This window comes from Aegilops tauschii, chromosome 1, assembly GCF_002575655.3.
Source record: "Aegilops tauschii subsp. strangulata cultivar AL8/78 chromosome 1, Aet v6.0, whole genome shotgun sequence".
NCBI classification, from domain to species: Eukaryota; Viridiplantae; Streptophyta; class Magnoliopsida; order Poales; family Poaceae; genus Aegilops; species Aegilops tauschii.
In genome coordinates this window covers 230,297,103-230,369,191 of record NC_053035.3, presented here as the reverse complement: position 1 = coordinate 230,369,191, position 72,089 = coordinate 230,297,103, and the positions used below count along the sequence as shown (strand labels likewise).

At 48.3% G+C, this 72,089-nt stretch overlaps 1 protein-coding gene across 1 annotated transcript; it reads right to left on the bottom strand.

Moving 5' to 3' along the window:
* Positions 1-20,803: 20,803 nt before the first annotated feature.
* On the bottom strand, positions 20,804-39,328 carry LOC109773153 (aminopeptidase P2). The gene is made up of 13 exons (XM_020331852.4): positions 38,869-39,328; positions 38,051-38,176; positions 37,840-37,959; positions 29,242-29,517; positions 28,501-28,673; positions 25,633-25,908; positions 25,063-25,214; positions 24,319-24,509; positions 24,034-24,142; positions 23,760-23,914; positions 23,559-23,651; positions 21,493-21,573; positions 20,804-21,281 (listed from the first exon to the last, which is right to left on the bottom strand). Exons 1-13 carry the CDS (start codon positions 39,205-39,207, stop codon positions 21,219-21,221), a joined length of 2,154 nt encoding a protein of 717 aa, XP_020187441.1. The 5' UTR covers positions 39,208-39,328; the 3' UTR covers positions 20,804-21,218.
* Between the last annotated feature and the right edge of the window lie 32,761 nt (positions 39,329-72,089).

Genomic DNA, 72,089 nt, shown 5'->3' with positions numbered 1-72,089 from the left:
TACTGGTTCGGCCCCTTGCGGTGAAGGTAAAAGCCTACGTCCAGTTGAGGTGGTATTGATTAGGGTTACGATCGCCAGGGAGCTAAACCGCTGCGCCTGGCTCTCGATCAGGTTGTTCTTGTCCCTAAACCGCTGCCGGGTCGTCCCTTTATTTAGGGAGGCTGACGCCCAGCAGCTCTCAGAGTCCCGGCCGGCTCATAAGAGTGTCCGGCTCGGACTCTCAACTATACTTGCCTTACACTACAAGTTCTACCATAATAATGATTGTAACTACAGGCCTTAAGTCCTATCCGGGTCTTAAGCCCATCTCTAGCCCATCATCTTCAAGCTTGGCCCTGGGCTTCTGGTAATGACCATTAGAGTAACCCGGCCCCTCCTGGCGGGTGACTCTAAGGTCTATATCCTCAACATTAGGCCCCAGATTGATTTGAGCCGGCTCATGTCAATCTTCAATTCTTTCGACAGAAAAAATCTCCGGCTTACCATTTATGTGAAGGCCATAACCCGGCGTGGCATCATCCTCTGGACTCCGGATAATCCGTCGTGACGTCATCTTCCATTAAGCCCATTTTTTACTCCACCAGATCCGCAATGGATCTTTGCTTTTACTGTCATTCCGAAAATCGAGGCGTTGTGGGAGATAACCACGCCACGGTCTCCTTGATTCTCGCGCCCGCTTTACGAGCTCGCCTTATAAATAGGCCGGCCCGACGGGCTTCTCTGCCACCCTTCTTCCTCCTCGCGCCACTGCCTCTCTGCCTGAGCTCGCACTCCGCCGCCGTCACCTCGCCTCCGGTCTTCGTCAACCTTGGCCGCTGCATCACCCTGACTCGGACCAGACAAACGGCGGCGACCCCCGCACCTTTTCAGCTCCGGTAAGTCCTGCTTGACCTATAGAGTAGATCTGCCGTAGGATTTGCCCACGTTCTTCGTGTTCGTCGCCATTGTCCGCAAGCTTCGGTAGTTCTCATAGTTACTGCCCTTGTTTGATCTTAGATCTGCATAGAATTAGTGCGGCGGCTGTTTGGCACTTATTTCAAATGCCAGTAGGTCTCTTTCCACTGCATAACGGCTTCGTTCGAGTTCAAGAACATCCGCTCGTCTGTTTCTAGGTCTAGAAATTTTTCATTTCACCCGACCATTTTGATCCAAAAGTTTTACTGCGATGTGTGAAACCTATTTTACCGTACTTAGTAAAAAAAACTGCAATCCTTGAGCCTCGGCGGTTTACATTTCCGGTTTAAAGAAACCACGCGCCATAGACCCTTCCGGCTTAAAGAAAACCATGCTTCGTAGAATCCTCCGGCTTAGCTGAGTATATACCATTAGTCCCCTTCATAAGCCGCCACCTTAGTTTTGAACTGTAGATCTCCTCCGGCTTATAATTAACCCGGACGTTTTTTTTCTTTTTGTCATAGACTGCCGACTTTCACCATGCCTCCCAAAGCTCCCATTACTTGCAAATGGATGAGGTCCAATGTGACCAACGAGACCCTAGCTGATTTTGTTAAGTCAGGATATCTGCCCAAGAAAGACATCATGTCCTACCGTGCCCCTGACCCGTCAGAAGAGAGGCCACACCCAAAGGATGGGGAGGTAGTGATTTTTGCGGATCACATGAGCCGGGGCTTCGCACCGCCCGGCTCAAAGTTTTTTAGGGACGTGCTCAACTTCTTCGACTTGCGGCCTCAAGATATAGGACCCAATTCAGTGTCCAACATCTGCAATTTTCAAGTCTTCTGCGAGGTTTACCTTGGAGAAGAACCTAGTCTGCTGCTCTTCAGAGAGCTTTTTTACTTAAACCGTCAGAATGAGTGCGCCAATGGGCCAAGTCTGGAGTTAGGTGGTATCTCCATCCAGCGGCGTAGGGACTGCCTTTTCCCTTATGCAGAGCCGCCGAGCCACCCAAAGGACTGGAACATGACTTGGTTCTACTGCCAAGATACGTCCCCGGCTGATGAAAGCCCGCTGCCCGGCTTCCGCCCAACATGTCTGGAGCCGACTCACCCACTGTCGGACAAGCTGACTCAAGCGGAGCGCCAGCCTCTGCTCCCCACTATCAACAACATCAAGGCTCTCCTGGGCAATGATCTGAACGGAATCGACCTGGTCCGGGTCTGGATCTCATGGCGGGTGATCCCATTGAGCCGCCGCCCCGGCTTAATGTGTGAGTACACAGGACGAAAGGATGATCCTCAGAGACACAGCCGCAATGATCTTCCAGAAGACGTTGCAGAGGAGATGACCAAGGCTCTTTTAAACGAGAGCCTGGCAGACTGCGGAAGGACCGGGTTAGCCCCCTTCTGCAAGACCAACCCAGCCCCAGCGGTAAGCCGCCGATTTTAACTTTTTATCTTCTTCTGCATATAACCTTCATCTGAACCGTTTTAAGAATTCATCATTGTATTTTTCAGGCTGATGATAAGTTCTGGCGGGTCAAATATGACCATGAGGCGGCCAAGAAGGCCAGGAAGGCGAAGAAGGCCGCCAAGAAAACCGCCCCTCGCAAGAAAGGGAGCAGGCCTACCGCCTCCGAGCTGATGCAATTAAGCGACAGCTCCGAGTCAGAGGTAACCCCTGAGCTTTTAAGTCCTTACTATATTCACTGGTTATTGCTGTCTGCCTTATCAATACTTGCTCATTGACAGGATGACACCGGCGCCAGTAACCCGGTGGTTGAAGAGGTAATGTCACTTTCCTCCGACTCGGAGCCCTTGCCACAACTGAAAGTCCGAAGGGTAACCCGGAAAGTAAGCTTTTCACATCCTTTAGCTTATCAAGACCCTTAATTTATTTTGAAGCGACAGGTTCATGAAAGCCGGCGTCACACCCGGACCAACAAGGACACCGACCTCTCCGCCGGGTTACCCGACGCAACAAGGAAGCGCCGAACTGAGGTTTTTTCCCACTTGTACCCTTTTCATCCGTTGGCGGGTGTTATCCATCAGCCACTCAATTCCTCTGACTCCAATTATCAGGAGACCTCCCCCTCTTCGGGCGACTCTATGCAGTCGAGTCTTCCGACTTTCAAGACCGCGCCCGGGTAATGAAACCATCTCATATTATATTTGTCTGTACTTACTCTTTTTGTGCTTAACGTTTCTGTCCTTTCAGCGCCCAGGCAAAACTCACCAAAAGAGCGAAGAAGACCAAGTCAGCCGGAGTGCCGGATTTGCCTGAACCGGAGGTGACGGCTCAAGAACCGCCAGCTGCCTCCGCCCCCGAAGCCACCACTCCAATGGACACGGCACCTGAGGCCACTGCCCGGACTAACAAGGCAACGACCGAAGCTTCTGTTAACCCGGAGGCCTCCAGCTCGGCACCACCAGCAGACGACCCAGACGTGGTAATCACCCGGACGGAGTTCGTTGAGCCGGGGAGACCTACCGTGCTGGCCAAGTGCTCCGCTAAGGGGGAGTTGCTGCAGCCCCACCGGTGAACCTGGACCTCTCCGACTACAACAACTTGAGCATTGGAGAGCTCGTCTCTGGCTACATCAGCCAAGTGCACAAGAGCCGGGACGCAGAGGTCGCCATGGTGAACCAGATCCAGCAAAAATCTGAGGTATCATTCTGCTGTCCTCTTACTTACTGCATAGTTACCTTTGCCATGATAGCCCCCAAGTCGATGACTTATGATTGAATATGTTGTAGACTTAGGTTCCGGCTTACTCAATTGAGCCGGCTGTATGTAGATAGATACGTTCAATATGCATTAGCCCCCAAGTGCCAAGTGTCTTTGCTTGGAAAACACTTGGGACTTATATAATGACTGTTAATAACCCGGAAATTTATGCAGGCTGTTGGCAAGAAGCTAGAGGCGGACCTTGCGGATCTCAAGAGCCGGCTGAAGACGCAGGAGATGGAGACCCGGAAGGCAAATGCCAAGTTTGTATCCAGCATCGCCGCTCAAGAGAAGCTGAAGACAGAATTTGATGCTGAGCGGAAAGCCTGGGCCGAAGAGAAGGCCGCACTGGTGACCCGGGCGGAACAGGCGGAGAAGGCTCTCTCTGAGAAGACCGCCGAGCTCTCCGGCCTAAAGCGCCAGGTTTCCCAAATGGTGGCCGCCATCTTCGGTAAGTCGCCTCACCGGCTTTCAGCAAGCTTAGAGTGTTTATATCTCATGATTCATCCTTGTCGCCGGCTTATCTGATTCTGGTAAACAGGTCCCAGAAGTGCCAACCTCAACCAAAGCGTGGTCACCAAGCTAAAGGCCGTGTATACCCTGGTGGAACAGCTCTACACCGGGTCACAGCGTGCCTTAGCTGTGGTGGCCCTATCCAACGAGGTGCCGACTCACCTGGCAGAAGTCCTGCGCCGGCTCGCCGTTCTGCCTCAGCGGATCCAAGAACTGCGACGGGCCTCTGCGAGAGCCGGAGCGATCGCCGCGCTGAGCCGGGCCAAGGCATTCCTGCCGGAGTTAGACCCGGCGGACATCGCCCTTGGCTATCCAAGCCTGAAGGAAGACGGCTCAGCTTTTGATCAGAAGGACTTCGCAGCTTGCGTGAAGGCCGTACGCCCGGTGGCCACCCTTATCGGGAACGACACAGATCTGACCAAGTACCAGCCGGGCTACGATGCGGAGAATCAGAGGATTCCAACCCCTCGCTATGAAGCCCTCAACTTGATCCCGCCGGCTCGTCAGCACACTTTCGCCCCGGAGATTGACCCGGCCGGGTTAATTGACGAGGAAGCCCAATTCGAAGCTCTCAGCGGCATCGACTGGAAGTCATCAACTTTCCAGGTCTTGGGATCAGCCGGAGGAGAAGATAGGAACGAGCCGGAGACTTCAACTCAGCAAGCGTCGTAACCCGGCTGGCGGTTTACCAAACAATGCTCCACCCGTTGAGATTTTGATGAGTTTTGTAATAGAGTAGGTGCAACAGTTCATCTCTGCCGTGCCATCGTGCACGTATTGACTGCAAAAGTCTTTTGAAGTTGTCTCTTTGATATGTCTCCGGGTCATAATTAATCCTTTGTTTTTCTTAACCTCAAAGAGGTTCCTTTAATTATCCTGCATAGAAAGGCAAATCACAAGTCTCGGGGCGTCTTACCGTCCTGAGAATCATAAATTTTAGATAACCCGGAATATGAATAAAAAAGGACTTGTCTTCAATAGTATCCTGAATACAGCCGTAATAACACACTTAGCAGCCTGTAAGCATACTTCCGGTTTAGATAACCCGGGTAACAAGGTTGGTACCTTAACTCCGATTTACTTGTCTTAATGACACCCATGGTGTTCAACAAACACTGTAAACCAAAGTTAAGCCGGCAAAGTGAGACCCGGCCGTACACACCTTGACATAATCAGAGTAAACTTGTGATAAAGCAGAACTTAGGGGCTTCCGGTTCGAATACGACCAGAGACCCGGCCCAAAGGGGTTAAGCTAATATTCGAATACGATCATATAGCCCCCAGTGGGGTGTGGAGATGCCAACCAAGAGGGTACCGACAGCTATGTTCTCTTTGGTTCGAATACAACCCATGTTTGAACAGGAAGCCCCCAAGTGATTTTTAGAATTGTTTAACGACGTTGATTCGAATACGATCCACATCGGTTCTCAGAGGGGTCAAACTATGATTCAAATATGACCAAAGGTAACCTCCCAATGAGCTCGGCACTTTGCCAATCAAATGGGTATCGACAGCTATGTTCTCTTTGGTTCAAATACGACCCATGTTTGAACAGGAAGCCCCCAAGTGACTTTACTGTTTACGGCTAGATTCGAATACGATCATAAACCGGATCCTCCTTTAAGTCATCATGTAATCTTGCAATAAGAACAACACGTGCATATTTGGAGGAGAAAAAGGACAGAGGTCCTGCTTTATTGCTTATCATAATATATACATGGCTGAGAGAAATATGTACACCACGAGAGCCGGTGGCTCAAGTGTAGTAAGGCCAAAGCTGAGCTATGTTCCACGGCCGACGAGTCTCCTCCTCCGACTTACGTGAATCTTTGTGCTCCCGAATGTCAATGAGGTAATATGACCCGTTGTGCAAGTTCTTGCTGACCACAAAGGGCCCTTCCCAAGGCGGGGATAACTTGTGTGCATCTGTTTGATCCTGGATGAGCCGGAGCACGAGATCGCCTTCCTGGAAGACCCGGGATTTAACCCGGCGGCTATGGTAACGGCGCAGGTCTTGCTGGTAAATCGCTGAATGAGCTGCTGCCACATCACGCTGTTCGTCCAACAGGTCAAGAGCATCTTGTCGCGCCTATTCATTATCTGCCTCAACATAAGCCGCCACTCGAGGTGAGTCATGACGGATGTCACTGGGGAGGACTGCTTCTGCTCCATAAACCATGAAGAAAGGCGTGAAGCCTGTAGACCTGTTAGGAGTAGTGTTGATGCTCCATAACACGGAGGGCAACTCCTCCACCCAACAACCCGGCGTCCGTTGCAAAGGGACCAAAAGCCGGGGCTTGATACCTTTCAGAATCTCCTGATTAGCTCTCTCAGCTTGACCGTTGGATTGAGGATGAGCCACTGAGGAAACATCAAGTCGGATATGCTCGCGTTGACAAAACTCTTCCATGGCGCCTTTGGAGAGATTGGTGCCATTGTCAGTTATAATGTTGTGCGGAAAGCCAAAGCGGAAAATCACCTTTTTCATAAATTGAACCGCCGTGGCTGCATCGCACTTGCTAACTGGCTCAGCTTCCACCCACTTTGTGAATTTATCAACTGCCACCAAGAGGTGGGTCTTCTTATCCTTGGACCTTTTAAAAGGCCCAACCATATCAAGCCCCCAGACCGCAAAGGGCCAAGTGATTGGGATCATCCTCAGCTCCTGAGCCGGCACATGAGCCCGTCGTGAGAACCTCTGGCAACCATCACATTTACTGACCAAGTCCTCTGCATCAGCATGAGCCGTCAACCAATAAAAACCATGACGAAAAGCCTTGGCCACAAGGGACTTTGAGCCGGCGTGATGGCCACAATCCCCTTCATGGATCTCACGCAAGATCTCTTGACCTTCCTCAGGGGAGACACAACGCTGAAATGCTCCTGTAACACTGCGATGATGCAACTCGCCATCGATAACAATCATTGACTTAGCCCACCGGGTTATTTGCCTGGCCAAGGTTTCATCCTCAAGCAACTCGCCCCGGGTCATGTAAGCCAGATATGGCATTGTCCAGTCTGGTATGATATGGAGAGCCGCCACCAGTTGTGCCTCCGGGTCAGGGACAGCCAAGTCTTCCTCCGTAGGCAACTTAACCGAAGGGCTTTACAGGACGTCCAGGAAAGTGTTAGGCGGCACCGGCTTTCGCTGAGAGCCTAGCCGGCTTAGAGCATCAGCCGCCTCGTTCTTCCTGCGATCAATGTGCTCTACTTGGTAGCCCTGAAAGTGCCCAGCAATGGCATCAACTTCGCGGCGATAAGCCGCCATTAGAGGGTCCTTAGAGTCCCACTTGCCTGATACTTGTTGAGCCACCAAGTCTGAGTCACCGAAGCACCTTACCCGGCTCAAGCTCATCTCCTTAGCCATCCGAAGACCGTGGAGCAAGGCCTCGTATTCAGCCGCATTGTTAGTGCAAGGAAACATCAACTGTAGCACATAATGGAACTTGTCACCTTTAGGGGAAGCCAATACAACGCCAGCCCCCGAGCCCTCCAACTGCCTGGACCCATCGAAGTGAATAGTCCAATATGTGTTATCCGGCTTTTGCTCGGGCACTTGTGACTCTGTCCAATCATTGATGAAATCCACCAAGGCCTGAGATTTAACAGCAGTGCGTGGCACATATTTGAGACCATGAGGTCCAAGTTCTATAGCCCACTTAGCAATTCTCCCTGTGGCCTCTCTGTTTTGAATGATATCACCAAGGGGGGCAGAACTGACCACAGTGATGGGATGACCCTGGAAATAATGCTTAAGTTTCCGGCTCGCCATGAACACACCATACACAAGCTTCTGCCAATGCGGGTACCGCTGCTTGGACTCAATGAGCACTTCGCTGACATAATAAACCGGCCGCTGAACCGGATGCTCCTTACCCTCCTCCTTGCGCTCCACCACAATAGCCACACTGACGGCTCGTGCGTTTGCCGCCACATACAGTAATAAGGGCTCCTTATCAACCGGAGCAGCAAGGACTGGGGGCTCTGCCAGCTGCTTCTTCAAATCCTCAAAAGCGGTATTAGCTGCATCATTCCAGACAAAGTTATCAGTTTTCTTCATCAACTGATATAATGGAATGGCTTTCTCACCCAAACGGCTTATAAACCGGCTTAAAGCAGCGATGCGACCCGCCAGACGCTGAACGTCATTTACACACGCCGGCTTAGCCAGGGAGGTGATGGCCTTGATCTTCTCCGGGTTAGCCTCAATGCCTCTATCAGAAACCAAAAACCCCAAGAGCTTGCCTGCCGGGACACCAAATACACACTTGGCCGGGTTAAGCATCATCTTATAGACCCGGAGATTATCAAAGGTTTCCCTTAAATCATCTATCAGGGTTTCCTCTTTTATGGATTTAACCACAATATCGTCCACATAAGCGTGAACATTGCGCCCAATCTGTTTATGAAGACAGTTCTGTACACAACGCTGGTAAGTCACCTGTGCACACTTGAGTCCAAAGGGCATAGACACATAGCAGAAGGCTCCAAAGGGAGTGATGAACGCCGTCTTCTCCTGGTCCTTAACTGCCATCTTAATCTGATGATAACCGGAATAAGCATCCAAGAAACTTAAACGTGCACAACCTGCCATAGCATCAATGATTTGATCAATACGGGGGAGGGCAAAAGGATCAGCCGGACACGTCTTGTTTAAGTCCGTGTAGTCCACACACATTCGCCAAGTGCCGTTCTTCTTGAGTACGAGCACCGGGTTAGCTAACCACTCTAGGTGAAAGACTTCAACGATAAACCCGGCCGCCAAGAGCCGGGCCACCTCTTCACCAATAGCTTTCCGCCTCTCTTCATTAAACCGCCGAAGGAACTGCCTGGCCGGCTTAAATTTCGGATCAACATTGAGAGTATGCTCAGCGAGTTCTCTAGGTACACCTAGCATGTCAGAAGGTTTCCATGCGAAGATGTCCCTATTCTCACGGATGAACTCGATGAGCGCGCTTTCCTATTTTGGATCCAGATTTGCACTGATGCTAAACTGCTGAGATGAGTCACCTGGAACAAAATCAATAAGTTTAGTTTCATCAGCCGATTTAAATTTCATTGCCGGCTCTTGTTCTGTAGTTGGCTTTTTCAGATAGGTCATATCTGTTGGGTCAACATTGTCCTTGTAATACTTCAACTCCTCTGTAGCACAAACAGATTCTGCATAAGCCGCATCGCCTTCCTCACACTCCAGAGCCACTTTCCGGCTGCCGTGAACTGTAATGGTCCCATTGTGACCCGGCATCTTGAGCTGTAAGTACACATAACACGGCCGTGCCATGAACTTGGCGCAAGCCGGCCGTCCAAATATAGCATGGTATGGACTTCTTATCTTGACCACCTCAAAGGTCAATTTCTCCACCCTGTAGTTGTTCTCATCACCAAAGGCCACTTCCAATTCGATCTTGCCGACTGGATAAGCCGACTTACCAGGTACTACACCATGGAAGATAGTGTTTGACTGGCTGAGGTTCTTATCAATCAACCCCATACGGCGAAAAGTCTCATAATAGAGGATGTTGATGCTGCTGCCTCCATCCATGAGCACCTTTGTGAACTTATATCGTCCCACTTGAGGAGCCACCACTAAGGCCAAGTGGCCCGGGTTATCCACCCGGGGAGGGTGATCCTCCCTACTCCACACTATAGGCTGCTCAGACCACCGCAAGTAGCGTGGGACCGCCGGCTCAACAGCATTCACTGCTCTCTTATGAAGCTTCTGATCTCGCTTACATAGACTGGTGGTAAACACATGATACTGTCCACCGCTAAACTGCTTTGGATTGGTCTGATAACCCCCCTGCTGCTGTTGATGACCCTGGCCAGACTGCTGGTTAAAGCCCCCTTGACCGTTCTGAGGACCGGAATTTGAGCCGCCACCTGGGCCATGAAAGCCGCCGGCGCCTGAGCCGCCGCCCGGGCCATTGTAATTCTTAAAGGCCTTCATGGTCGCACAATCCTTCCACAGGTGAGTCGCTGGCTTCTCTCTAGAGCCGTGCCTTGGACAAGGTTCATTCAACAACTGCTCCAGCGTCGGACCTGACCCGCCGCCTCGGGGAGGGGGCCTCCCCTTGCGTCGCTGGTTATTACCTTGTGAGCTAGCGTTGGCTACAAACTCTAGGCTGCCATCGGCCTTGCGCTTGCCTCCTTGGTTAACCGGGTTAAACTGAGGACCCTTGCCATTGCCGTTCTTCTTTCCCTTCCCTGTCCTTTCATCATCTAAAGGGGGATCCTTGGTACCATCAGAATCGGCGTACTTGACAAGAGCTGCCATTAGTGTACCCATATCACTGCAGTCGCGCTTAAGCCGCCCGAGTTTCATCTTCAGGGGCACAAAACGACAATTCTGCTCCAGCATTAAAACCGCTGAGCCGGCATCCATCTTGTCTGACGAGTGTATGATCTCCTTAACCCGGCGAACCCAATGTGTCGTAGACTCACCCTCCTGCTGCTTGCAGTTAGTCAAATCCACAATTGACATAGACTGCCTACAGGTATCTTTGAAGTTTTGGATGAACCGGGCTTTCAGCTCAGCCCAAGACCCAATGGAATTCGGTGGTAGCCCTTTCAACCAAGTGCGGGCAGTCCCATCTAACCTCATGGTGAAATACTTGGCCATGGCCGCCTCACTGACCTCCAGCAGCTCCATAGCCATCTCATAACTCTCGATCCAGGCTGCGGGTTGTAAGTCAGCTGTGTAATTAGGCACCTTCCTAGGGCCCTTGAAGTCCTTAGGTAGACGTTCATTACGGATAGCTGGCACTAAACAAGGGACACCCCCGGTCCTGGTAGGGATACCCACATCGACGGAAGTCGTCGGATAAGCCGGGGGGGTCTGGTAAGCCGTCAATTGAGGCACTTGCTCCGCCTCTTGCCGCGCTTTGTCCTGGTCTGCTACGTAAAAGGCTCCATTATGAGCCGGGCCATGGCCAGGGGGCGGGTCATGGCGTCGGACGTTACTTGAGCCGGTTGCTGAGACCATGTGTCGGCTGTAACTCGGGCTCTGGCCTGGACGAGGGGTCGAGTGGATCCTGTCCCGGCTGTAGGAGTACGCCTCTTGCTGCGCCAGTGCTGTCTGAAGGAGTTCCCTGACCCGGCGGGTTTCGATGGCCGTCGGAGAGTCGCCGTCAACTAGGAGAGCCGCCAGCCGTGCTGCCGCAGCGGCCATGTTCTCCAGCGGGTTATTATAATGACCCGGGGGTATTGGCACGTACTGAGGCGGGGCAGGGGGCACCTGGGGAGGCCCCATCACTCGTGGCTGAATAAGGGGTCCAGACCCGGGCGCTATGACCCCTGGCGGGTTACTAGACCCTGCACCTGGCGTGTTGAAGAGGTTGCGTGGATCGTAAACCGGAGGGAGTCGAGATTGGGTCTTTTGATGCCTCCTTCTCATGACCTCATTGGCCGCGTTCTGATCCATCGTGAGTTGGAAGGACTGCGCCTGGATCAGCTGAGTTTGGGCATCGAGAGCCGCCCTCTCCGCAGCCAGCCTGATCCCTTCCACTGCAAGATCCTCTTTAGCTTTCATTAGATCCAATTTTAACTGTGCCACCTCTGCATCGTGCTGAGCTTGATCTGCCGGGTCAACCGTGGCGGTTAGCAGGGCCGTCATCTTGTCCGTGAGATCCATCAGCACCTGAGCCGGAGAAGGCACCGGGTTTCCCGCTCCAGCAGCGGGGTTCTGAACAGGCTGCGCGCCAGCCATAAAGACTCCAACCTGACTTGGCGGCTCAAACGGGTCCGGAATACTGTCACCATCGGAACAGCCCATGAGCCTGCCATCTTGAAGTTGATACAACGAGTTTGACTCATTGGTGGCCGACTCGCCGTCAGAGCCGGCGGCCGCCTCATCACCAGACCCAGATGGATCAGAGGGCCCTTCATGGATGCATCCCACAAAAGCGCGCCTTAAGGCAGGCCGGGCCCGGGCGGGTCGTGCACGCTGAGCCGTTTCGATGAGATTGGCGCAGAGATCCGGCTCAGGGCCCGGCTCACCAATCTTGCCAATGAAAACATGAATTCCGCCGAAGGGGACCCGGTACCCGTACTCAATTGAGACGGCGTCGGGGCCCCAGTTTGCATCGTCGATGTAGAGCTTGCCGCGACGACTCTTGGTCATCCGGCCCACAGCGTATCCCTTGAGCCCTTCGAAGCTGCCCTTCAAGAACTCAAATCCACCGTGCGCGAGCCCCACGGTGGGCGCCAACTGTAGTGGAATTGTCACGGCAGATGTCCTCAAGCTAGGACTTAGTCGTGGAGCCATCACAGCTAGGAAGCTTTAAGGGGTTAATGCGGGACAAGGAACACGAGGGTTTATACTGGTTCGGCCCCTTGCGGTGAAGGTAAAAGCCTACGTCCAGTTGAGGTGGTATTGATTAGGGTTACGATCGCCAGGGAGCTAAACCGCTGCGCCTGGCTCTCGATCAGGTTGTTCTTGTCCCTAAACAGTTGCCGGGTCGTCCCTTTATATAGGGAGGCTGACGCCCAGCAGCTCTCAGAGTCCCGGCCGGCTCATAAGAGTGTCCGGCTCGGACTCTCAACTATACTTGCCTTACACTACAAGTTCTACCATAATAATGATTGTAACTACAGGCCTTAAGCCCTATCCGGGTCTTAAGCCCATCTCTGGCCCATCGTCTTCAAGCTTGGCCCCGGGCTTCTGGTAATGACCATTAGAGTAACCCGGCCCCTCCTGGCGGGTGACTCTAAGGTCTATATCCTCAACAACGGGCGAAACATGATCAACACCAGAACTCTATGGGTGTTAGATTCATTACCATGTAATACTATATTATTGACTCTAGTGCAAGTGGGAGACTGTTGGAAATATGCCCTAGAGGCAATAATAAAGTGGTTGTTATTATATTTCCTTGTTCATGATAATCGTTTATTATCCATGCTATAATTGTATTCACCGGAAAATCAAATACATGTGTGGATACATAGACAACAACATGTCCCTAGTGAGAATATATAGGACTAGCTCATTGATCAAAGATGGTTGTGGTTTCCTAGCCATAGACATGACTTTTCATTTGATAATGAGATCACATCATTGGGAGAATGATGTGATGGACAAGACCCAAACTACGAACGTAGCATATGATCGTATCAAGTTTATTGCTATTGTTTTCTGCATGTCAAGTATATGTTCCTATGACCATGAGATCATGCAACTCACTGACACCAGAGGAATACCTTGTGTGTACCAAACGTCGCAACGTACTTGGGTGACTATAAAGGTGCTCTACAGTTATCTCCAAGGGTGTCTGTTGACTTGGCATGGATCAAGACTGGGATTTGTCACTCCGTATGACGGAGGGTATCTCTGGGCTGTCTCGGTAATACATCATCACAATAAGCTTGCAAGCAATGTGACTAATGGGTTAGCCACGGGATCTTGTATTACGGAACGAGTAAAGAGACTTGCCGGTAACGAGATTGAACTAGTTATGGTGATACCGACGATCGAATCTCAGGCAAGTAACATACCGAGAGACAAAGGGAACTACATACGGGATTAGCTGAATCCTTGACATCGAGGTTCAACCGATAAAGATCTTCATAGAATATGTAGTAACCAATATGGGCATCCAAGTCCCGCTATTGGTTATTGACCATAGAGGTGTCTCGGTCATGTCTGCATAGTTCTCGAACCCGCAGGGTCTACACACTTAACGTTTGGTGATGATATAAGTATAGTTCAGTTATTTTGGTGGTAACAAAAGGTTGTTCGGAGTCCCGGGTGAGATCCCGGACATGACGAGGAACTCCGGAATGGTCTGGAGGTGAAGATCGATATATAGGACGAAGGGAATCGGAGTCCGGAAGAGTTCCGGGGACCGGGTTATGACTAGGAGAATCGAAAGGGGTTTCAGGGGCCCCGACAAGTGTTGGGGGCCTCATGGGCCAAGGGAGGGAGGCACACCAGCCCACTAAGGGGCTGTGCGCCCCCCTCACTGCTACTTCTTGAGCTTGCGTTGGTTTTTCCCTTGAAGAGGAAAGGGTGATACAGCATAGTAGAGATAAGTATTTCCCTCAGTTAAGAACCAAGGTATCAATCCAGTAGGAGAAGAACGCGCAAATCACCAATACCTGCACAAACAATCAAACACTTGCACCCAACACAATAAAGGGGTTGTCAATCCCTTCATGGTCACTTGTAAATGTGAGATCTGATAGAGATAGATAAATAAAACTAAACAAAAGATAAAATATTTTTGTGTTTTTTTGGTTTATAGATCTAAAAGTAAAAGATTGCAAAATAGTAGATCGGAAACTAATATGATGGAAAATAGACCCGGGGGCCATAGGTTTCACTAAAGGCTTCTCTCTTGAAGGAAAATAATACGGTGGGTGAACGAATTATTGTCGAGCAATTGGTAGAAAAGCGCAAAGTTATGAAGATATCCAAGGCAATGATTATGAAATATAGGCATCACGTCCGTGTCAAGTAGGCCGACTCCTGCCTGCATCTACTACTATTACTCCACACATCGACCGCTATCCAGCATGCATCTAGAGTATTAAGTTCATAAAGAATGGAGTAACGCCTTAAGTAAGATGACATGATGTAGAGGAATAAACTCATGCAATATGATATAAACCCCATCTTTTTATCCTCGATGGCAACAATTCAATACGTGTCTCGCTTCCCCTACTTTGTCACAGGGTGAAATCACGCAAGATTGAACCCAAAGCTAAGCACCTCTCCCATTGCAAGAAAAACCAATCTAGTGGGCCAAAACAAACCGGTAATTAGAAGAGAAATACAAAGATATCAAATCATGCATAGATAAGCTGATCATAAATCCACAATTCATCGGATCTTGACAAACACACTTCAAAAGAAAATTACATTGGATAGATATCCAAGAACATCGAGGAGAACATGGTATTGATAATCAAAGAGAGAGAAGAAGCCATCTAGCTACTAGCTATGGACACGTAGGTCTGAGGTAAACTACTCACGCTTCATCGGAAGGGCAATAGAGTTGATGTAGATGCCCTCCGTGATCAAATCCCCCTCCGGCAGGATGCCGGAAAAGGCCCCAAGATGGGATCTCACACGAACAAAAGGTTGTGGCGGTGGAAAAGTGTTTTCGTGGATTCTTCTGGTGGTTTGGGAATATATGTGAATATATAGGAGGAAGATCTAGGTCAGGGGGGTCACGAGGGGCCCACAAGGTAGGGGGCGCGCCCTCCACCCTTGCCGCCGCCTCGTGGCTCTTCTGACTTGAACTCCAAGTCTCCTGGGTGTCTTCTGGTCCAAGAAAAATCATCGTGAAGTTTTGTTCTGTTTGGACTCCGTTTGGTATTCCTTTTCTGCAAAGCTCAAAAACAAAGAAAAAACAAAAACTGGCACTGGGCTCTAGGTTAATAGGTTAGTCCCAAAAATAATATAAAATAGCATATTAATGCATATAAAACATCCAAAACAGATAATATACTAGCATGGAACAATAAAAAATTATAGATACGTTGGGGACGTATCACTCAACTCAGCTCACGATCACCAGAGGATTGGTGCGCCCCCATAGGGCTACCTCCCCCTTGCTTGGGGGCAAGGCACCTAGGGGGCCACCCAAAACCCATCTAGGGTTGCCCTTCTGGACGCCCCCCTAGGGAAACCCTAGGGCGCCTCCTCCTTCCCCTTTCCCCTATATATAGAGGGGTAGAGGGAGGGCAGCCACACCCCATCTATGCCACGACGCTGCCCTCCCTCTCCCACGTAGCCCTCTTCCTCTCCGTAGGGCTTAGCGAAGCTCTGCCGAGATTCCACCGCCAGCACGCCGTCGTGCTGCCGGAGGACTCGAGCTACTACTTCACCATCGCTCGCTGGATCGAGGAGGTGAAGGCGTCATCAAGCCGTACATGTGTTGAACGCGGAGGTGTCGTTCGTTCGGCACTTGGATTGGGAGTTCGCGGGACGGATCGTGATTGGATCGCGAAGACGTTCGACTACATCAACCGCATTTCTTAATGCTTCCGCTTAGAGATCTATAAGGGTATGTAGATGCAATCTCTCCTCTCGTAGATATCCATCTCCTAGATTGATCTTGGTGAGCGTAGGATTTTTTTTGTTTCCTATGCAACGTTCCCCAACAAAGACCCCTATTGGGAAGAATCCTAGTGGGTTATCAAGACCTCCTCTTGGAGATGATCATCACCAAGACCTCACCTCCTTTGGAGTGGGAATAACTTTACCCTAGTGCTATTTTCCTTGGATTGTTCTTGTATGCTTGTGGATCTCATGTATGCTACTCTAGTGGATGTGTGATTTGGGATTGTTTGCGTGATTTCCCCCTTGTGTTCTTGTGTGTTCATCACTTCCCCCCCCCCCCTCCAAGTTTGAAAAGATCTCACCTAGGGTTTCACCCTACAACACAATGGAAGATAAGCTATGACGGAACGGATAACTCATGTCACCTTACCCTCAAGGTTGTCGGTTGTACCGACCTTGCTTCCGATGAAGGTGTCAAAATGATGAGATGCATGTCATCGTAGTTGAGGTTGTTGGCCCAAGTTTGTGTAGAAGTACCCAAGCAAGGACCGGAACCAGCCTAGCGACAACCGAAAAAGATGCACGTCAAGAGAACTAGACCAGACGAAAAGTCGGACAGTCCGGGTAGGAAAAATCTGCACTTTTGGGGGGAAACTTGGATCTCCAAAGTTGAAGAAGGAAAAGAAAAAAATTGGGGCAAAATCATGTGGATAGGAAAAATTTGCACTTCTCTAAGAAAACTTGGATTTCGAAAGTTGAAGAAGTAATAGGAATTTTTTTGGGGGAAATAGAAGAAATCTACTAAAGCAATGCAAATAAGAGGAAACTCACAAGGACAAGGTTGTCAACCAAGTACTAGCTCAAATCACAAGGTCAAACAAGGGCAACATCAAGATCTAGCAACACACAAACGAAAGAAACAACTAGGTAGTTCATCCCCAAATCTCTATGAAAAGTGGATGGCTTGAGAGATAGTTCATCCCCAATTCGATGAGAGAAGGGCTTAATATTCCAAGAGGAATCTTCTCTCGTAAGTGGCCTTGAATTCCTAGAGGAATTTTCTTCTGTAAGATGTCTTGATCTCCAAGAAAGAGGTAGATGGATCAAAGCTCTCTCAAGTTCATAGTTTGTACTTTCCTAACCCTAGATCCGACCTAATACTTTCTTTCTTGTACATAACTTTTACTGATTAATACAATTTACCGTAGAACAATTGTTCTATGGTTTTGGGGTAAGAAATTTCTAGATCCTACCTAAGGCGCGGTTTATATAGTATAGGGACGAAGGGGTGGGTGGGAGAGAAAGGGCTAAAAATGAGATGGAGGGAGGTAGAGAGATGATGTCTTGTAAGTGCACATGGTTTAGTTGTAGATGTTTCGAAGTAAGAGTGTCGACCTAACAGAGAGTTGAGGAAATGGTGTTCTGCCTCCTCTATAGGTTTATGAGAATGTGCCTACGTGTTATTTTAAATCTCAAGCAAAAACAATGTGAAGTTGGAAATATCACAAGAGTGTGTGAGAAAGAAGTAAAGTGCGAAAAGTAATTACTAAGAACAAGAGAGTAATGGAAATGATGGAAGCTGCAATAGGGTTGAAGGCATTCTGACAGAGTCTGAATCCACCACTGGTATTTATGTTACTAAATTGTGCGAAAGCACAATTCTGGTTCAAATATCTAATCCTATGTTATGTGTATACTGTGTGGGCGGAGCCAATAATAAGATAACGGTATGTCGTTGTCGCTCTATATCACTCACACAACCACCATCCCTCCAATACTCGCTGACGAAGCAAGATGGTGATTAAGGGTCTCCCCGTGGATGTGACATAAAGCATATGGGTCCTTGTTATTCTTGTACCAAAGATCCGCTAAGGAAAGAGGTTTCTTATGTCAATGTTGTACCTCTAGTCCCCACATCATAGTGGTAGTAACGTCCTTCAAGTCCACAAGCGTTGAATGGTATGCATTCGACATTCACATAGCATCAATCATATAGCATGAATCCAATGTTTTATCGGCATTCGGTTCATATAAATACTAGGGTTCCTCCATATCCCCCGAGAACTAGAGAACTACTTGGACATGAAGACACAAAACATCATAGAGGTGTTCAACATTAGGGTTTTGGATTATAACGAGATGAATAGAGAAGTCGATGTCGAGGATGTTGTTGTTGATGATGATTCATGTTGTCGTCGTCATAATTGAGGCTATGACACGGTGGTGTCCCTTTGTTGATTCCCCTACGGAGGTGAGGTTTTTGACTTTTGTTTCATTGTTTGGGGCCTCTCTATTCATCACATCTAAGATTTGATCACACGAAATGGCAGTAGTCAACTAGGGGGAGAAGGAGGCGTGCGGCACAACCGATGGTACGAGCGGTATGGCCGTACCATGCACCGTCTTCTCTTCTGGAACACCAGAAGCGGCTTCGTTTCTTCCCACATGCGCATCTCTTCGTATGGAAAGCTTTTGTGTGTCCAATTAGCATATCTTATGCCCAAAAATAGGTATTTTCCAATCAATCCTCAAAATCTCCTGCCTCTTTGCACCAGTGCAAAATACGCTAGTGGTAAACCAATTTTACTGAATTTCAAATTTAAATTCAAATTTGTTTGCAAATGGCAACATAAAACAAATTGCCGCCATATATAAGATGTGATGATAATTGTGACGTAAAGTAATGTCGTCACGAGCTACTAGACCCACATGTAAGAATACGCGTCAGCACCATCTGGACCTATGTGTAAGTAGCCATGCCAGCATCTACTAGGCCCATATGTCAGTAACATTGATCGATCAAACCAGACACATTGATTGCTAGCGACGTATTATCGTCGCTGGAACTATATTACGTCAAAAACTCCGCTGGTATAAGGTGACGTTTTGGACTTCTGTGACAGAACAAGAATTGTCACCTAAGGTACGATAAGGCAACGAAAAAAAGTGGTGCCGTCAAGATCACATTTTTGTGACAGGACTTCTGTGACGATCAATCACTAGTGCATTTTTCGAGACGAAAAATGATTTTGCATGACACAAGTGGGTCTCCGCAAACAAACATTGATTTCTAGTGTCGTCAGAGAGGAAGAATATGAGGATGAAACGACGATGACGCATGCGGTTATTGAAGATGACCAACATGCAGAGGAGCATGTTCTCAATTTCAAGTGATCAATCAAGCGGCATCAAGTGATGAATCAAAAAAGGGCACGAGGGCATATGATGCTTATGAACGACTACTTTGTCTTGGATGTGTTGTTCGAGTACTTTTTCCGCTGTCAATTTTGGATGAACCAAATTGTGTTCCATCGCCTCTACAATGGTGTTCGGACCTATGATGACTACTTCATCTTGAAGAAGGATGCAGTCGAAAACATTGGATTATCCGGTTAACAAAAATGCACAGCTGCATTGAGGATGCTTGCATATGGCATTGTTGTAGATCTGTGGAATGGGTACCTCCAGATGTTCAAAACCACATGTCTTGAAGTCATAGTCAAGTTTGCTACTACAGTGGTCAAGGTGTTTGGAATGGAGTACTCAAGAGGACCAATTATCAAAGGCACCGTACGGCCCATGGCATTGTCGGAATCAAGAGGGTGCCTAGGTACGCCCGGATCCCTCGACTGCATGCACTGGAAATGGAAGAATTGCCCATATGCTCTCCAAGGGTAATATAAGGCCGTTGCAAGAAGCATGCCATCATTCTTAAAACAGTTGCATCACAAGACCTCTAGATTTGGCACTCTTTCTTTGAGATATCCGGATCGCACAATGACATCAACATGATGCAACAGTCTCCATTGTTTGCAAGGTTGTGTGCAGGATAAGCTCCTCTGTGCAACTATACCAACAACGATCATGAGATATTGTCTTTGTGATGGTATCTCCGAGACAACGGGTGAGAAAAAAAGAACTCACTTTGCCCAAAGGCAAGGAGCTAGAAATGATATGGAGAGAGCATATGGAGTGCTCCAAGCCCTTTTTGCAGTTGTTTGAGATTTGCAAAATATAGGATCCAGAGCATTGTGGGAGATGATAACAGCTTGTGTGATCATACACAATATGATTGTGAAAGATGAAGGTGACAAAGTTCGCCACGGTCTAAACTTTGGGTAGATGGGTAATCCTATCCAACTTCCATAGCAGAATCCGGCGACGTTTAAGGATTTTATCCAAATGCATCAATAAATTCACCATTGAGCAACTCATGAGCAATTTCAGAATGATCTGGTTGAGCATTTATGGGTACTTCAAGGGAGAAACTAAAAAGTATGTCTAAATAAGTTGAATTCATCTGAACTATTTTATTAGAAAAGTTCATGTTTGGATTATAATATTCATACTCGAATTACCGTTCCATTGAAATATTTGCACACCATGGTTATGGACCAATGATATTTATCTTCAATTATTTTATTAACGGCTCCAGATATAGTAGAAGAAAAAAACAGAGTACGTGCGTATGCCACCTCGTGCAAAGAGGTAAAAGGCCCACGCCAATGACACCCCAGATAAACCATAATGTTCGGAACTGTGCAATTTGCATACTTCCTTCGTTCAGAAATATAAAATGTTTTGGATATCTTAATACGGACTATATACGGACTGAAATGAGTGAACACACACTTATGTATATACATGTGTACATACATCAGATTCAGGGAAAAGGTTAGAATATCTTATATTTGTGAACAGATGAAGTATTTACTAAATAATGACATCGCACAAGTGAATATACTATGAGTAAAAAATGTACTTTTGAGTATATGTAACTTGTCATATATTACCAAAATCCTAGCATTGATTATAGGGGGAAGACCAAACAAAGCAACTGAACTATCATGGTTACTAATCATATAACCAATGGCAAATGAAGATGTATGCAAATCGCTTCACCGCTTAGAACATTGCACTAAGCTAACCGGGTACCGATAAATAAACCAGCTTCAACCAATGCCTTGGACGTTGCCATCGTTTTCCCTTGCTTTCTGCCAAGAAGTGAATGCATACCTAGTGAGTAGTGACTTGCTCTTTTTGGTTGCTTTTTGTCATGTTGCGACATGCTTGGTGTCTAGAGAGGCCTTGTGTTAACCAACAGCCAGTTGAGAGAATTGCCACTCAAGAAAGGGGAAACCTGCAAATAGTCGTAACTCGTACTTTAGTGGGGCAATTATTCCAAGACGATGAGGTTGGTTACTGTAGGAAATTATGTTAGTTAAACATGAAACTGTCGTCCTTTAGGAGATTTCATGATGCAAGTTCAAGTATTCCTTCTCATGCACAATAACTCCGCTCTTCGTCAAGTAGGTTTAGTAACAAACTGGTCTCAAGTATCTAGAGCTCACCTTTTCCCAAACTTGTTCATGGTATTCATTGACCCAATTTATCTCCGAAGGTGATAGCAAGGGTAAGTCAATAAGCTTTCTCTGAAGTTACAAAATAAGAAAATAATCAGAATTTCATGAATAATGTGCTTAAGCTGGACAATAATAACCAACAAAACCAGCAGGTATAACTAAAAAATGATCAATAGATGTAATGAAAATTTGGATTGTCAGGATGCATATCAAAGACCATACATTCAGGCAGGGGCTGAGCCAAGAATAGGACATAGGGTGCCAATGAGATAATGATCAAAGAAGAGTGATAAAACAAAGATATATGAAGACATAAATATAGCATTCATATCAAATATAGCAATATATGTAAGAGCTATAACACAATGTAGGGTTGATATCAAATTATAGCAATATCTCATTTGCACTTTCATGAAATCATATATGTTTTGCTTATACAATAAAAAGCTACATTTCTGTTAGCTCAAGCGTAGCTCTGTGACTACCAAGCCCATTGAACAAGTCAAGAATCTCATTGGAGCTGTGGCGACTAATCTTCAGCAGGCTTGATCTCAATAACTCCCTCATGCATTCTCGTGATGAATCCTTGCTACACTGGTGGCAGTGCTTCTCTACTCATATGGACACAGACTTGGCTCTCGATCATTGCATTGGTATTGGTGGAACATATGGAAACAAAGAAATGAGATGGTATTCCAAAACACTGCTTGCACAGTACATGTCCGTTTCCAAAAGCTTCGGCTCGAAGCGAGGGAATGGGTGGATGCGGGCAAGCGAAGGCTAATGACACTAGTCGAATGACCTTTAGAACCCGACTAGGCTGACATGTTGTATTTTACAGACTCACTAATCTCATCCCCTTCTTTTAAATTTTAAACTTTATTCTTCCTATCGCAATGAAAAGCAGTCACACTGCATTTCGTCAAAAGAAAAAACTCATCGGAGATCTTTGCATCTATTTCCTTCTCATGCAGACGATCATGTAATTCAGGAGAAAGTTACCTCCCTTTTCTTTCAACACGCAACAACTGACAAGTAGATACTAACTACTCCCTCCATTCCTAAATATAAGTCTTTTTACAGATTCCAATGCGGACTACATACGAAGCAAAATGAGTGAATCTGCATTCCAAAATATGTCTATATACATCCGTATGTACTCCCTCTATTCCTAAATATAAGACCTTTTAGAGATTCCACTATGAACTACATACGGATGTATATAGACATACTTTAGAGTGTAGATTCACTCATTTTGCTCCATATGTAGTTTATAGTGGAATCCCTAGAAGGTCTTATATTTAGGAACGGAGGAGTAGTTCATATTGGAATCTCCAAAAAGACTTGTATTTAGGGACAGAGGGAGTAGTAATTATGTCTGTCTAACTGTCCACAGTTTATTAATATAACTCGAGACTTAGTCCTTGATTATATCTAGGGGGCTGTTTGGGTCAATTGCCTGGAGCGCCCAGCCAAAAAATTGATGTTGAATGCGCCTTGGAGAGCTGTTTGGACGGACACCAAATTTTTGGTGTGCCCAGCTCTCCACCTTCGCTAGTTCACCTCTGCGGCATCTTTTTGGTCAGACAGGGGCGGCCAGAACGTCCGCCAATTATTTGGCGTTCCCCGGATTGGCAGGGCCAGCTCTGGCGCAAGCCAAACAAAATCTAACTGGTAGGTAGCAGCCGCAGTGGTCGACAGTTTATGGAACGACCCATGGCGCAACAATGGAGTGATTCAAGTCAAGTCACGTACTTAAAGTACATATATATGCGTGAACCTCCATTGAGCCAGCTACTAATTACTCAATTAATACATACGTATGTACTTAAACTAGCTAATACTAATACCTGGTGAAAATCGTTGAGGGGACCTATTGGTTGAGGTTACCAGTCACTGGAATAATACTGGGGAACTTTTTAAGGTGATATCTTTAAAAGATGTATTGTCAGCTTGATTACTGACTGTTCAAATTAGAATTATTATTTGTATTCATATCACTATCTATAAATTTCATCGACAGAAAAATTGGAATAAATAAAATGCATGGGTACCTGAATCGGAACAAAAGTTAGTTTCTCAAAGCCCAGGTATGAGATGCCGCCAAAAGAATTGGCTAAATTAACCTCCTTCACCAGAAGCAGATTCTGCAAGGTTCAAAAGTATAAATAAATACTTGCAGTACTAACTTTCAACTGAACAATCAGCACATAAAATATTGAAGATTGACATGAGCACCAAATAGGAAAACTAACCTCGATACGAATGCCAAATGAATTGTCTTCATAATAACCAGGTTCATTGCTTACAATCATGCCCTTCTGTAAAGCTGTCAAGTTTCCATATCGATAGCTTATGCTCTGCGGGCCCTCATGGACGTTGAGTGCAGCTCCAACTCCATGACCTGTGCCTGAACCAGGGACAAACATGCTCCAGAACTTACATGCATTCCATTTAGAAGACCAGTCAAACCAATAGTTGGTATATAGATGATTCAGGGCCAGAGATTTATGTGCTCAGAGAAGGTACCATGTCTGTAATCAAGCCCAATCTTCCAGAGAGATGATCGTGCCAGAACATCTAGCACAAAACCTGGAGTTCTTTCTGGAAATACTGCCTGATCTAGAGCTATATGGCCCTGTGCCAACAAATTCCATTACTTGCATAAGGTATTGAGAACAAAGAAGTGAAGTATTTGAACATACTCTACTATTCATTCCTCAAAAAAAAAAACTCTACTACTGAAGTACAGAAAACAATACATAAAATAGCTCACTGTTGCTGACACGTGTAGTCTTAAGAGAAATTACACACCTGCAAAACCCTTGTGAAGCATTCCTTCTGCCTCGGGGATGGCTCACCAAAATGAACTGTCCTTGTAATGTCAGTCGTTCCATCAACATATTGAGCACCACTATCTAACAAAAAGAGATTGTCACTTCCAACAGAACTGCAGCTATCCGGAGTTGGTCTGTAGTGTATTATAGCACCATTTGCACCATAACCTGCATGTAAAAAAAGGATTAATGGGTAAAAAAATCAAGAATTCTGGTCTCTCAATAGTGGGGACATCACACACTTGCAGACTGGAAGACATGGAAGAGTCAAGGGTGTCATCAAGAACTAGATGTGTCCTTTCATCCCTATTTTGCGTGACAATCAAGCTTACCATAGCAAACATGAATATCATACTAAAGCGACAAAGTACATAAAAACAGTATTTATACTGAAGCATATCATCAAAGTAGTAGTCCTTAATACAACAAAAGGAGTTGAACTTTTTTCTGAAATACAGTAGATTAAATTTGATGGAAAAGGACTCATCCCAGTGCCAAGAGGCCACATAAGTAAAAAGATATTGCATCACCCTACCCAGCATGCTGTCACCAACCGAGGCATAAGCACAAATGAACAATAATCATCCAAAGCCTTCTTTCGACACAATGAATCCAGACACGGCGCAGAAATGAGAGGAAACACCATAACACATAAAACTCAACAAATTAGTCGAGTAATCCGATGACAATTTGCTATTGATGGAAAAATGTGGGAATATACCACTAATAGTGTCGAAGCTTGTCTCTATAAAACCATCTTGCTTTCGGCGAAATTCAAGAAGATTTTCTGCAACTTGCACTTCTGTAAGAGCCACATTGTTACGAACTTCCTCCTCTATCCAGCACCAGAATTCTGCTAAAGCAGCAGCATCTCTGCAAGTGTATTACGCACCAGTGCAGGCAATGCTTGGGTCAGATGGCCCAGGATTAACAGAAACGCTGATACAGAAAAAAGATGGTGTGTGCTGAATATTGTAAGTGAAGTTTCTCTTTTTTTATGTTCACATGAGGAGAAAAAAAAATGAAGTGAGTATTGGTCACACTACTGCCTCTACATCAGTACAAACATAAAAGCTATCAAAGCGATTATTGTGATAGGTCAGAAACATCAAAAGACACGTTTATTAAGAAGCCACCATATCCATGAAACCTTTTCTGTGCATTTGCTACAGTAGAATACATCAGCATATGTTTCAGTACCATCAGTTCTACGAAATTGACATTTTATATTTTCTTAGAATAGTTTTGAACACAGGAAAACCCTGAATTCGTAAGTATGCTGAAACAATACCTTAGATGCGAGTTCTTCATTCCTCTAATTTCTGACTCATTTTTAACTGATTTGGCAAGGGTGACTGGTGAGGCTTTGTACAGACCGTTTAACTCCATATTCTGAACACCGCGCTTTTTGGTGGTCGGATCATCTGAAGATGCCTCTTTGCCAATTTGCCTCTCTGTCTTTCCTCTTTTTCTCATGTATCTGTCACAACCAGATCTAAATACACTGACTATGGCAGCATTCACACTTGAAGAATCCAACCACAGTTTTGCACCCTTTTCTGCCAGCCTACAGAAGAAAAACCACTCCCCAGTTCAGACAACACAACGGAACAGGAAAGAGGTAACTGCAGTGAAATAAAACGATTAGTAGTTAACCATTTACAATTATCCACTTGATAGTGCATCTAGTGCCCCCTAGTGAATTTTGATGATTAATGACAAACGATTTAACGGACTAATGTGTTTAGTGAGTGTACACAGGTGCATAGTCCCAAAGGATGTTGGTTTAACCTATGGATGTCTGACCCCTAGAAATGTTGGACACTGAAGACATGGTTTGCCTCTTGAAGACTTTATAGTAGCTTTTAGTGCCTCAGTGAGTCACTTTGGGTTTAGGGCAAACCGTACTATTAAGAGGGGTTGGATATCGTGGTTAATGGATGGAGCTTGCTGATGCTCAGTTAGAACCAACCAGATACACAGCATATCCTTTGAAATCTCTTTGAGATGCATTAGCTATGTTCGTTTACACCGGTTTTGAGATCCGCATCACCGAGGATGACCTCTATTGAGCGCGTTTGAGTCTTCAGTTTTCGCTGTGTACTCGGGGCGTGGTTCATCAAGTTCGGTGTCTCCGGTTGTGAAATCGGCGTCACACCGCTTAGCTTCTATCAGGATGTAGGAACCCAACGGTTTGGGGCTGCCCTAAGTGTTCGCTCTGTTCGAAGATCAGCGGTGTCAGTTAGGATCTCATCGTTGCCGGGATGAACCTATGTTGTGCCTTTGCTGCGGCCCTTTGTCTTTCGCTGTCGAGTTCCTCACACCGGTGTTTCCGGTTTGGCCATCAGTGTGGTCAAGATGAGGCTCTCGAAGGCAGGTTATTTCAGGCGTAGTGCTTCTGGTTCCTCGGTCGGTGAGTCTGCTAGGAAGGCGACGTTACCGTGTTGCGACTCTGTTGACACATCCTTCCGCTTTGCGCCTAGTGCCACAAAACTATCCGTTGTCTGAAAATCCAGCAGTGTCCGGTTAGTATCCCAGTGCCGCCATGTTGTGAATCGTGAAGCAAAACAGCTAGTTTTCTGAGCGGCCCATGAAAGGAACCGAACCCCTACGAGCTCAGGTAGACCCCCAGTGCAGTTATTACACTCTCATACTTCGTGTTCCCATTCCTCTATGCTCTTGAGCCCCGTCTTAAGAGAGGAAAACCATTGAGAGACAATAGTTGAGATTCGAGCCTAGATATCTTACTAGTTACTCTTGGAGATTTGGCCTAAAGCAAAGTTTGTACAGGTCCAGGGATCACCTCAAGATCCACCATGAGTGATCGGCTGAGTTCCTCGTGGACTTAGCTCAAGGAGAACAAGGTATAACCTCAGTGGTTTCAGAGCATAGAGCTCAGCCTCTCCAGAAAAATATATTGCCAATAACTTGAACTTCGGGAACTACATACGCTGTCTTCATTTCCCTACTCTTTGTGCTTGTTTTTATACTGGTTGGTACTTGCCTTCTGCCCTACATAAATCTCAATCTTTCGCTAGTTACAATTTTTAGTTTTCCCTTCAGCAGACTAGAACTAAGTGAGATGAAATTACAGAAGAAGTTTTTACTTCTTGCACTATCATACCCAAATAGTGGCTAATTGCTTTTCCAACATACGGATTCTCAAACACATGTTCGGTAGTTCAACCAATAAACAACCCGAATCCAGTAGGTACATACAAGACATGTACAACACCACAATATAATTGTTGTTTTTCTCCTTGCAGATTTCTTTACATGATTAGAGATTCATAGATAAACATGTTTCTAACTATACTTTTGCATCTTACTAAATTAATGTATTCATGAGTTCGACTCACCTTTGAGGCAGGGATGTGATTACATAGGTGATTTGAATGTGATGGACATAACGGAACCCCCGCTTTTTAACAGGCTATATAACTTACAAACTGTTATGATTGAAACTTCAAAAATATGCATTTGTTTGGCCAATTGTTTGGCCAAAACAAACAATTGACTTGATCAAGTGCCAAATCAAATACATGTGAATCTCATCTAACTCAAATCATAAAGCAAGAAGGTGCCATCATGATCAAAATCAGGAAGAAGGCAAAAGCTAGTGAACTACTCATCAACCATTCCAAACAGGCTGTCAAAAGCCAATGTAGGCATTAATTGATGAAAACAGAGACTTCAGGTGGTCCTGTGCCAGATTAAGTGCATATAGGTCTTACTTCTCAAAAGATAATTGTTGTTTTCCTGAATAGGGTATGAAGATGTATGCAGCTGCTAGGGCACAGGGTGGGAACTATGAAGCTCATAAGTATGCAATTCACATAATCCAAACATGGTATTTCATATTTTCCGTATTTGGCAGGAAAATAGAAAACCTCAGTCCAACATAGAGTACAGGCCTTTGCAGTAAATATTCAATGTTCCACACTTCATTCGCCTTAAGGCTGTATTAAACCTTGATTGACTTCCGTGCAGATGAATTACAAACTGATTAGAATAATCAGATCACATTGTTTCCAAATTTTGAGATGACAAACAAATATAGGTAAATTGCATAGACTGCATTGATACGAAGATACAGTAAGGAACTGCACATTCAAAGCCAGACACCAAGCTATGTAAAATATTCTTTGGTAAAATTTACCTTTCTACATCAAATAAAATTGCTTCATATGATTTTAACTTTACTCCAGCTTTCTTGAGGTGCTCCAATACCTCCTCAGATACTTTGTTGCTATCTACAAATAATGTAGCAGTGCTCATCTCCACAGTCAAGTAGCTATAGAATACAGGTGAATGTGGAACATCACTTCCTCTCTGCATTCAATTGTGGTGTCAACCATCAGTTTTGTGGAAAGTGTATTAAACAAAATGCAACAATATTTAACAGGGTTAAAAAGCGCAAACGTCCTTGTACTTTTCAGTTGTCATCAGATGTTGTACTGCTAAAACATCAGGAATTACTTATTGCATAGTAAGTCTTTGAAAAATGCAGAATATTGTAGATTATCATGCAACCACGATTATCAAAACAATAAAAGTATATACTTATAATGCCAAACAGGGAGCACGAAGTGGTAAGTAGAACAGTCAATTGACCTGTACTAAGCATTAGTTACCAATTATCAAAGCACGTATACGGTAATAACATTGGGAAAAAATGCATGACTAGTAACAGTATAAAATCATGCGATGCTTTTGAATCCAGCATTTGAAGTAGCTGTCTATAACATGCGTCTATCATGTAAGGGATTGGAAGTGAAATTATTACATATGAGAGAAAATAAACATGCGGAGTTTCAGGTTCAGAAGTAATCCATCTTAAACTGCAGGATGCTCATAACCAGCATACCATGTCAAAGTAATGGTGACAGCTAAATCTTACCATGTTTAACAACCATGCAACCTCATCAAGCATTGAAATAACCACAGTGTCACACCCATTTTCATCAAGCTGTGATCTGACAAAAGATAACTTCGATGCAACGTCAACACCAGCATACTTGATGGCATGCACCCTGGTAGGTTCGTTTGGGGGCGCTGGCCTTGATTCTCCCCATATCTCATCAACCAGGTTAAAATCTCTAATCAAAATTAACTCATGATTCTTGTCAGAAATAGCAGCCTTCAATTCCTCAGCAGCATCAGATGAGAAAAGGAACTGCATCCTTCAAGCAAACAAAGAATAGAGGATTAGGCCAAGAATACAATAACATAAACAAAGTGCAGAGTCGTCAACATATCAAATAATCAATGGGGAGTAATTATGGAATGTATGTGCCATGAAACACACTTAAGCCTTAATCAAAATTTCAGCATAGCGTCTTGTACGTGTAACAGAAAGAATACAAGAGAACATACAGGTAAGAATGTAGTAAGATTTAAGAGTAAAAGTAAAAGAGTTGGTAGATACGTAACTACTGCTGTATTTTTTACTCAAAAAGTTAGCTTATGGGATCTTACTAGTATCACAAATCTCAAAATTAAAGTTGCATAACGGGGCAGTATGAAGAAAATAAGATTACATTCACGATATGATATTGCAATTCCAGCTAACCAAATCATGACTTCACTTATGATATCCTTGAATCACTTAATGAAATGGTCAGGTAATGTTAAATCGTGATCCGGATTCTACTGCCGTGTTGGGCACGGCATCGTCTCATGATAAACGTAGGAGTGGTGTAGGGCTTTACGTTGACGTCGACATGTACAATTATAGCTCGTTTTCTTATCCTCCAAGACCCTTATATACTGCCATCTATATATACTGTCGGCGTTCTGGGAACGGGGGTCTCCAGACTTGCCTGCCTGCGGCCCACGGCGTGGCTAAGTCAGCAGGCCGTACGGCCCATCTTCATCAACAAGGCATCCAAGAGCTTCGCGAGGGGCCAAGCCTCGCGAGGCGGGCGACGCAAGACCTCCTCAGGAGTGGCCTAGTCAGGCAGGCTCACGAGGAGCGGAGATATCAAGGCGGGGCAAACCTCACGAGGCTCTCGTGACGTGAGTCATGACGATTGGCGCCAGGCAGGCGCCAGCGCACGCAGCGTCCTTGTTTCCTCTTTGGTGCTAAGGAGGCCAGCGCAGGCGAGGAGTACCGAGGCATCAGGCAAAGGTTGCTATATCGGTGCAACGAGACCAAGACCAGGAGGACGGCAAGGCGGAGGTCATCGTGGAGCCCAAGACGGCGTCACCACCAGAACCTTTCGCAGGCGAAGACCACTTTTGTCAGGATAGCTTGTACTAGCTGTCCCCCTTCGAATTTGCCCGCCGTTGTTGGCTTCCTTCCCGCTCAATATTTGGGAAGAGGACCAGGGCCTATATAAGTAGAGCTAGCCACCACAGTAGGGGCATCGAGCAGTTCACCCAGCTCTCACCCGCTAAGTCACTAAGCACAAGAACACCTCAACCTCAGGAGGCTGTTCTTCCCTCTGTACTGTTCATCATCAGCCCAAGAGGCAATCCACCACCACCACACTGGAGTAGGCTATTACACCACATCGGTGGCCCGAACCAGTATAAATCCCGTGTCTTCCTGTGTTGCGAGTTTGTCGAGTTCGTCCGCAAGATCTTAGCGAGCTAGGGCGTAGATCGGTAGGAGGGAAAGACTTCGCACGCACCCCAGTGTTCGAACCTTAAGGGTTTGCCGGAACCTCACATCCGACATTTGGCGCGCCAGGTAGGGGTGCGCCGTAGCTTCCCTTCCATCAGTTCGTCGCTCCATCGCTCCGTCGTCTCCATGGCAGACGCTCGCCGTGCTTGAGCTGAGCGTCGGGCTGCCCTCACCGCCCGCGTTGCTCAGACGGCTCCCGTCGGCGGGCCACCTCGTCGTTCTCCGTCTCCCGCCGCCAACGCTGCCACTGGCCCGGCGGGGAACGAGCAGCAGGAGTCCTCGCTGCATCCTTCGGTGCGGCAGGACGGCCGCACTGCCACTCCATCGCTGACCCCGGCCGGTTCTTCGTCTCACGCTCGTCGCGCTCCCATGGAGGCACGGGCCGCGCTCCTCGCCGCAAACGAACTCCTGCGCTACCGCTCGGTCGACGACCTCTACGAGGAATGGCTCGACCGCGTCGCCGAGCTCGTCCGCGCCGTCCCTCTCTCTACCTCACCCTCAGCCAGCCACGGGCGATGAGGCTCATGGCGCGCCTCCGCCACCTCTGCCCCAAGACGGTGCCTTGGCACCAAGGCGCGCGGCCCCACGGCATGATCCACCACGCCCGGTGCCCGCGCGCGAAGAAAGAAGCTGCCAGGAAATCCCTCGGCCGCGAGAAGCTGCGCCCGCGTTCCCGCGCCACCTCGTCAAGACCGCGCGCCGCCCGTAGCGGCGCCGCGTGGACCTCGTCAAGACCAAGCCCCTCCCGAAAGCGGGCCCCAGCAACCACGGCTGGCTGCCGCGCCTTCACCCCCGAGCTGCGTAGCGTCGCCTGGCCAGGCAAGTTCAAGCCGGATCTGCCTCCTCGCTACGACGGCACCGCCGACCCCGCGGAGTTCCTGCAGCTCTACGAGCTGAGCATCGAAGCAGCCAACGGCGATGAGAAAGTCATGGCGAACTGGTTTCCCATGGCTCTCAAGGATGGAGCCCGCTCCTGGCTCCTGAACCTGCAGCACGGCTCGATCTCCTCCTGGGACGAGATGCGCGACCGCTTCGTCGCCAACTTCCAGGGCACTCACGACCCCCCTCCAGCCGCGGGTGACCTGCGCCGCATCAAGCAACAACCAGGAGAGACCATCCAGAAATACATCCAGCGTTTCAACAACACCCGCCTCAAGATCCCCAAGGTCACGGACGAGGCCATCATCTCCGCGTTCTCTGACGGCGTCCGCGACGTCAAGATGAAGGAAGAGCTCGCTATCCACGAGGAGTTGTGCACATCTCAGGAGCTGTTCAACCTGGCGACCAAGTGCGCAAGAGCTGAGGAGGGGCGCCTTTCCCTTCTCGAGTTGCCAGCTGCAGGAGCAGAGGAGAAGAAAGCCAAGGCCAAGGACGTGAAGCACAAGGAAGTAGCAGTGCTAGCAGCGGAGCCCGACACCAAGCGGAGCAAAGATCAGCCCGAGTCATCCAAGAACAGCCGACCGTTCTGCGCCTTCCACAACCTGAACACCCACAACACCAGCGACTGTCAAGAGCTCAGAGCCATACGAGAAGGACGCTTCGGTCGACGCCCCAAGCGCAGCGACCGGGGCTACGGCCGTGGAGGACGACGTGGAGGCGGACGCTGGGACGACCGTGGCCCGCGCCAGGAGTGGCGCGACAGGCCTCGTGAGGACCGCTGGCAGGACCATCCTCGCAAGGGGGCCTGGAGGGACCAGCCTCGTGAGGATCGCCCCCAAGGCAACACCGGTCTTCCCCCGCTGCCGCCACCAAAAAGGAACGACGACCACCATCAGGACGAGGGGGCCGGGGGCTTCCAGGAGCCGCGCGCAATCGCATGCATCTTGGGCGGCGCCCAGGCCCCAGCCTCTCAGCGCATCTTCAAGCAGTTTGCTCACGAGGGGAACGCGGTGCTCCCCAAGCTCGAAGCCACGCGCCCGCTCAAGTGGTCCCAATGCGCCATCACTTTCAACTCGGCAGATCAGCTCAAGTGCGCGGCCACCGCCGGCGCCCTCCCGATGTTGTGTTCCCCAGTCATCAGCAATGTGCAGGTTACCAAGACCCTCATCGACGGCGGCGCATGGCACAACGTCCTGTCCGTCGACACGTTTGACAACCTCCAAGTGCCGTATAAGCAACTCCAGCCAACCAAACCTTTCTCAGGAGTGACCGACGGCTCCACCACACCGATAGGGCAGGTCCGCATGCCTGTCACCTTCGGGGAGCGCAAGAACTACCGCACCGAGCTCATCGACTTCGACGTCGCGCACATTCGCCTGCCGTACAACGCCATCCTCGAGTATCCGGCCCTGGCCAAGTTCATGGCAATCACTCATCACGACTACAATGTCCTCAAGATGCCAGGAAGCGGAGGAATCATCACGGTCCCATGTGAAGAGAGAGATGCGGTGTGCTCCCTTGAGCACGCCTTCCAAGCTGCAGCAATCGACGACCCCGACAGCAGAAGTGAGGGCCCTCCGGAGGCCATCCCCAAGAAGCAGCAGCTGCGCCGCGCAGGACCTCAGGAGGATGGCGACGCGGCAGGAGCCTCATCCGGATCAGCGTCCGTCCCAGGAGCGCCTCCCTCCATCGCATAGGAAAGCGCACCCAGCGCCCTCCTCGGACAGGGCTCGGGGGCTCTCTTCTGGAGGGCCTCAGACCTTGCCAACCTCACGAGGGAGGCGTTTGGGCACCACTTGGAGGCGTGCTTCGCGGCACGTGTCCCTCAGGAGAGCACAGGGCAAGGGGTGCCCACCACTCAGGAGTTCATCACCAAGACCACTCAGGAACTGCAAGACGCAAGAGCCATGCGCGGCGACAGCCGCTCATGAGGCGCAGCTCCCCATCCTGACGAGGATGCTGGGCTGCGAGTCTGCATCGACGTCTCCGGGCTCAACAGGGCCGCATCTCAGGAGCGCTTCTGGCCATCGCGTGTGGGCCGCTACGAGGGCCCGCCACACAGCTACGTTCGCATGCCCTTCGGCTTGCCGAGCGTGGCGTCAACCTATCAGCGCATCATGCGGCGAGTCCTGGCGGCTCAGGAGGCCAGGTACCACGCCGTCCTGGAGGAAATGGAGACGGTCTTCAGGGAACCTCCCGAGCCCCCAGAGCCTCCCGAGGCTCAGGGCTCCAGTGGCTCATGAGGAGTCATTTCTTCGACGTACGCCTTCAGCTGCACCAACTCTACTTCGTCTACAGAACCAGGTGACATTTTCCAAACTCGTTTAGCTGGGAGCGCCCCTCGGGCTGCATTATTCCCAGGCCACGTGGGTCCGTCCCTACGGCATGTATCCCTTTTGCTTATGTCTTTAGCTTACCTTGCTGGGGGCGCCCCTCGGGCTGCATCATCCCCAAGCCGCTCGGGCCGGACCCAGTGGCATGTATCTTCCTGCATTTCCCAAGTTGAGTTGCTTTCCATGCTTAACCTGCTTACGGCTATCACCTACTCGACCATCGCCTCCCACGGGGGCCTTCTCACAGGCACGGCGCTGGTGCATTGTTCGTCCCTGCCACGTCGACAAATCTGAGCGGCCGAGCTTTGGCTCGCGGCACGCCCCGCGCACGTCACCTCACCAGGCCCTCAGTGCCTTCACTTCATCCAGAGCAACCAACGGCAGGCTGACAGCTGTAACGGCAAACCATGTTTCTGCTTGTGCCTGTTCACAGGGATCCCATGGGAAGGATAGCAGGCGGCACCGCGAGTCTCCTTTTCTCTCGTGCAATTCGCTTGCGCGTTAAAAGGGGGGCTCCTGCATCGCGACTCAGGAGCTCTTACTGGCTCTCCAGCCCTCACCCCCTGGCCTTGACCACGGCATCGTGACCTGGCATACCAGCGGCGGCTGAGCTCGCTCGAGGGCCGGGACCTGAGGACGCAGAGCACTAAGGAGAGCATGGGGAGGGAAACTCGTATGGGCCGGCCTGGCTATGCCACACAAGTTGGCGCGCAGGCCTAGCGCACCATCAGGAATCGCCACGAAATCAACAAGATAAGTCCCGCCCTCGGATCGGCTAAATGTTTGGGCCTAATGGTCACTCACGCCTTGCCGCAACCCCGTTGCGGCCACGTCGACTCCCTTTCTCGCTTTACCATGGCTGCTTGAGCGCTAAGGGGGACCTCCTGAGCATCGCGCCTCAGGGGCTCTTACTGGACCTCGGGCCGCACACCTCCTGGCCTTGACCACGGCACGCGACCTGGCATACCAGTGACGGCTATAGCCTGCCTAGAGACCGGGACCTGCCAGCGTAGAGCAACAAGCTATCGCGAGGAAAGAAAGGGGGGGACCGAGCCTTAACGGGACATGCGTTCACCAAATTCTCATAACAGGGAAGATAGGCACAAAAGACATTACAGACCCTTACATGTCCCCACGGGGTAATTCATGATTCTTCGCAGGGAACAAAAGCTAAAACTAAGGGGGATCCTATCTACACCCTCCCGTGGCAGACGCCATCATCAACAGTGGGCCACGGGAGGCCGGCGCCAACCCCATCCAGATCAGCGGCGGCGACGGCCGGACGCTGCGGCTCTCCTCCGAGCGCGGCGAGAGCTCGGGGGCACGTAGCTGTCATCGCTCGTCTCCGGAGTCTCATAGAGCTCAGGAGAGCTGCTGGACTCCCAAGGGCTGCTGCTGCTGGAGTGGCCGCGAGCGGAGCGCGCGCCAGCTTGACGCTCCTCTCCGGAGCAGCACTCCAGGCGGCGGCCCTCAGCATCAAAGACCTTGAAGAAGAGCGTGGAGACGCCGTCGAACTCAAAGTGGATCGCGAGGGCACCCCTCGCACGGCAGACCCGCGCGATCTCGCCCCAGCCGCGAGTCATGAAGATCTTGCCGACGGGGACCGCTTCGATCTCTGCTCCGGTCGCCGGAGCGCTGCAGTCGGCGTGCTGCAACCAGAGCTCGAGAGGCCCCCTCGGCGGCATCACGTCGGAGAAGAACCGCGGGAAGCGGATCCAGGAGCTTGGAGGCATCGGCGCCCACAGCACCAACTCGCGCGAGGAGTCCGCGGCGTGGATTCCGGGGGAGACGGTACGCGTCGCCGTGGCGCGGCGACCCCGGACGCGGCGTGGGCGGCGCTGCTCGTCGCTCCGTCCTCCTGAGCCCTCGGCTCGGGCATACAAGGGTAGCGGATACCCCGGAGGAGGCCGCTCGCAACAAGGCCTCGCCACCACCTGCATCGCCGCTTCATCACGACAGTGGACCGACCTCTTCTTCGGCGGAAGTGGCCCCGGGTCATCCCGGGGAGCCTTTCCCTTCCCTTCGGCAGAAAACCTTCGGATAGGCGCCATTGTTGTTAGCAGTGGAGTAAGGAGGAAGAAGCAAGCAAGCGAGAAAGAGATGGGCGACGGGGGCTCCGCCCCCTTCCCATTTATAGTGGGAGAAGGCCAACCGGCGCCTCCCACGGTCGCAGGTAATGATGGTTTTCCTTGCATGTCGCAAGGATTTGTCAAGTCATGTAGTTGCCGAGGCAGCGTGGGGAAGCGGAGACGCCCACGTCCAATCAACCGCCACGCGTCAACCGAGGCCGCAGGCTTTTGGGGCCCGCGGTGCTCCGTACTTGACCCTTGGCTTCGCCGCGAAGCCAAGCCCGAGCGCACCTTGGGCCCGGGGGCTACTGTCGGCGTTCTGGGAACGGGGGTCCTCAGACTTGCCTGCCTGCGGCCCACGGCGTGGCTAAGTCAGCAGGCCGTACGGCCCATCTTCATCAACAAGGCATCCAAGACCTTCGCGAGGGGCCAAACCTCGCGAGGCGGGCGACGCAAGACCTCCTCAGGAGTGGCCTAGTCAGGCAGGCTCACGAGGAGCGGAGATATCAAGGCGGGGCAAACCTCACGAGGCTCTCGTGACATGAGCCATGACGATTGGCGCCAGCGCGCGCAGCGTCCTTGTTTCCTCTTTGGTGCTAAGGAGGCCAGCGCAGGCGAGGAGTACCGAGGCATTAGGCAAAGGTTGCTATATCGGTGCAACGAGACCAAGACCAGGAGGACGGCAAGGCGGAGGTCATCGTGGAGCCCAAGACGGCGTCACCACCAGAGCCTTTCGCAGGCGAAGACCACTTTTGTCAGGATAGCTTGAACTAGCTGTCCCCCTTCGAATTTGCCCGCTGTTGTTGGCTTCCTTCCCGCTCAATATTTGGGAAGAGGACCAGGGCCTATATAAGTAGAGCTAGCCACCACAGTAGGGGCATCGAGCAGTTCACCCAGCTCTCACCCGCTAAGTCACTAAGCACAAGAACACCTCAACCTCAGGAGGCTGTTCTTCCCTCTGTACTGTTCATCATCAGCCCAAGAGGCAATCCACCACCACCACACTGGAGTAGGCTATTACACCACATCGGTGGCCCGAACCAGTATAAATCCCGTGTCTTCCTGTGTTGCGAGTTCGTCGAGTTCGTCCGTGAGATCTTAGCGAGTTAGGGCGTAGATCGGTAGGAGGGAAAGACTTCGCGCGCACCCCAGTGTTCGAACCTTAAGGGTTTGCCGGAACCCCACATCCGACATATACCCCATGCAGTAGCACCTAAAGACGGCATGTCGTCTCGTACTTGTAAACTCCATAATAGTGAGATTACGTCTTCGTGCGTCCGTAGTTTTTTCCCGCAAGGGTTTTCCACGTAAAAATCTGTGTCACTCGTTTTATATAACAAGTAAGAATTATAACTCCAAAGACAGCATGAAAACAATCCTCTAAAATAAAAATAAATTACTGCCAAATGATATCATCAATTGGCATGACAGAAAGCATACTCATAAAAGGTATTCATTTTGTAGAGTGAATTTGTTGATTATGTAGATTCTTATGCAGGTAAAATTATCATTTCACAGATTTTAGTAAGGGCGGTTATGGTCAGCAGGCCATGGAGAAAGAGAGAGCACAGAACAAAACAAAAGCTCACCGGGTCAATACCAACTCGAGAACCAGATGGTAAGACATCATTCAACCACTCAATAGTGGTTGGAACACCGTGATTTCCACTCCGCATTAGTGTCCAGTCATGGCTCAATTCCTTTTCAGCCTGCTCAACAGAAGAACAAAACATGAAGTGTTAACCGCATCCAAACCATATGTGCTGAAGAATTAAAAATTGCATCATCGGAATGAAGTACCTGGAGAAAATACCGGCCATCGGTCCAAAAAGCAGCATTATTTTTTGTGACCACGGCTGTACCAGCACTGCCAGTAAACCCAGTCAGGTAGGCACGTCTCATGAAGCATTCCGCAATGAACTCACTCTGAAATAAAAAGTAACGAAACAAGGAGGAGTCAGGGAGCATGCAGCATCATTGATACAAGAATAAACTGATGACTTTCTGAACACTATACAGCACTATTAGCTTCATCAGTTCAACAAACTGTGGAGACACTGCATAATATGGTATTGTGCTCTTATGTGTATTTACACTGATCATGATGTTCTGCAGCTGTAGCTCAATGCCACTTGCCAGTTCCACACGCCAAGTACATGGCTGATTTCACTAATACGCTGGGTGTATCAAGTATATATGCATGTGCGTGTGCCCCGTGCATAAAAGCGATTGCTCTAGCTGATGCCTATTTCCAGAAGGTCGTCGTATCAAAAGCAGTCCACAGGACACAACCCAACGAGCCTGAGATATCAAACGCTCGATCAGTATATGTTTCAAATTTTCAACTGATAGGTCAATACTCACCACTACTATTAATCACCGAGAGTTGCGTGAACAAAGAGATCCAGTAAGCTCCACGATTGGCACATGGTTAGCACCACACATATAGAAATGAACTATTCACTCAGGATCATTCGTGCCTAAATGGCGCGGAGTTACAACAACTAAACTAATTGTCTTATCAACACGGCCTCACTGGTGCATCATTTCTCCACTATCAACGAACCGAATCAGGAAAATGATAGCACTCATTTACAGCATTGATGGAGGTGGTGAACCTGGTGGGCATCCTGGGAGGGAACGATGTAGGCGTCGATTGCAATGTCCGGGCGCGCGAAGAGGCGACGAAGCGAGCGCAGCTTATCGTCCTCTCCGGGCGTGGGTGTGGAGGATGTCGAGCCACGGCGCTTGCGGAGCTCCGACGAGGAGAGGGCGACGACGCGGTCGTCCCCGCCCGAGGAGGCGCGGGAGGAGGAGGTGCTGGCGCTGGCGAGGAGGGAGCGGCGGGGGAGGAGGAGGCATAGGCGGCGGAGTAAAGGGGCTGTGGGAGGAGAGCGGCGGCCGAGGAAGGCGGCGGCGGCGAGGGAAGGGGAGAGGCGCGCGGCTTCGATCGCCATGGGCGCGGCCAGCGTGGGGACGGCGTGAAGGGAGTATAGGGAGATAAGGGAGCGAAGAGAAGAACGCCGAACGAGATACTCTAACGCGTGTTTTTTTTTTAAGAGGCAACACAGTACAAAGCCCATAGGCTCACGCGAACATACACTCAACCTTATAAAGACACACCTCACTTTTTTAAGTATTGTGCAAACCGACACCAAAACCGCTCCCCTCCTCTCCCTCCCTCCCGCCGCTCGCCACTCCGGCGGCGGCGGCCACCTTCCTCCCGCCGTTCGCCACTCCGGCCACGGCGGCCACCATCCCCCCGCCCCCGCCTCACCGCTGCGCCATGGACGGGAGCCCGCAGTCCATCAACTCCTCCTTCCGCCGGAGCGACGAGCGGCCGGTCGTGTCGGGTCTTGGCCTCTCCTCCGACTCGGAGGCGTCGGGCGGGCTGGGTGGTCAGGACCAGGCGACCGACGGCGAATCCAGGCGGAGGGGCGTGTCGTGGGTGCAGTCGCCGCCCTCGAAGAAGACGCTCTGGAAGCGCCGCGTCGGGTTGGAGGTGGAGCCGGGCGCTCAGCCTCGCGCCCCACCAGCGCGTCCCTCTCCGTCGCCGCGCCGGGAGGTTTCCCCGAAGATGGAGAACAAGTGCTTCAGGTGCTTGCTGGAGGGTCACTACCGCAAGGACTGCACCAACGACGTCGCCTGCTTGAGATGCGGGCTCCCTGGCCATGGCTCACGCGACTGCAAGCGTCCCCAGAGCCTTCTGTTGTGGAAGACCTGGGGCGCGAGGCGGCGGCGCGCCATGAAACTGAAAGGAGGGCCCCTGCTTTGCGCTCCCCGGCGGCCTCGCTGCTTCCTCCCCCTCCGCCGCCGCCGTTGAGGCATGGGCTGCCTTCGACTCCGGTGTGGCCGGCTTTGTTCGTCCCTCGCCTTGAGGCACACACCGACCCTGCTCTGGAGGCGGCGGAGCCGACGGACATCTGTGTGCTGCGTCGCTCGTAGTCCATGGAGGACTTGGAGCGGCGCCTACAGTTCGCCATGGTGGCGTACGCTGGTGGTGCAAGGAGAGATCTTTCACCGGAGTTTGTCTTGGAGGCGCTTAGGGAGCAAGTCGAGGTTGATCGGGAGTGGGTCTCAGTGATCAGATACCATCCTGAAGATTTCCTGGTTGTGTTCGGCCGGGCGGAGCACCGGAGCAGGGTGAGCGCGCTCCCTTTCCTGGAGCATGGTGGTGTCCGTCTGTACTTCAGGCCGTGGAACCGGCAAGCTCAAGCTGTGCACGCGATGATGGGGTTCAAGGTCCGTTTGGAGGTGGAGGGTATCCCCCCTCATGCTTGGGAGCGAGAGGTGGCCGAGCAGCTACTGGGATCGTCGTGCTTGGTGGATGAGGTGGCGCCAGAGACGAGCAGCAGATCCGATCTTGCTTCCTTCAAGTTCACGGCGTGGACTGCTGACCCGGAGGTGATTCCCTCCCTTCACTGGTTGGCCATGCCGGAGCCTGGGTAGAGGCTGCCTATGAGGGAGCCAACCCTGTTGCATTACAAGATCTTGATCCACTTGGACGCGGTGACTGACTACTCCGGCGTGGTTGAGCAGCCCTGGCGTGCAGATGGTTCGTCGAGCAGTGGATAGAGTGGGTGGCGGAGCCCTGGCAACAGCTCGGGAGGGGCAAGGCCGGTGACGATGCGTTGGCAATGGCAGCGGGGCACAAGGGATGTGAGAGGAAGTCAGGCGGCGGATTCACGTGGCGGCCACCGCCGGAGTGCGGATGAGCGTGGTCGCACGGCTGCTGGTTCGCCGTCGGTGGAGCATGACTGGAGATTACCGCCGATGCCACTGGTGGTGGAGTTGTTGGAGGTACGTCCAAGGGTGACGATTCGGGACAGAATCTCCGTCAGGCCATCAGCTTTTGACTGCCTTTCGGGACCAGGCGCGCCAACCACCAACATTTCAAATCCTCAGGCCGACGGAGACAGCGGTTTGATTGAAGCTTCGAGAGGGGTGCATCCAATGATTGGCGCTGATGGCTTGGAGAGGAGGCAAATGATGCGGTGGCCATTGCGCGGTCGACAGCTGGTGTGCTCATGGTGGGGGCAGACAAGGTTTCTGAGGAGGAGACAGCGGCGTGTGTGGGGCCACAAGGGCAATTGGAGGACAAGAGGACCCCACCGCATGAGGACAGGGAGCAGTTGGGATCGCCTCAGCCTGAGGGGGCCCCGTCACTTCCCATGCTGGAGACGCAGTCTGAGATGCCAGCTGGGGAAGAGAGGGAGTCGGTAGAGAATCCAACGACGCGCATTGGCGAGATAGTGGAGTTGGCTCCAGAGACAATGTGCACTTTGGCGCCAACCAAGGAGAGCATGTGCCAGGAAGAGAGGGATCCTCCCGCGTCGGAGACACATCCAATCATTGCAGCCAATGGGGCCTCATCCATGTTGCATGGCTTGGAAGATGGGACGGGGCTGATGGATGGGAATCATGCACGGTCCCACACCCATGCACGTTCGGACGTAGCAGGCGCTATAGTGCAGCCTGACCCTAGGCTCTCTGTTGCTGCGGAGACAGTAGAACTGGGGGCCGGCGAGCTCGCCCTCAGCCTGGCTGCTATACGAGAGGATGCGGACGACGCGGATGCAAGGAAGCAAGAGGATCTTGCAGCGCTGACCAAAGGGATGACAAGTCAAGAGGCGGTAGCTTTTGCCGAGCTGAAGGCATTCTGCACCAACATTGTCAAGCGGCTCGCCCCTCCCCTGCTCAAAGAGGTCCAGGCCTCGGCGCGAAGGACAGATGCTGAGCCTTGCACTCCTAGGCGCACTACGAGAGCTTCGAAGAGATCAACTTCGGTGTCGGTGACGAAAGCTACTCCGGCCAAAAACGTGTTGCTTCGTGCCCTTGGATTAGTCTCGGCTGATCTGGTGCCACATGAGGAAGATGTTCAAGAGCTCAAGGAGCTCTTCGATTCGCCACTGCGTGACCAGCATGTCTGTATCATCGCGGCATTGTTTGGCAAGCCTGTGCCGTCCTTTGACGCGGATGGAGAGACGAGGATGGTGGTTGAGGCTCATTGAGTCGTGGAGAGCGCTGGTGTGGGAGATCTACTGGCCTTATGGATATACACCCATCAATTCTGTGCTGGAACGTGCGAGGTTTGAAAAGAGGAAAGCAGTCAAGGAGTTCCTAGACACCACTAAAGTTAGCTTAATTTGTCTCCAAGAAACCAAGATGGATGTAATAGATAACTTTGTAGTAATGCAATGCTTGGGACCGTCGTTTGACGGCTTCGTGTACTTGCCGGCGTTAGAGACTCGGGGTGGCATTCTCTTGGCGTGGAACTCATCGGTGATCGACGTCCATAACTTACAAATGGACACTAACTCTCTCACAGGCATGGTATGCCCGAGGGTGGGCTTGGCGTGGTGGATTTCTGTAGTCTATGGACCGCAAGGAGACGCGCGCAAAACTAACTTCCTAATGGAGTTGGCACAGAGAAGGAGGTGCTCAGCGACTTTAATATGATCTTGAGAGCTTCGGAGAAAAACAATTCCAATATCAACAGAAGCATGGTGAACAAGTTTCGCCAGTTTGTGGATGATCACGAGCTCAAGGAGTTGTACATGCATGGACGCCGGTTCACTTGGACGAATGAAAGGGACAACCCGACGTTAACAAAAATTGGCAGAGTACTTGGCACCGTAGATTGGGAGCTAGAATATCCGGATTGCTTGCTTCAAGCTCTATCCACTGGTGTTTCGGATCACGTGCCACTTTTCCTAACAACCAGTGCGCCATTTACGCATAAAAAGCGGTTCCGATTTGAGATGTACCGGACTAAACTGGAGGGGTTCGAAGAGGCAGTCGGGGATGCATGGAAGTGCGACGAGACTATTACCGATCCTTTCAAGAGAATAGATGCGCTATACAGAAATGCTGGAGCTGCACTTCACGCTTGGGGCCAAAGGAAAACGGGGAACATTAAGTTGTTAATGGCGGTGGCCACTTGGGTGATTTTAGGTTTGACAAGGCACTGGACCATCGTCAGCTTTCTCCCATGGAGACCTGGTTAAGGCGCACGCTCAAACTCTGCCTGCTTGGACTGGCCTCACTCGAAAGAATGATGGATAGGCAACGATCACGTTTCCGATGGCTCAAAGAAGGAGATGCTAAATCAAAATTCTTCCAAGCTGTGGCGAATGGACGGAGAGGAAAAAATTGCATCCCGCATGTGAAGTGAGGCGAGGAGATCATTACAGAGCAAAGAAGAATGGAGGAGGTCTTCTCGGATGCATTTCATGCTCTCATTGGCACGGCTCAGGCTAGACCTTACACGCTGGACATGAACTTTTTGGGGCTAGAAGAATCTGACCTACAAGACACGGAGGCCATCTTCACAGAGGAAGAAGTATGGGCGGTGATCAAAGAGCTACATCCTGACCGTGCCCCCGGACCGGATGGATTCATCGGGAAGTTTTACCAATGCGCTTGGCCAGTGATCAAACAGGATATTATGGCGGCCATCATGAAACTTTTTGTGGGAGATGGCAGAGGATTTGCAAAGCTTAATAGAGCTCTGACAGTGCTGATTCCCAAGAAGTCGAACGCGGAGCAGGTTAGCGACTTCCGACCGATCAGCTTGCCACACAGTTTGTCAAATATCTTTGTGAAGCTTTTGGCAGTCAAAATCAGGCCGCACATGAAGGATCTCGTCACTTTCAACCAGTCGGCTTTCATCAAAGGACGATGTCTCCATGACAATTTTCTTCTAGTCAGACAAGTGGCCAAGAAGATCGCATCGAGAAAGTGCAAGGGTGTCTTTCTCAAGCTGGATATTTCATGAGCGTTTGACTGCCTTTCTTGGCCGTTCTTATTCGAGGTGCTCAAGGCTAAAGGTTTCGGGCAGAGATGATCAAATGGTTGTCAATCCTTCTTCAAACAGCTTCCACTCGCATCTTGGTCAATGGAATGCTGGGCAGAATCATCATTCATGCACAAGGCCTCAGGCAAGGTGACCCGATCTCCCTGCTGCTATTTGTTATTGCGATGGACGCTCTCACAGCCACGGTTACTAGAGCTTCGGAGGTAGGAGTGCTCAGCTCTTTCAGAGGCATCTCGATGGCTCAACGTATCTCGATATACGCCGACGATGTCGTGTTCTTCGTTCGCCCTACACTCCAAGACCTGCACTTGGACGGGAGGCTCTACTAGTGTTTGGGACGGCTTCCGGCCTCAAGGTGAACTATGGCAAATCGACGGCTACCGTCATTAGAGGGGAGCAGGAAGATAAAGACAGGGTGGCAAACTTGCAGTGCTCCCTTACTGAGTTTCCGATAAGATATCTTGGACTGCAACTGGCCATCCGTCAGTTGACTAGGAATGAATGGCAACCTCTACTTGATATGGTCAGGAAAATGGTCGCAGGCTGGCAGAGAGGGTTCATCCAGAGGTCGGGCAGATTGGTGTTGGTCAAATCCATTATCTTCGCTAGGCTAGTCCATCAATTACTAATCCTGGATGCACTTGATTGGGTGTTCGAAGAAATAGACACATGGATGAGATCCTTCTTCTGGGCGGGCAAAGACAAAACCAATGGAGGCCAATGCTTGGTGGCATGGAACACCATTTGCAGACCTACATGCTTCGGTGGGTTGGGAGTCAAAAATTTGAAACTCCAAGCCCTGGCGCTTCGGGTTAGGTGGGAGTGGTTGAGCAGAGTTGACAAGGACATGCCATGGAGCAATCTTGCACTGACAGTTGATACATATGCAAGAGCGGTGTTTGATAGTTTGGTGGGAATTGAGGTTGGACGAGGTGATCGTGTCCTCTTCTGGAGAGACGGATGGATACATGGGTTTAAAACTCAGGATATTGCCCCAAACATTCAAGCCATGGTTGAAACACGGATGATCAACTCGCGCACAGTCCAACAAGCGCTTACTGATGACAGGTGGGAGCAAGACATACAAGGGGACATGTCATTCATGGCCCAACTGCAATTGATGCATCTCAGACATGCAATTGCCACAATTCAGAGAGACCCCTTGGTGGAAGACAAGTTCACTTGGCCATGCTCAGGAGAGGAGGGCACTTATTCGGCAAAGGCCACCTATGATAGACTCTGTCAAGGTTTGACTCGAGAAGCTATGCACCGCTTAAACTCAAGATATTCGCATGGTTGGTCTTGCAACACAGGATATGGACTTCGGACAGGAGAGTACGCCATGGTTTGCAAGATCAACCCTCGCCTTGTTTCACCTGCCTGCAAAGTGAAGACAATGCGGAGCACATACTAGCTCATTATGTGTATGCGCAGGAAGTGTGGTACACGTGCATGGACGAGCTACAGCTACCAATCACTGGACCGACGACTGAGGACACCATTGTGGAGTGGTGGATCCAGAAGCGCAGAAGCTTCCATGGGAAGGAGAAGAGAGGTTTCAATAGCCTGGTCATATGCACGGCATGGGCGTTGTGGAAGCAACGTAAAGCCAGAGTCTTCAACAGGAGGGAACAACAAAAGCCGGCGAAATACCTTACTCGTGTAATATTAGATGATAGTAGAGAGTGAAGTGAAAGATCGTGGATGTCTCCTAGAGGGGGGGTGAATAGGCGCTTTAAAATAATTACGGTTTAGGCTTGAACAAATGTGGAATAAACCTAGCGGTTAATTTGTCAAGCACAAAACCTACAACAATTAGGCTCACCTATGTGCACCAACAACTTATGCTAAGCAAGATAAACTACTAGGTGATAGCAAGATATATGACAAGAAACAATATGGCTATCACAAAGTAAAGTGCATAAGAAAAGAGCTCGGGTAAGAGATAACCGAGGAACGCGGAGACGACGATGTATCCCGAAGTTCACACCCTTGCGGATGCTAATCTCCGTTTGGAGCGGTGTGGAGGCACAATGCTCCCCAAGAAGCCACTAGGGCCACCGTAATCTCCTCACGCCCTTGCACAATGCAAGGTGCCGTGATTCCACTAAGGGACCCTTGAGGGCGGTCACCGAACCCGTACAAATGGCAACCCTTGGGGGCGGTCACCGAACCCGTACACTTTGGCAACCCTTGGGGCGGTCACCGAAACCCGTCAAATTGCTCGGGGCGATCTCCACAACCTAATTGGAGACCCCGACGCTTTCCCGGAGCTTTACACCACAATGATTGAGCTCCGAACACCACCAACCGTCTAGGGCGCCCAAGCACCCAAGAGGAACAAGCTCAAGGGTACCAAGCACCCAATAGTAATAAGCTTCTCAACTTGTAACTTCCACGTATCACCGTGGAGAACTCAAACCAATGCACCAAATGCAATGGCAAGGGCACACGGAGTGCCCAAGTCCTTCTCTCTCAAATCCCACCGAAGCAACTAATGCTAGGGAGGAAAATGAGAGGAAGAACAAGAAGGAGAACACCAAGAACTCCAAGAACTAGATCCAAGGGGTTCCCCTCACATAGAGGAGAAAGTGATTGGTGGAAATGTGGTCTAGATCTCCTCTCTCTTTTCCCTCAAAAACTAGCAAGAATCCATGGAGGGATTGAGAGTTAGCAAGCTCGAAGAATGTCAACAATGGGGGAAGAACACGAGCTCAAGAGATAAAGTTCATTGGGGAAGAAGACCCCCTTTTATAGGTGGGAAAAAATCCAACCGTTATGCTCACAGTCCGCACAGAGCGGTACTACCGCTCGACCTCACGGTACTACCGCAAGGGGTAGCGGTACTACCTCAAAGGGTAGCGGTACTACTGCTTGCGAGCGGTACTAAAAAAAATACATCTGTGCCTACCACCGCTGAACTTGTGACGAGTTTTTGGTCCGGAGCGGTACTACCGCTGTAGTAGCCGCGGTAGTACCGCTCTGGAGCGGTAGTAAAAAATTACATCCGCTCCTATCCGCGGTAGTACCGCTGCAGCCTTTTCAGAACACCAAAACGGTCACAACTTCTATAAACGGACTCCGAATTCAACGAAACCAAGTTTGTTGGAAAGCTAGCGACAAGGGCTAACACAATCTTGATAGAACTAACAATAAGAAGGAAATTAGAAAAGACCCAAGAGAAAATGGTGTGAACCCTTTGAGGGAGTCCTGGATTAGGGGGTCCTCGGACAGCCGGACTATATATTTTGGCCGGACTGTTGGACTATGAAGATACAAGATTGAAGACTTCGTCCCGTGTCCGGGTGGGACTCGCCTTTGCGTGGAAGGTAAGCTTGGCAATTCGGATATGTAGATCTCCTCCCTTGTAACCAACTCTGTGTAACCCTAGCCCCCTCTGGTGTCTATATAAACCAGAGGATTTAGTCCGTAGACGCACAGTTTGTGCCCGAACCTGGGTAAACATTGTGTCCCCCGCCTCCTGTTACCATCCGCCTTAGACGCACAATTCGGGACCCCCTACCCGAGATCCGCCGGTTTTGACACCGACATTGGTGCTTTCATTGAGAGTTCCACTGTGCCGTCACGATAAGGCTTGATGGCTCGTCTTGTTGTCAAGGACAACATTACCTCTGGGGGAGCCCTGGCTGTAGGCCAAACTCTCCGACTAGGCAGCTTCGTCATGACCGCCCGTTCGGCCGTCGCGCCGACGATGACTTCTCGGGTCATCAAAAACAGCCTCCACGTCGGCTCGGGATTCGCCGAGCAGATGGATCCAATGGAGCTCCCTTCCTTGAACGAGCTCTTGGATCGCATCGCAGCCCTGGGAGTCGCTACGGACTATGATCGGATCGGGCTTAAACCCGACCAAAGGGAGATTAACTCTCCGTCGGTCACCCATCAGATAGCGGTGGTGGAGGAGCAATGTAGCGATTCTTCCTCTATTTTGAGGACAAACTATGTCCGGATTCCCGAGCTCTCCGAGCCGGATACCTATCTACGGGAGGACATGGCCCAAGCTTCGAACTTAGAATCAGACAGCGGGCCAAAACTATTGGGCAACATCCCGGAGCCCGAACTGGTCTCGGATCGGGTCAGGGTTTGGACCTAAATCTACCCACCCACCCAGACATAATTGATCTTTCCACATTATACAAGAGCCCAAGAGACAGTACATCACTATTGGGCCAGATTCCTCCTTGTAATGAGCAAGGTCAAGGACTGTCGCGAGGAAGACGCAATTTCATTCTTTTGCAAAAATTGCACGGACAAGGGAATCCTCAACACCATAAGTCGCCGTGACATAGCACACTTCGCTGACTTGGCGGCCATAGTACAGAAGTACTGTGTGATGGAAAGCGCCTGGAAAACCCAAACAAAATTCTGGGATCCCCCGGCTCTAACTAGACCCCCCCGTCCGAACTAAAAGGGTGTACTCTCGTAAGTCACCCGATCCAATTACAAAGAAACCAAAGCCCACTACTAGGCATGGAACTATATTGGAGGGATGGCTCAATGGGCCATGCAAAATTCACAGTACACCGGATACCATGCCAACACACAGCCTTAGAGCATGTTGGATACTCCGGCAGGTGGCCAAGAGCGGCGAGGATCTCCTCATCAACAATACCACAGAGCACCATCCCATGGAAAATAACAATATAGTATTGACAGTCTTCGAGACCTTCGCCTCAAATAATAGGCGCAATCGAGCACTCCGCGGCCTTGCCGAAGTCTGCCATGTTGCAACAATAAATCCATGGAACGACACAGCTATAACCTTCAATGCCAGTGACGAACCTCAATTCCGAACAGCCCGAGCACCAGCCGCTTTGGTCCTTAGTCCAATTGTGGACGGCTTCCGGCTTACTACATGGACGGTGGCAGCGGATTAAACCTCATCTACCAGGAGACTCTTAACAAAATGGAAATAGACAAGAGCCGCATTAAGCAAAGCAGCACGACCTCCAGAGGAATCATCCCTAGTCGGGAGGCACGATGTGCAGGAAAATTACACTAGATGTGGTATTCGGCACGCCGGAAAATTATAGGTCCGAAGAAATCACATTCCAAGTGGCCCCGTTCAGTAGTGGATACCACGCCCTTTTAGGGCGGGAGGCATTCACGATCTTCCAAGCTATACCCCATTACGGGTACATGAAGCTCAAAATGCCCGGGCCCAATGGAATCATCACTCTAGCTAGTGATCCGGACATAGCACTCCGCGCCGAAAATAAAACCGCCGCACTGGCCCTCGAGGCGTTATCTGAAGCCCTTGCGGCCGAAGAACTAACTGCGCTGCGCTCCACAGTGGACAGGAACGACATGATACTCGACAAAAGGCCCAAGTCCACCTCTTTTAAACCAGCGGACGAAATAATCAAATTCCAAGTCCACCCAACGGACCCTACAAAAATAGCATCCATCGGGGCACAGCTGAACCCCACAATAGACGCCGCACTGCGGGAGTTCTTGCACGAGAATTGGAACATCTTCGCCTGGCATCCTTCAGACATGTCAGGAATCCCGCGCAGGCTGGCCGAGCATAGCCTAAACATTCTAAAGGGATACAAGCCGGTCAAGCAGACTCTTCGGCGTTTCTCAGAGCCTAAGCGACAAGCCATGGGAGAGGAGCTAGCCAAGCTACTCGAGGCCGGATTCATTCGAGAAATAAAACATCCGGACTGGCTAGCAAACCTGGTAATGGTACCAAAGAAGGACAAATCATGGCGCCTATGTGTCGATTTCAAGGACCTTAACAAGGCTTGCCCCAAGGATTGTTGGGGAACGTAGCAGAAATTCAAAATTTTCCTACGTGTCACCAAGATCAATCTAGGAGATGCTAGCAACGAGAGGGGAGGAGTGCATCTACATACCCTTGTAGATCGCGAGCGGAAGCGTTCAAGAGAACGGGGTTGATGGAGTCGTACTCGTCGTGATCCAAATCACCGATGATCCTAGCGCCGAACGAACGGCACCTCCGCGTTCAACACACGTACGGAGAAGCGACATCTCCTCCTTCTTGATCCAGAAAGGGGGGAGGAGAGGTTGATGGAGATCCAGCAGCAGGACGGCGTGGTGGTGGAAGTAGCGGGATTCCAACAGGGCTTCGCCAAGCGCTGCGGGAGGAGGGAGATGTGTCACGGGAGAGAGAGGGAGGCGCCAGGGCTTGGGGTGCTTCTCCCATGCGCCTCCCCACTATATATAGGGGTGGAGGGGGCTGGTTTCTTGCCCTCCAAGTCCATTGGGGCGTTGGCAAAGGTGGGGGAAAGAAATCCCATCATTTCCCTTCCCCACCGATTGTTATCCCCCTTTTTTAGGGATCTTGATCTTATCCCTTCGGGATATGATCTTATTCCTTCTAAGGTGGGATCTTGGTGCGCCTTGACCAGGGGTGTGGGGCCTTGCCCCCACTACCCACGTTCATGTGGGTCCCCCCATGCAGATGGGCCCCACTTCGGAACCTTCTAGAACCTTCCCGGTACAATACCGAAAAATCCCGAACATTTTCCGGTGGCCAAAATAGGACTTCCCATATATAAATCTTTACCTTCGGACCATTCCGGAACTCCTCGTGACGTCCGGGATCTCATCCAGGACTCCGAACAACTTTCGGTTAACCGCATACTAATATCTCTACAACCCTAGCGTCACCGAACCTTAAGTGTGTAGACCCTACGGGTTCGGGAGACATGCAGACATGACCGAGACGACTCTCCGGTCAATAACCAACAGCGGGATCTGGATACCCATGTTGGCTCCCACATGTTCCACGATGATCTCATCGGATGAACCACGATGTCGAGGATTCAATCAATCCCGTATACAATTCCCTTTGTCAATCGGTACGTTACTTGCCCGAGATTCGATCGTCGGTATCCCAATACCTTGTTCAATCTCGTTACCGGCAAGTCACTTTACTCATACCGTAACACATGATCCCGTGGCTAACTCCTTAGTCACATTGAGCTCATTATGATGATGCATTACCGAGTGGGCCCAGAGATACCTCTCCGTCATACGGAGTGACAAATCCCAGTCTCGATTCGTGCCAACCCAACAGACACTTTCGGAGATACCTGTAGTGCACCTTTATAGCCACCCAGTTACGTTGTGACGTTTGGTACACCCAAAGCATTCCTACGGTATCCGGGAGTTGCACAATCTCATGGTCTAAGGAAATGATACTTGACATTAGAAAAGCTCTAGCAAACGAACTACACGATCTTGTGCTATGCTTAGGATTGGGTCTTGTCCATCACATCATTCTCCTAATGATGTGATCCCGTTATCAATGACATCCAATGTCCATGGTCAGGAAACCATAACCATCTATTGATCAACGAGCTAGTCAACTAGAGGCTTACTAGGGACATGTTGTGGTCTATGTATTCACACATGTATTACGGTTTCCAGTTAATACAATTATAGCATGAACAACAGACAATTATCATGAACAAGGAAATACAATAAGAACCATTTTATTATTGCCTCTAGGGCATATTTCCAACAGTCTGCCACTTGCACTAGAGTCAATAATCTAGTTCACATCACCATGTGATTAACACTCAAAGTTCACTAGAGTCAATAATCTAGTCCACATCACCATGTGATTAACACTCAATGAGTTCTAGGGTTTGATCATGTTATGCTTACGAGAGAGGTTTTAGTCAACGGGTCTGCAACATTTAGATCCGTGTGTGATTTACAAATCTCTATGTCATCTTGTAGATGTAGCTACCACGCGCTACTTGGAGCTATTCCAAATAACTGCTCTACTATACGAATCCGGTTTACTACTCAGAGTCATCCGGATTAGTGTCAAAGTTTGCATCGACGTAACCCTTTACGACGAACTGTTTTACCACCTCCATAATCGAGAAAATTCCTTAGTCCACTAGATACTAAGGATAAGTTCGACCGCTGTCATGTGATCCATTCCCGGATCACTATTGTACCCCTTGACTAACTCATGGCAAGGCACACTTCAGGTGCGGTACACATCATAGCATACTGTAGTACACATCATAGCATACTGTAGAGCCTACGTCTAAAGCATAGGGGACGACCTTCGTCCTTTCTCTCTCTTCTGCCGTGGTCAGGTCTTGAGTCTTACTCAATACTCACACCTTGTAACACAGCCAAGAACTCCTTCTTTGCTGATCTATTTTGAACTCCTTCAAAATCTTGTCACGGTATGTATTCATTTGAAAGTACTATTAAGCGTTTTTTATCTATCCTTATAGATCTTGATGCTCAATGTTCAAGTAGCTTAATCCAGGTTTTCCATTAAAAAACACTTTTCAAATAACCCTGGATGCTTCCCAGAAATTCTACATCATTTCTGATCAACAATATGTTAACAACATATACTCATCAAAAATTCTATAGTGCTCCCACTCACTTCTTTGGAAATACAAGTTTCTCATGAACCTTGTATAAACCCAAAATCTTTGATCATCTCATCAAAGCGTTCATTCCAACTCCGAGATGCTTACTCCAATCCTTAGAAGGATTGCTGGAGCTTTGCATACTTGTTAGCATCTTTCAGGATTGACAAAACCTTCTGGTTGTATCACATACAACCTTTCCTCAAGAAAATCGTCGAGGAAACAATGCTTTGACATCCTATCTGCAAGATTTCATAAATAATGCAGTAACTGCTAATATAATTCTAACAGACTCTTAGCATCGCTACGAGTGAGAAAGTCTCATCGCAGTCAACTCCTTGAACTTGCCGGAAAACATCTTAACGACAAGTCGAGCTTTCTTAATGGTGACACTTACCATCATTGTCTGTCTTCCCTTTAAAATCCATCTGTACCCAACAGCCTTACGACCATCAAGTAGTTCTTTCAAAGTCTATACTTTGTTTTCATACATGGATCCTCTCGGATTTTATGGCCTCAAGCCATTCGTCGGAATCCGGGCCCACCATCGCTTCTCCATAGCTCGTAGGTTCATTGTTGTCTAGCAACATGACTTCCAAGACAGGATTACGTACCACTCTGAAGTAGTACGCATCCTTGTCGTCCTATGAGGTTTGGTAGTGACTTGATCTGAAGTTTCATGATCACTATCATAAGCTTCCACTTCAATTGGTGTAGGTGCCACAGGAACAACTTCCTGTGCCCTGCTACACATTAGTTGAAGTGACGGTTCAATGACCTCATCAAGTCTCCACCATCCTCCCACTCAATTCTTTCGAGAGAAACTTTTCCTCGAGAAAGGACCCGTTTCTAGAAACAATCACTTTTGCTTCCAGATCTGAAATAGGAGGTATACCCAACTGTTTTGGGTATTCTATGAAGATGCATTTATCCGCTTTGGGTTCGAGCTTATCAGCCTGAAACTTTTTCACATAAGCGTCGCAGCCCCAAACTTTTAAGAGACGACAGCTTAGGTTTCTCTAAACCATAGTTCATACGGTGTCGTCTCAACGGAATTGCGTGGTGCCCTATTTAAAGTGAATGCGGTTGTCTCTAATGCCTAACCCATAAACGATACTTGTAATTCGATAAGAGACATCATGGTATGCACCATATCCAATAGGGTGCAGTTATGATGTTCGGACACACCATCACAATATGGTGTTCCAGGCGGTATTAGTCGTGAAACAATTTCCACAATTTCTTAATTGTGTGCCAAACTCGTAACTCAGATATTCATCTCTATGATCATATCACAGACATTTTATCCTCTTGTCACGACGATCTTCAACTTCACTCTGAAATTACTTGAACCTTTCAATAATTCAGACTTGTGTTTCATCAAGTAAATATTCTCAGCATCTACTCAAATCATCTGTGAAGTAAGAACATAACGATATCCACTGCGTGCCTCAGCACTCATTGAACTGCACACATCAAATGTATTACTTCCAACAAGTTGCTCTCTTGTTCCATCTTACTGAAAACGAGGCCTTTCAGTCATCTTGCCCATGTGGTATGATTTGCATGTCTCAAGTGATTCAAAATCAAGTGAGTCCAAATGATCCATCTGTATGGACTTTCTTCATGCATATATACTAATAGACATGGTTCGCATGTCTCAATCTTTTCAAAAATGAGTGAGTCCAAAGATCCATCAACATGGAGCTTCTTCATGCGTTTTATACCAATATGACTCAAGTGGCAGTGCCACAAGTATGTGGTACTATCATTACTATCTTATATCTTTTGGCATGAACATGTGTATCACTACGATCGAGATTCAATAAACCATTCATTTTAGGTGCAAGACCATTGAAGGTATTATTCAAATAGACAGAGTAACCATTATTCTCCTTTAATGAATAACCGTATTGCGATAAACATAATCCAATCATGTCTATGCTTAACGCAAACACCAAATAACAATTATTCAGGTTTAACCCCAATCTCGATGGTAGAGGGAGCATGCGATGCTTGATCACATCAACCTTGGAAACACATATCGTCATCTCACCTTTAGCTAGTCTCCGTTTATTCCGCAGCTTTTATTTTGAGTTACTAACACTTAGCAACCGAACCGGTATCTAATACCCTGGTGCTACTAGGAGTACTAGTAAAGTACACATTAATATAATGTATATCCAATATACTTCTGTCGACCTTGCCAGCCTTCTCATCTACGAAGTATCTAGGGTAGTTCTGCTTCAGTGACCGTTTCCCTCATTTCAGAAGCACTTAGTCTCGGGTTTGGGTTCAACCTTCGGTTTCTTCACTAGAGCAGCAACTGATTTGCCGTTTCATGAAGTATCCCTTCTTGCCCTTGCCCTTCTAGAAACTAGTGGTTTTACTAACCATCAACAATTGATGCTCCTACTTGATTTCTACTTTCGCGGTGTCAAACATCGCGAGTTGCTCAAGGATCATCATGTCTATCCCTGATATGTTATAGTTCATCACGAAGCTCTAATAGCTTGGTGGCAGTGACTATGGAGAACCATCACTATCTCATCTGGAAGATTAACTCCCACTCGATTCAAGTGATTGTAGTACTCAGACAATCTGAGCACATGCTCAACGATTGAGCTTTTCTCCCTTAGTTTGCAGGCTTAAGAAACTTGTCAGAGGTCTCATACCTCTTGACGTGGGCACTAGTCTGAAATCCCAATTTCAGTCTTTGGAACATCTCATATGTTCTGCGACGTTTCAAAACCGTCTTTGGTGCCACAATTTTAAACCGTTCAACATTACGCACTGAACTATCACGTAGTCATCAAAACGTGTATGTCAGATGTTCGCAACATCCACAAACGACGCTCGAGGTTCAGCACACCGAGCGGTGCATTAAGTACATAAGCCTTCTGTGCAGTAATGAGGACAATCCTCAGTTTACGGACCCAGTCCGCATAATTGCTACTATCAACTTTCAACTAAATTTTCTCTAGGAACATATCTTAGTAGAACTAAAGCGTAAGCTACGACATTATTTGCAAAGACCTTTTGACTATGTTCATGATAATTAAGTTCATCTGATTATTTAATGAACTCCCACTTAGATAGACATCCCTCTAGTCATCTAAGTGATACATGATCCGAATCGACTAGGCCGTGTCCGATCATCACGTGAGACGGACTAGTCATCATCGGTGAACATCTCCATGTTGATCGTATCTACTATACGACTCATGTTCGACCTTTCGGTCTCTTGTGTTCCGAGGCCATGTCTGTACATGCTAGGCTCGTCAAGTCAACCTAAGTGTTTTGCTTGTGTTCCGAGGCCATGTCTGTACATGCTAGGCTCGTCAACACCCGTTGTATGCGAACTTTAGAATCTATCACACCTGATCATCACATGGTGCTTCGAAACAACGAACCTTCGCAACGGTGCACAGTTAGGGGGAACACATCTCTTGAAATTTTAGTGAGGGATCATCTTATTTATGCTACCATCGTTCTAAGCAAATAAGATGTAAACATGACAAACATCACATGCAAATCATAAAGTGACATGATATGGCCAATATCAGCCTTTGATCTCCATCTTCGAGGCGCGGCATGATCACCTTCGTCACCGGCATGACACCATGATCTCCATCATCGTGTCTTCATGAAGTTGTCTCGCCAACTATTACTTCTACTACTATGGCTAACGGTTAGCAATAAAGTAAAGTAATTACATGGCGTTTTCATTGACACGCAGGTCATACAATAAATTAAGACAACTCCTATGGCTCCTGCCGGTTGTCATACTCATCGACATGCAAGTCGTGATTCCTATTACAAGAACATGATCAATCTCATACATCACATATGTAATTCATCACATCCTTTTGGCCATATCACATCACATAGCATACCATGCAAAAACAAGTTAGACGTCTTCTAATTGTTGTTGCATGTTTTACGTGGCTGCTATGGGTTTCTAGCAAGAACGTTTCTTACCTACGCAAAAGCCACAATGGTGATATGCCAATTGCTATTTACCCTTCATAAGGACCCTTTTCATCGAATCTGATCCAACTAAAGTGGGAGAGACAGACACCCGCTAGCCACCTTATGCATCAAGTGCATGTCAGTCGGTGGAACCTGTCTCACGTAAGAGTACGTGTAAGGTCGGTCCGGGCCGCTTCATCCCACAATGCCGCCGAATCAAGATAAGACTAGTAACGGCAAGCAAATTGAACAAATCATCGCCCACAACTACTTGTGTTCTACTCGTGCATAGAATCTACGCATAGACCTGGCTCATGATGCCACTGTTGGGGAACGTAGCAGAAATTCAAAAATTTCCTACGTGTCACCAAGATCAATCTAGGAGATGCTAGCAACGAGAGGGGAGGAGTGCATCTACATACCCTTGTAGATCGCGAGCGGAAGCGTTCAAGAGAACGGGGTTGATGGAGTCGTACTCGTCGTGATCCAAATCACCGATGATCCTAGCGCCGAACGGACGGCACCTCTGCGTTCAACACACGTACGGAGCGGGGACGTCTCCTCCTTCTTGATCTAGCAAGGGGGGAGGAGAAGTTGATGGAGATCTAGCAGCACGACGACGTGGTGGTGGAAGTAGCGGGATCCCGACAGGGCTTCGCCAAGCGCAAGCGGGGAGGAAGACGTGTCACGGGAGGGAGGGAGGCGCCAGGGCTTGGGGTGCTGCTCCCATGCGCCTCCCCACTATATATAGGGGTGGAGGGGGCTGGTTTCTTGCCCTCCAAGTCCATTGGGGCGTTGGCAAAGGTGGGGAAAAGAAATCCCATCATTTCCCTTCCCCACCGATTGTTATCCCCCTTTTTTAGGGATCTTGATCTTATCCCTTCGGGATATGATCTTATTCCTTCTAAGGTGGGATCTTGGTGCGCCTTGACCAGGGGTGTGGGGCCTTGCCCCCACTACCCACGTTCATATGGGTCCCCCCATGCAGGTGGGCCCCACTTCGGAACCTTCTAGAACCTTCCCGGTACAATACCGAAAAATCCCAAACATTTTCCGATGGCCAAAATAGGACTTCCCATATATAAATCTTTACCTCCGGACCATTCCGGAACTCCTCGTGACGTCCGGGATCTCATCCGGGACTCCGAACGACTTTCAGATTTCTGCATACTAATATCTCTACAACCCTAGCGTCACTGAACCTTAAGTGTGTAGACCCTACGGGTTCGGGAGACATGCAGACATGACCGAGACGACTCTCCGGTCAATAACCAACAGCGGGATCTGGATACCCATGTTGGCTCCCACATGTTCCACGATGATCTCATCGGATGAACCACGATGTCGAGGATTCAATCAATCACGTATACAATTCCCTTTGTCAATCGGTACGTTACTTGCCCGAGATTCGATCGTCGGTATCCCAATACCTTGTTCAATCTCGTTACCGGCAAGTCACTTTACTCGTACCGTAATGCATGATCCCGTGACCAAACACTTGGTCACATTGAGCTCATTATGATGATGCATTACCGAGTGGGCCCAGAGATACCTCTCCATCATACGGAGTGACAAATCCCAGTCTCGATTCGTGCCAACCCAACAGACACTTTCGGAGATACCTGTAGTGCACCTTTATAGCCACCCAGTTACGTTGTGACGTTTGGTACACCCAAAGCATTCCTACGGTATCCGGGAGTTGCACAATCTCATGGTCTAAGGAAATGATACTTGACATTAGAAAAGCTCTAGCAAACGAACTACACGATCTTGTGCTATGCTTAGGATTGGGTCTTGTCCATCACATCATTCTCCTAATGATGTGATCCCGTTATCAATGACATCCAATGTCCATGGTCAGGAAACCATAACCATCTATTGATCAACGAGCTAGTCAACTAGAGGCTTACTAGGGACATGTTGTGGTCTATGTATTCACACATGTATTACGGTTTCCAGTTAATACAATTATAGCATGAACAACAGACAATTATCATGAACAAGGAAATACAATAATAACCATTTTATTATTGCCCCTAGGGCATATTTCCAACAGGGACAATATATGTCACTTGAAGTACATAGTCACTTAGACTGACTAAATTCTTCTTCTATACCATCCAACAAGCTGTCTAGCCTACAATCCTGTTGGGAATACTTTGCGGCTAATTTTACCTGGTCATACACCAAACTGACGGGGATCTCTTTCCCATCAGACCCCACAGGTCTGACCTCGGCCATGTGGTTCGGGTCAGCCTTGGTATATCGAGTCTTCACCATGGCCCAGGCTTCCCTCGCCCCTTGTCGGCAGGCAGATATCTTCCATAATTGGAAGCGCCGCCGCGCTCCCTTGAGCATCTCTGCAAGCTCCCCCATGCCTCCTGGCAGGGAGGCGGATGGCCACAAGGCCTGGGCAATGCCCTGCATCACCTGCCGAACTTGTTCGTGCAGTTGTGAGAGCTCTGGCAGAAGATCACCCGCAGACCCGGGCATCTCCTCTACGGGACGACCCGCCAGCATACCTACAGATATAACTCTGTTAGCCGGTTTCTTCGCCGAACTCTATAAAAGTTCGTTCAAGCACTTACTAAAAATGTCACGTCGAAGCCTCTTATTCTCCTTTACGGAGTCAGCAAGCTGGGCCCGAACATCTTTCAGTTCAACACTCAGCCGGGTATTGGCATCTTGTAGATCGTTTTTCTCCCGCCTAACCTGCGTAAGCACGTGCTCGCCAGCCTTTAGCTATAGTTGAGCATGTTGCTCATCCCCTCGCACGACCTCTGGATTCACTCCGGGATCATCTGTAGAATCTATTGTTAGATTCGCATGCATGCCGAATACTAACTGGTATACGTCGTTCTTTTCGATAGGAACAAGTGTTACCAGATGGGGCCTTCTTGGACTCCTTCATTGTGGCAACTGTGGCCCGTAGCTGGGCTTTGCACTCCTCCAGCTCTTGAGACAACTGGGTATTCTTCTCCATAAGAACCTACGCAAATAATGATCCTTAAATCAGTTGTGCCAACTGTTTCAAGTCTCAGGGGCTACTGATATACATAATTGTCAGATTTTCTTACCCGTATATCCTTTACATACTGGTCCGTGGCTCTGGCAAGACCATTTTGAGCAGCTCGGATGTACGCGTCCCCTGAGTTGAAGACATCGAACGCCTCTTTAGAGAAACCAGGGTCGCGGAGTACGGCCCGGCGACGCTTGTGATTCATAGCACTCTCCACTTTGGAATTTGTAGCGGACAACCTATCCACATCCTCTGCAGGAGGAACATCCGGCGTTGCCCCCACGTTAGCATCTGCCTCTGTGTCCGGCTCTGGAGCCCGGCTGGTGGAGGCGTGGCCGGCAGGCTCTCCCGATACGGTCCGGCGAGTGTTTTTCCTGCCAGGAGCCAGGGACGTTATTATATTTTAAAGATGACAACCGCGAAGCAGGGTTCTTTCTCATACCTCTGCGACGGCGTCTCAGTCCTGACCACCTTCCTTTTAAGCCTACCCGGTTTTGGTGCCCCTTGTTGGTGAGTCACTGCGGGTTCGGCATGGCGTCCCGAGGGCCTTCCCTGTAAGACACCATATGTGTGAGGTGGGTGAAGTGCAAAAAAGGGATCCTTCTCGGAAGTTGGGACTACGGTTTTACTTACATGCGATGCAGGGAGCAGTCCAGGATAATCGGCTGTGATGGCCACCAAGGCACCGTCGTAGCTTAATTGATAGAACGTCCTATCGATGAGCTCCACGAATATGTCCGGATCTTCTTCGAGTCCGGGGTCGAGGGCCCGGTCAGGGTCCTCTGGCTGTGGAGACGGGCTGTGGACCTCCCTCACAGCTTTTCGTAGTTCCTGCTATGGAATAGCAAGGTAAATATTTATGACGAAGAATGCGGGAAGGTCTGGAGTAAAAAGTAGCAGCTCACCCAGTTTGGGGGGTTGTACATGGAGAATCCATCCCGTGGCTTAATACGGATGAACTCCTCTTCCTCTCCTTTATATAGATCGAACAGTATTTTTGCTAGAGCAGCGGCGGAGTCCGGACCTTTACGGCCGCAGCGGGTGGCATCGTCTTCTCCATTGAAGTGCCACATGGGTTGTCCCCGATATTGAAGTGGCTGCACCCCCGCATTATACATATTGACATAACCTCGATTATTGTCAGTCCTGATTTGGCCAGCGTTTTTATCCGGCCCATCAGGTAAAGGACCTCTCTGTTATCTTCCTCCTGGGGGCTCCGAGGGCGCCAGCTGCGGCATTTCTCCAAAGGGGCGTTATTGAACTCAGGAAGGCCTATCCGAATAGGATCCGGAAGGGGGACGTCCTCCATATAAAACCACTCCAAAGGCCAGTCTTCGGATGTCTTCTTCGGAGTACCGGACAGATATCCGGTCCCGGCGATGCGCCATATTTCGGCTCCGCCCACTTGATATATTGACCCCTCCTGTGTACGGGGCACGAGGCAAAATAACCTCTGCCATAGCTCAAAATGAGCTTCGTAGCCCAGAAACAGCTCACAAAGGGCGACGTAGCCAGCGATGTGTAATATGGAGGCGGGAGTAAAGTTATGCAGCTGGAGGCCGTAGAACTCCAGGAGCCCGCGGAGGAACAGATGGATTGGAAATCCGAGTCCCCTTAATAAGTAAGGGACAAGGCATACCCGCTCCCCCATGGATGGGTTGGGAAAGCTCTCCGCTTGCTCCCCGCCATTGTAAGTGGCAAGTCCGGCTCGGACGGGGACCATATACGCAGGAGGGAGAAACCCCTGGGTCTGTAACTCTACTAATTGGCTGTGGGGGACGGAACACTTCTTCCAATTGCCTGGCTTAGGGCTACGGGAGCGAGAGGAGGAGCTGCGATGGCCGGCCATGATGGGATGGACTTTTTTGGGCACGCTCCGATGGATACTCACTATGGGAGGATGGTGTGATCTGGATCTGAGGATCCCGGCTCTTTAAATAGACGATTTACTCACATGGTTAGGATGGAAAGTGTAAAAATGCCCTGACTTCTCGCATTCGCTCGACACGTGGAAGATAGCCATTATTAGGCGCAGAAGCCAAGGAGTGCAACGTTCATGGGAAGCCGGACACTACTCGACAGGTACTCGGAATTTGGAGAAGAACCTGCCTTGCAATGCCGAAGACAATCTGCGCGCCGGACTCATCATCATTGAAGTCTGGTTCAGGGGCTACTGAGGGAGTCCTGGATTAGGGGGTCCTCGGACAGCCGGACTATATATTTTGGCTGGACTGTTGGACTATGAAGATACAAGATTGAAGACTTCGTCCCGTGTCCGGGTGGGACTCTCCTTTGCGTGGAAGGCAAGCTTGGCAATTCGGATATGTAGATCTCCTCCCTTGTAACCGACTCTGTGTAACCCTAGCCCCCTCCGGTGTCTATATAAACCAGATGGTTTAGTCCGTAGGACAACAACAATCATAATCATAGGCTAGCTTCTAGGGTTTAGCCTCTACGATCTCGTTGTAGATCAACTCTTGTAATACTCATATCATCAAGATCAATCAAGCAGGAAGTAGGGTATTACCTCCATCGAGAGGGCCCGAACCTGGGTAAACATTGTGTCCCCCGCCTCCTGTTACCATCCGCCTTAGACGCACAGTTCGGGACCCCCTACCCGAGATCCGTCGGTTTTAACACCGACACCCTTCCTCGAAAAAGACCGGTAAAACCCCCAACACTGAAAACGTGATAGAAGAAGCATATGAACTCCGTTTTCGATGAACTAGAGTTTGTCACGAAGATAACCACAAGCTCTAGAACCTCAAAATAAAATACAGATAAGAATCAATAAAGATAATGCAAGGATGCAATGGTTTGAGCTCTCGACAAACGATATGATCACGCTACTCACTTGAGAGCCCCCCTTGATAGTACGGCTATCGATCGTATAACCCGGTCTCCAAACTATCACCATGAGACCGGTAAAATATAAAACCTATCAAAGGCAAACCTTTGCCTTGCATGAAGTCCACTTGAGCTAGATGATGACGATCTTGACTCCCTCAAGTTGGACCACCTTTCTTGATTGCGTTGGGTCGATGAAGACTAGATGATTGCTCCCCCATACTCCACTATGGGTGAGCCACTCTTCGGCACATCTTCACAAGTCCATTGACACCACAATGGACGACAAGCATCAAGCACTTGATCTCTTCGTGATGCTCCACTTGAACTTGCGCACGAAATTCTTGATGACGATCACCACTTGATGTCATCCTCTCCATTGGTTAAGTGATATCTTCCTCTTGACGCAAGCCCATGAACACGTACCTAACCCCACATAGAACTCTCACATAGACCATGGGTTAGTACACAAAGCACAATGGACAATGCTTACCATACCATGAGATCACTTGATCCCACTCGGTGTATCTTCTACGCTTTGTGTGATGATCAACTTGAATCACTCTCTGTACTTAGTCTTGATCAACCTTGACTCTTTCCAACTCTATGACCAATCTTTGGATAATTCCTTAATACCACCTTGATCAACTCATAAACTCCTTGAAACCAACACATGTACTTCAAGAAATGACTATGGACAAATCCTTCAAATATAACTCAATGCAACCATTAGTCCATAGAGAATGTCATCAATTACCAAAACCACACATGGGGGCACCGCATGTCCTTTCAATCTCCCCCATTTTGGTAATTGATGACAATCACTTTCAAGAGAGTTTATATAAGGAATTATGCATCACCATGAAATGCAACAACCAATGATGCAGGAGAAGGAGATGCAAATGCTTAGGAACAAAACCAAAGCAAGGAGAAGACTCTGAAAACCTTCTCCACAAACTCTCTGAAACTTCTCCCCCATTGGCATCGATTGCCAAAATGGGCGAAAAGCTTAGAAGGCCAATATAAAAAGTGTTCCTCCATAAACTGTGTATTTCTCAACAAGATAGTGGAATGCCATACACATATCCAAAGGTAAATACTTGGAGGAACACAAACTATATTGAGGCACAAAGATTGCTAAAGAATGATATGCCACAAGGACATAACAAAGAGACACACAAGCAATCAAGCAATAAAAAGATACCAATTGAAGCAAGCAATCAAAGGATATCAATTGAACCAACTAGACCAAAGATCCTACGAGCCACATGAATAAAGGATATTATGATATGAGCAAAGGAGTGTTCTAAAGAAACTAGAGAAGCTCCCCATGATTTGTGCACACATAAGAATATTTGTATTTGGATACAAAGTGCACAAAATAGGATCATAGCTCCCCCAAAATCAATAGAAACTTACAACAAGTGCAAGTGAGCATATAGGAAACAAAGCCTAGTACTTGCAACAAACACATGGTTGAGCAACAAGTAAAAGAGGCAACTTAAGAATGGGCTCAGCCAAAATGATGTGTATGAGTCAAGGCAATGCACTTGAGAAGACTAATGTACGGATGAGCATTAAGCATCAATAAAGTCTTGAAAGAATCAGGCACACGGTGCAAGGCCTATCATTCCCACACACAACTAGCAAATGGGTTCGCAAGCTTACTAATAAGCATATAAAGAACCTATGCTTGTGATAACCCGTGGTGAAGATAGAAGATGAAAGCCTCATCAAGACGAGGGATACCAACTAAGATGGCAAAAGCCTCATAAAGATAAGCATGAGGAAAATAATCTTCACCACACGAGAGTGCATCAAGATGCAACAATAGAATACACGCACTCAAGGCAAAAGCTTTCACGGAGCCACCAAAGAAATAACATAAGAAAGACAAGGTGGACGTGAAAGAAAGGATATCAACTAGATATGCAACTTCTCTCAAGTGTATAAGATTCTAGGTAGACGAAATCATGATGATATATATCTACAAAGAAGGATGTACACCCGAAATAGTTACAACACGACGAACAAGATATCCAAAAGGAAGTCATACATATACCAATAAGATATTTGCTTGGAAGCATAGCACATGGCTAGATATGGTCTTATTGTATATAAATGAATTCCTACCATACAACCATCAAAGACATCACAACTAGCAACATGAGATCATCGTTGAGATGCTTTGAGAAAGGAAACAAGTATCACAAGATGGAATGAATAGCATGCCAAGATGCAACCTACACAAGGTTGAATGCAAGAAAATAATGCATGAATAGATACTTGTTACCGAGATATCATTGGAAGGATGTAGAAGAAACCAATTGAAGGTAGTAGATAGTAGTTCATTGAGCATCCTAGCTTGACTCCAATAAGCACATGGTGACACCACCTTCCTTGTGAGTGAGCCGAGCATCCAATGCATCTCCAATTGTTCCTAGAACAACAACACAAACAAAATGGTACCCAAACTCATTGGGACCAAAGAGTTAGAAACACCAATATACATAGGAAAAACTCCACATAAATATGTGCATATAGAGAAGGAAATGAATTTCATGCACATCTCATCCAATTTGAGACTTGGTGGAGTTTCCCTATATATTGGGTCAAATAAAGAAGGCATGCCACAGAGACTACATGAAGTAAATATGCATGCTCAAGACCTTCAAGAACCGATACCAAATGACAAAGAAAAACCAAGTGAAGAAAAGATACCAAATGAATAAAACATCACTTGGAGGATATCCATAAAAGATACATCAAGGAATGAGATATCCGTTGATACACTCAAAATAAAAGATATCAAACTCCCAAAAGAGAGGATGGTTCCAAACAAACCAAGCTCTCTACAAAGTGTCATGATGGCACAAAGTACCAACGAAAACGGCCTGCCTTCCACCAACACACACTTGATAAGGATCGCAAGATGAGTGTTTTATAGAAAATAGGATAGCTCCCCAAAGACTAGTGCATTATAGAGAATTTGCATTTGAATACAAAATGCATAAGGTGGGATCACCACTTTCACTACATCTAGAAAACACTAGACAAGATCAAGAAATAAACAAGATCCACAAGTGGTATGGAAGACAAAGGGAGTTGATACATTCCTTGGCAAGAGAGAAGGCAAATAAAAGTAAAAGCCAATGTAAAGATGATCAATAAATTCTACCACACAAGTGAGTACCAATTGTCAAAAGACAAGAAGTAGATGGAAATAATTCCTGATGGTAGATAGCAAGGATATCCGACATCATCTTCAAACCAAACAAAAAGCAAATTGCAACTTGTAGAGCGAACATGCCACCTAGGAACAAGATAATTTACAATATCAACTCTAGGTGACAATATCTCAAATGTACACATTTTCTAGGTTAGTAATATACACATAGCATATTACTCCCCCATAATGTGATACCAATTAAGGATAAACAAGAGGCAAATAAAAGGATCCAACAAGAGATAATTAATGGACTATTTAGAATTTGAATTTCTCATGAGAAGACATACCACATAGCGACTAGATAATCTTGAAATATCAATACTAGATGTCATTACTCATGTACACACATTTATAGGATTGTGAGGTGCACAAAGCACATCACTCCCCCATAATGGGATATTCCATTAATCTCTCACAAGAGCCAACTAAGAAATAAACAAGATGCAAAAGGCTCAACGCATGACACACACGTACATGATGTGCAAACCAACACACACATACTTGATTGCTCAAGATAATCAAGTTGGAAGCACAACATATACAAACACATGCAAGGAACGAAACCAAACATGCAAAGGGGCAAGTAACTATCAAGGTAAACACTTTAAGCACGAGTTACCGCAAGGAGGAACATTGGATATAAGATAGAAACTTGATAATCCGAATGACTTGGCTTGAGACAATAAGAATGATGAAGTCCCCTTAATTCTTCATAATGTAGCCAAGTCTCCAAAGACCTCCAAGAACACCTATTGATCAAGTATGAGCTAGTTGGTCCCCAACCAAGTTGGGTCCTAAGAGGTTAGTCACAATAGGCTTGGATACCCAAATGGTTCTTTTCTTGACACCACTTTGAGCACCAACAAATTTGGCAAACACATTGCCAACCTTATCCTTCCCAAGAGAATAGATATCATCAATTAGAATAGGGTTGGATAAGGTACCATTTGTGCATGAAGAAGCAACGTGACCTTTTTCACGACATAGGTAGCAACGTCTACTCTTTACTTTCTTCTCACTTGATTTCTCAACTTGAGAAGCATTAGCTTGAGTTTTCTTGGGAAGAGGCCTTTCTTCAACTTGAGGTTGAGAATGAGAGTGAACTTGTGGCCGCTTCCCTTGTTGCTTGTCACTAATGGCCTTCTTGTTCAAAGGGCAAGATTTAACATGATGCCCTTCAATTTTGCACTTGAAGCAAATGATCTTGGCCGAATTCTTGACTTGTTTTTGGACCTTCTTCTTGTTGCCCTTGGACTTCTTCTTCTTATTGGAGTTGAATCCAAGTCCACCTTTGTCATTGGGGGATTTTTGTACACTCAAGATATTGTTGAGTATGGCCTTCCCTTCATGACACTTCTCCAAATCTTTCTTCAAAGAAGTGACTTGGGCCTTGAGCTCTTTGATTTCCTGTACATGGTTAGTCTCAACACAAGCACTAGAGGAAGTATAAGCTTCATTGTTAGAGCAACAAGGCAAGGAAAGCAATTCATCACAAGATGTACCAATGTTATGCATGGATGAATCGCGAGGACTAGCACAAGGCAATATAGTATTTTGACTAAAAGTAGTGCTAGTGTCCACATGAGGCTCACTAGATGTTACCTTAGCAATCATGGCCTCATGTGCTATCTTTAGCACATTATGGGATACTAGAAGATCATCATGAGAGCTTGAGATCTTTTCATAGCTTTCTTCCAATTTCCCATAATTGCTAGATAGCAACTCAAGTTGAGCCCGTAGCTCAACGTTCTCCTTCAAAATGGAAGCTTCACAAGTAATAGAGTTTGTAGCACAAGCATCATCATTAACAACAGTAGGAGAGGACAACTTGGCAAGCTCTTTTAAATAAGAAGCTTCAAGTTGATCATGAGACTCGATGAGTTTGATGAGATCACCCTTGATGAACCTTGAGCCATTTTCGAGGTGCTCAAAATCCTCAAGGAGTATAGCATGAGCAACTTCAAGCTTAGCATTTTTAGTTTCAAAAACATTGGCCACCTCAAGAGCTCTATCATGAGATTCCTTCACTCTAGATAATTCTAGAGCAAAAGTCTCCTCAAGAGATTCCTTGGTGGTTTGTTCAAGTTCAAGAGCTTGAGAGAGGTCCACAATCTCATTAGCGTAATCACGCTCATGAACTTCCATTTTATCAATGGTGACCTCATGCTCCTCAAGACGAGATTCCAACTCATCAATATATTTCTTGCCCTCAATAGCAATAGACACGATTTCCATGAAGTTGGAACGAGCAATTTTATTCTTAAAAGAGCTTTAAAAATCATTTCCCCCTTAATTTTTAAGGAGGCAACATCATCATTCTCTTCATCATAATCGACATCATCATCACTCTTGCCATCATCAATATCATCACAAGATATATTGGGATTCAAAGTGGGATATACCTTTGAAGCCTTGGCCATAAGGCAAAATGCAATAGATGATGTTGTAGGATCCCTTGAAGCACCATTCAAGACCACATATTGTTCCATGGAGTGTTGGGTTTCCTCTACATTGTCAGTACAACAACTCGATATGATGTAATCCTTTTGTGTGGTGTGTTTGTTGAGATCCGATGAATTGTGGGTTTATGGTCAGATTATTGATTGAAAGTAACTGAATTGTTTCTAAACTTTATCATGTGTGATTGTTATATCTATGTAATGATTTTCGATCTATGAGTTTTCTTTGGCTAAGTTGATGATTAGAACTTCAGTGGAAGTGGTGCATAGTAGTAGGTTCAATATTGCAGTGTCCTCACCTCATAACAGAAGGGGTAGTGTGGCACGTATTTGTATTGCTACTGATGGTAAAACAACTGGTTCGATCATATTGATTGGTCTTATTTTGTCTACATTATGTCATCATGCTAAAGCATTACTCTGTTTGTTATGAACTTAATACCTAGGGAGGCAAGCATACAAGCGCTCTTGAAGTGGGGTAATAGTAGTAGATGCAGATGGATGTCGGTCTACTTGTCACAAATGTAATGCATATGTACTGATCATGCCATGAATAACATCATAACTATGTGCTACTTGTGAGCTGCGTTGGGATTTTTTCGAATAGGAGAGGATGATGCAGTACAGTAGAGATAAGTATTTCCCTCGGTTATGAAACCAAGGTTATCAATCTAGTAGGAGAACCAAGCAACGACTAGTAAACAGTACCTGCACACAAGCAACAAATACTTGCAACCCAACGCGTAGAGGGGTTGTCATTCCCTCAACGGTTACGAGCAAGATTAAACGGTATAGTTTTTTTATAGATAGATCGAACAAAAATACAAAATAAGTTAAATAAATGAAAATTGCAGCAAGGTATTTTTGGTTTTAATATATGATAAAAGATAGACCCGGGGGTCATAGTTTTCACTAGAGGCTTCTCTCTTGAAAATAGCGTACGGTGGGTAAACAAATTACTGTTGGGCAATTGATAGAAAAGCAAATAATTATGACGATATCCAAGGCAATGATTATATATAGGCATCACGTCTGAGACAAGTAGACCGAAACGATTCTGCATCTACTACCATTACTCCACACATCGACCGCTATCCAGCATGCATCTAGTGTATTAAGTTTATGGGAAAACGGAGTAACGCCTTAAGCAAGATGACATGATGTAGACAAGATGAACTCACGTATGAATAAATCCCATACTTTTACCCTTCATAGCAACGATACATATGTGTCATGTCACTTTATGTCACTGGGATTGAGCACCGCAAGATCAAACCCATTACAAAGCACCTCTTCCCATGGCAAGATAAATCAATCTAATTGGCCAAACCAAACCAATAAATCAGAGAAGAAATACGAGGCTATAGTAATCATGCATAAAAGAGTTCAGAGAAAACTCAAATAATATTCATGGATATATCTAATCATAATCTCACAATTCATCGGATCCCAACAAACACACCGCTAAAAGTCATCACATCGAATAGATCTCCAAGAACACCGAGGAGAACATTGTATTGAAGATCCAAAGGAGAGAAGAAGCCATCTAGCTACTAACTATGGACCCATAGGTCTGTGGTAAACTACTCACGCGTCATCGGAGGGTAACAAGGATGATGTATAGCCCCCTCCGTGATCGAATACCCCTCCGGTAGAGTACCGAAGAAGGCCTCCAGATGGGATCTCGTGATTCTGCAACTTGCAACGGCGAAAAAAGTATTTCAGTGTCTTTCTGATGTTAGGGGAATATTTGGGTATTTATAGAGGTGGAATTAGGATTTGACATGCCACGAGGGGCCCACAAGCCTGGGGGCGCCGATACGTCTCCAACGTATCTATAATTTTTGATTGTTTCATGCTACTTTATTATCAATCTTGGATGTTTTATAATCATTTTATAGTCATTTTATATCATTTTTTGGTACTAACCTATTGACATAGTGCCAAGTGCCAGTTGCTGTTTTTTCCATGTTTTTTACATCGCAGGAAATCAATATCAGACGAAGTCCAAATGCCACGAAACTCCACGATGATTTTTTATGGGCCAGAAGGAAGGCAATGGGCCCTGGTTGCACCTGGGGGGTGCCCTGAGGGGGGCACAACCCACCAGGGCGCGCCAGGAGGCCCAGGCGCGCCCTGGTGGGTTGTGCCCACCTCGGGTGCCCCCCGGACCGCCTCTTTGCTCTATAAATACCCCAATATTCCAGAAACCCTAGGGGAGTCTTCGGTCTTTGTATCTTCACAACCCATTAGTCCGGCCCATGGCTAACAGGCCGGACGCCCGAGGACCCCTTAGTCCAGGAATCCCTCAGTAGCCCCTGAACCTGGCTTCAATGACGAGGAGTCCGGCGCGCAGATTTGTCTTCGGCATTGCAAGGCGGGTTCCCTTCTTTCCGAACTCCAAGATAGTCTTCAGACGCGACGATTGTATCCGGACCTGTCACACACACCACACACAACCGCAGAGAGAATATGATACTCCACGAGTCCAATCCGCTGACAACTTTTCACAACGTGACATCACATCCGCCCGGTCATAATTTCGGACCATTTTGTGTCTGCCGTTCCACGTTTCGAGACGTGGGTGCCATAGGCACATCTTGTCGAAGCAGAGATCGTGTCCCCTTATTGCGGGATTATCATCAATACGGGTATGGGTAACCCAACCGTGCTGTTTACACAGCCCTTGGGAATAGGCGGGTTTTAAGGCGAGTGAGGAGACGCTTGGTATTCGCGACCCTTTATAAGGGGATAAGGATTCCTCTTTCTTCTCCCACGCCTTCTCTCTTCCTCCGCCCTTCCACTCTTGAGCTCCATCGCCCAAGTTCTCATCTTCTCCCCATTCAAGCTAGCACTCAACCATGTCCAGATCCGGAGTCCAAGGCAAGTGGATGGTCTCCTCCGTCAAGGAGAAGGACATTACTGAGCTTCGGGCGGCCGGGTACTTGGCGAAGGAGATCGCCCACCGTCTTCCGGCCCAGGGACAAGTTGTCCCCGCGCCGAAGCCCAACGAGAGGGTGGTATTCATCCCTCATTTCTTCCACGGGCTAAGGTTTCCACTCCACCCTTTCGTCCGCGGGCTGATGTATTATTACGGAATAGACTTCCATGATCTATCCCTGAACTCCTTTCTCAACATCTCGGCATTCATCGTTGTGTGTGAGGCCTTCCTCTGCATCCAACCTCACTTCAGGCTGTGTCTCAAAATCTTCAATGTGAAGCCGTAGGTGGTAGATGGCCAACACGTGGAGGGCGGAGGGGCCATGGTGAGCAAGCTGCCCAATGTCTCCTGGCCGAAAGGCACTTTCATGGAGACTGTCAAGGAATGGCAGAAACAATGGTTCTACATCACAGAACCCCGTGGCACCAATTGGGCCGCCACCGCCGAATTCAACTCCGGTGCTCTAATGCGGCTCACCTCCTGGGTCGAGAAGAGCCCGAACTGGTGTTTGTCAGACGAGCTGATAGCGCTGCAGATGCGCGTTCAAAGCATGGTGGACAAGAATGTCAAACTCGTTGATATAATCCAGGTGATGCTAGTTCGCCAGATTCTCCCGTGCCAAAGCCGAAGCCTCCCGCTATGGAAGTTCAATCCGAAGAAGCACCATACCCTAAAGAGGCTCTTCGAGACCACTCATGAAGATGCCTGGAAATTGCTCTTCAAGGGCAACGAGACACCGCCAGCCACGGATTCGGACCGTGGGCACGACATTAACCACCCCGCCAGCGAGGTGAGTTTCCAACACGTCCTCTACCTGTCTGCTTTAAGGAAGATATCCGAACTTTTACTGTCATTGCTTTTTCAGGAATGGATGAAGAGGGCGAAGCGGATCCAGTGTCCGGCTCTGCTGCCTGAAGAACCAGTCATCCCGCGCTTAGCGAAGATACTGGTGCCGGCGCCCTATAAGGCGCCGGAGAAGAAGGCCAAGAAGAAGGCCAAGGGGACCAAAGGTGGCCCCCGTCATAAGGGCACTTCGGACATGACATCCGAAGATGAAGAGACCCGTTCCTCCATCCCTGAGGACGACGACAAGAAGGGGGAGGAGGAGGATGAGATACCTCCCCACGATGAGGGGAGGGAGAAGAGGGCGGCCTCCATGAATCTAG

What these genes read in the sequence shown, in the direction of transcription:
- LOC109773153 (XM_020331852.4), bottom strand. Translation starts at nt 39,207, where the DNA reads ATGGCGATCGAAGCCGCGCGCCTCTCCCCTTCCCTCGCCGCCGCCGCC. An exon ending in AAGCTTCGACACTATTAGTG is followed by an intron (nt 24,510 to 25,062) that starts GTATATTCCCAC and finishes TTTTACATGCAG; the next exon opens with GTTATGGTGCAAATGGTGCT. An exon ending in GCTTCACAAGGGTTTTGCAG is followed by an intron (nt 24,143 to 24,318) that starts GTGTGTAATTTC and finishes TTGTTGGCACAG; the next exon opens with GGCCATATAGCTCTAGATCA.